Here is a 72,089-nt window from a genome sequence, read left to right as displayed (position 1 = left end):
GGTCTCAGTCAGGCTAAATGAAAAAAAAATCGCGCACGAACCCTTTAGTATCTTTTTTTTTTATTGAAAATAAATAATTACTTGTTCATATATTTTTATTTCTTACTATATTTATGTAGCTGTAACTTTTTTAAATTATCATAATATAAGATTTTAATAAACTTAATTACTTTTACACATACTTAAAACGAGAAAAGAACATCAAACCATTGATATAAAAAAAAACTTCGTATTTAACCTTTACGACTATTAGTTTCTGAGTGTTTAGCATAAAATCTACTATTACAGTTTAGTTGGTGGAGGCTATCTACTTGGTAAACATTTTGTTTGATTAGTTTTTATAAAAAAATTGTTGTCTTAGTATTAAGGTGATATTTTTGCGATATCATTGCATTTGAAATATTAATCTTTAACTAAAAGTTTGATGTTTCAAGGTTAAGTAGCTTTTAAATTTTTTCCGAATAAAATAATAATAAACTCTAGAATTATTTTACTTAAAAAAGTTAAACCTTTTTCTCCGTATTTATATTTACAGTAATTAAGACCATATATTAGTTCATTAAATAAAATACTTTTTCATTGAAAAAAATAATAAAATGTTTTATTTCATATTTATTTTATAAAAACAAAAATTAAATGTTTAATATTTGTTTTAATGAAGTAATTTTAATTATAAAAATATACAATTTAAAGTTTCTAGAATTAGTTTAGTGTTGTGTTGAAAAAAAAATTCCATGTGTAGGTTTATAAACATAACAGTTTACCTTTTTATGTTCTTAATTCATTATTGTGAATAGCTTTAAACTTTTTATTATCGCTTACTGACTTTATAGTTTACATAATTACTAGAAAATTATTACCTAAATTAAAGTATTTAAATATTTAGACTATAAAGTAATTTCATGTTTTAAATTTTTTTAAACTATTAATTTCAGTTATCGTTTAAGGAAGTAGTTGAAAATTTTAGGCATAATAACAAAAAAGTTATAAAAATGTACTTTAAGTTAATATTAACTTGTTTTCAAGCTATTTTGCATTGAAAATTTAATTAAATCACTAGTTTTTTCATTCTAGTTAATCAAAAGTTAATAGTTTTATATGTAATATAATTTTGTTAAACTTATCGGATAGTAGATAATATATTTGTTTTAATTATATTCCTATTAGAACACAATATAATTTTCTAACTTTATTTATTTTTTAGCAAACAGTTGTAGAAAAGTAGCTAGTCTGTTTAAACAACTAAATATTAGCTAGTGTAACTTAATATTGTGTTTAGTTTTAATTTTAAACCTTTTAAACTAACTGTTTCCAAATTCTTTGTGTAAGTTATCAACTTTATAATATTTTTAATATCACAAATCTAAATCCTAATAGTATTATAACTTTAAAAACTAGATGTATAATAACATCTAATGTTTTTCGACTAATTACTCAGAGACCTACGTACATTAGAACAGAGTAAAAAACAAATGTTTACATAAAATAGCAACGAAAATTTAAAGATTTAAGATAGTTAATGGAAAACAAAAACTAATTAATGTAGTAATAATCAAAATGTTATAACAAAAACTTAACAAAATTACATCTTAATAAATAAAACTACCATAAAAAAACTTATTTTCTTCACACAAATCAGTCTTATTTAACAATATTGCAATTGCTTTTATTTTGACTATATCACTCATAATAAGGCACTTATATAACACTTTGAACCTTCTATTTTATTTTATTTTTTGCTCAGTCCAAGGTTATTTATCACAGTTTTACAACTAGAAGATATATTTCCTGCATTTATTAAATTTTAAGCTTTTGTTTATGTAGTTATCTGACAAGAGTTAGTCGAAACATGGTTTTACATGTGATAGTTTTATTTTTTCGATTCAAAGTTATGAGTTTTAAAACAATCAAATTTTTATTGTATATTCACTTAGAATTAGCAATAAACTGAATCGTACGACAATCAACAACAACATACTTTGACATTCTGATTCGTCCTTATTACGAATCATCAAGCAGACATAGTCACGATGAATCGTTGTATGAAACCAAACTTGTTTAAACTTCTTTTAAAAACGATAAAATATTTTTTTCACTAGAATATTTAAGAAAAACTTGATACGCTATATAGTAATGTTGTGGTCAGTAAATTTTGAAAGTTGAAATGGCATCATCAGTTTGTTGTTAAAATATAACAATAAAAAACATTTTTTTTTTATAACATTTTAACAATTTTTTATTAAAATATAAGTTTCACGAAATTTTCATATAAACATGCAAAGGTTTTATACTAAAAATGACTCATTGCCATAATTTAATTTCGATAGCAATTTCTTAAATTACATGTTTATGTGTTTTAACAGTATTTTATATGATTCAATGTTATCAAAATAAAACTACCCACAGTGCAACCCACCTTACTACTGTCCGCTGACAGAAATAGTGCCTCACCCGAACACCGCTGCAGAAGTAGTGAAGATGACGAGAGACATCATGGAAGAGATAGGACAGGTTCCGGTTACCATTAACAAAGAAATAGACGGATTTGGTCTCAATAGAATTCAGTACGCGATCATCAATGAGTGCTGGAATCTAGTAGAGGTGTTTTTTTTTTGCAAGTGTTTATGGAAGCTGAAACAATAAAACCTTTTTTTAGCAATGAAACTATTAAGATTTCGAACACACTTCATATGTAGTTATAGATTAAATTCAGGGTTCGTGCGCGTCAGGCTAAATCAGTTTTTTTGAAAAAAATTGAAAAACATCAGGCTAAATCAGTTTTTTTATTTAAAAATTTGAGAATCTCAGTTTTTCTCAGTTCAAATGCTTGAAAATTTTTGATTAAAAAAATTGAGAAATATTTTAAAGATCAAATTAAGATGTGATTTTATTTCTAAATAAAGATTTAGTTACTAAAAACAAAATCAGTCAGTATTTGTAAAAATAAATGCTTAAAACCTTTTGTTGAATCTCTAAAAAAAATTAAGAATTCTCATTATTTTGTTTGAGTAGATTATATACTTAGCTGTTTGTTTGAATTTGTTTACATCAGCTAAGTTTTTAAGAGCTTAGTTGGTTGAACTAATTTAATTTCTAATTTAAAGGCTTTATACCAAATACTTTTTAGATTAGAAATCTTAGCAGTTTATTCGCATATTTTACTGTTTGTTTAAAGTTATTAAAGATATTCACAACACTAAAACTTAGCTTTAAGATATAAGTACTAAGTTTTGTGGGAGTACAAATTTTAGGTACAATTCATTTTTCTTTACAGGAACAAAATATTAAAGGTTTTTTTTAATTTAAGTGTAAGCTTTTAAAATCTGATATGACATCAACAATAACTGTATTTATTTAGAGTTTAGGATTTATAATTATGTATCAATTACTATATTAGTCAAATTACTATAGTAATAAACATTTTTTACTTATTTTAACACTCGTGTAAGCGTTTCATTTTAAATTTTGATAAAAAGACAATGCACGTCCTTTTATTATAAATCTTCTGGTTATAATGTTTTTACTTAGTGCATAATTAAATGAACAATTGTATTTAGTAACATATATTAAATTTTTACACTAGTAATAGATTAGATATAACACTTATTTTAAAACTTATCACCGAATTTTTTGTGTTAAGGGCATAAGGGGTGGTCAATCACCTTTTTCACAATTAAGTCTTATTTTATTGAGTTGTAACTCTAAGCTATGAGTTGCTTTTTGCAGATTTTTAAAGCTCAAAATATTTTTGAGATAAAGCTGGTTAAAGTAGGAGACTACAATAGTACTAATCAAGACCCTCCAATACCTAAAATGACTTCTAAAGGGGATTTTCCTTATTTTGAAAAAATGTCAGGCTAAATTGTTCTCAGTCAGGCTAAATGAAAAAAAAATTCGCGCACGAACCCTGTAAATTTCTAAAACTCTATTGTTTTTTACTATGATATTTATGTGTCTTCTTCATTATATATACAGTTTTATCTAAGCCTATTTAAACTTGTTTATTTATTGTATTTATATTTTACGTTTAAAATGTTATGAATGGAAAAACAAAACAAAAATTATAACAATAACAATAAAAAAATTAAAACAGAAAGGAATAATGTCACCTAATGATGTTGACAAAATATTTACTAGTGGTTTAGGAATGAGGTAATCAACGTTTTATATCTATAATTTTTTTTTATATGATGGTTTAAAAACCTTAGTTAAAGATATAATTTCAACTTTTATTACGTTTTTAGTTTTATGTAATTTAACAGATTTCAAGTATCTTGTATAAATCTTAATTATATTAAAGCTAAAATCTACTCCTATAATAATTAAAACACTATAAAACTAAGTAATTATCGACATGTAAATTATTTAACTTTTTTTTTATGTTTTAAATTAAATTTATTTTTTATAAACTTTTCTGTTATTATTCCTAGTGATTTTTAAGCTGATCAGGCAAAAAAATAAAATAGTTAAGTTGTAGTAAAACAATATTTAAAGCTCTTTAAATATTGCAAACTGTGTTATTTATTAAATTTTAATTGTTTTTTCAATATAAATATTCCAGATATGCATTTATGGGTCCTTTTGAAACCATTCATCTTAATGCTGAAGGTAATTTTTTCATCTTGTTTTGTGTCTACATTTTAAGTGTAAATCTGAAGAATTTATATTATATTTTAAATAAAGTTATAAATTTAATATTATTTTTTATAATAAAGATAATAATTGATATCAAAATTTTTAATAAAAAAGTTATGAAGATTATAAACTTAGTTGTTAAATTAACCTGTTTAACTTGTTGCAATTAGGAAATATATAATGATACAATTTGTCATAGCTAAATTGTTTAAGGTATAAAACTCTGCTTACTCTGTTGAATTTATATATTTTTTTATATTGAAAAACTGAATAATTAATTTTATAACATGTTAATAGATTTGTTAACAGTCTATTAAAGTTTTAAACACTTATATGTTTTATTATTTCTAGTAGAAATTTTAATTAGTATAGCATAATTATCTTTATATTGCCACCAAAAGTTCTTTATAAAAACAATTTCATACAGTTTTTTTTTAACGTTTTCTTTTTTCTTTGTTTCTACGTACTTTATAACTTAAACTATTATGTTTCAAAATAATTATGAATATAATGCTTTGCAAAGTTTTTATTTTATTAAATAGGAACGAGAAACTACATGGAAAGATATTCATCTTCAATAAAACGAGTTTCAAGCGATTTTGATCCTGTTCCGAAGTATGACGAACCCACTCTGTCTAAAGTTGATGAGGTTAGTATTATCTTTAACGTAATAAATGTGTAAACTAATACAATTTGTATTTTGCGTGTACTATAATAGATTAAACTTTATCGCAATGCTATCCCTAAGTACAAAGTTCATTTTAATCAAAACGTTTACTATCTTTTATTTCTAACATTTTAATAAACATTAAGTTCTAGACTTTTGAACACTGTTTCAATTATAAAATTTAAATTTGTTTGATACATGTTTCCGAAACCATCTTGGTTATTCTAAAATCAGATTCCACTGTTTAGTTTTTTTAGTAAGACATTTTTTAATTGAATTTAATCATAACTTTTTTAGGAAATTTCAGCCAGAATTCCGTCCACTTCGCAAGGTTTGAACACTAGGAGACGCTGGAGAGATGAAAGATTGATTGGGTTGGCCAAGCTGAAGAAAGATATGGATAAATAAAATATTAGCAACTGTTTATATAAATATATATTTTTTTTTATTAATCATTTATCTTTAAAGTTTTTCAATTTGCTTTTGTAGAATTTATTGAAAAATAATAATCATTATACATAGTAAATAATTCATGCTACCCACTATTTTTGAATCGCTTTTATGCAATTTTGTTAAACAAATAAACTAATTCACTTTTTTCATTATTATAAACTCTTACTACTTTTTTCCTAAAAAATAGTTTTTGGCGTACATAATATCATATTTTTATGTTTTACTCTAAAAGCGTTTAACAATTTATTTAAACTTTATAAGATAATATTACATTGTAGATTAGGGGTGGGCAACGTACGGCCCGCGGGCCGGATCCGGCCCGCAGAGTGAAAATGACCGGCCCCCAAACCTTTTTCAAATTTAAGTGGAATCCGGCCCGCGGACATATTTGATCCGGCCCCCGAGTAGATGATCCGGCCCGCTAAGCATTTTTTAAAATTTGTATGAAATCCGGCCAGCCAATGTAAATACTACAAAACTTGTACAAAACCTTTTTAGAATTTTTTTCATAAAACTAAAAATGTAAGACTTTGACCCTGAAAAAGTTTGTAAAATTGGGTTTTTATTTTTAAGGTGATAAAAAAACTCTTTTGTTAAAGTATTTTTTTCTGTTTTGAATCAGCTGAAGTAATCCTTTCTCAAATTATCCAAAAACAGTTGTTTGCTGAATTAATTTTGATGATCTTACCTACCATAATGACTTTCATAAAAAATGGACGTGTTAAAAATTGCTCTCTTTCCCAGATGAGTAGATAGTTGTTTTTATACTTGTTTAGAAAAGTAGAAAATATACTTTTTAAACATTGACAATTATTTTAATTCAAACTGCTCAACATTAAATTTTAGTAAAGTCTTTCAAGTTAAGACTACAATTTTCACTCTTTTCTGCTATTGATTTTTGTATTAATTTCTTTTTGATTAATTATATGATTAAGTTTAGTAGTAACCAATTGATGACAATAGTTTCACTTGATAATCAGTTTGGTCGTCGTTTTGCAGACTTTAAACAACTAATAGAAGAATTTCATATTTTATCATCATAGTTGACGTTTGACACCGAAAATGCATTTAGTAATATACAGTTAGAACTGTTAAACTTTAATGTGATAGTACACTAAAAGAAAAGTTCTAAATTTAAAAATTTGACAGATTTTATGCCCTAATTAACAAGTCAAAGTTTGTTAATTTAAAAATGATGGCAATGAAGTTACTTGTTTTGTTCGGGTCTACATATATTTGCGAACAAACATTCTCAACCATGTATATAAAGAAAAGTAAGCTGCGTTCAAACCTTACTGATACCAATCTGCAGTCATTACTGAGAATATCTACTTCAAATATACTTTCAGATTTCAAACAATTTGTTAAAAACTTTGATGATCCACAAATGTCTTATTGACTTATTTTTAGTGTAATTATTCATGCTAAACTCTTTAATCTTTATATTTAAAATAAAATATGACAGTTTGTATGTCATTTTTTCGTTCAGTAATATTTTTATTAGTGAAATTGATCTTAATCTAAGAGTTTATTAAATTAATATGGTTATCATGTTTAAAAATAAACTAATCTCTGTTTTATTTTAGTATTTCGTTATTTTTTGTTTGTACTTTTATAAAAGTATTTTAAATGAATTGTTTGATAATATGGTATTTAAAGTACATAACTTAGTTAAGTTTCATAAGTTGATCATTACTGTTTGATATTTTGAAAATAAAGATATTAAAATATTTAGCCAAATTAATTTCTTATCTAGGTTTAACTATTTTTATTTATGTTGATATGAAAATTTAAATCTTACATATAATTTTCGTTGATTTTAGTAGATTTTCAGATAAATTTTATGTATTAATTCAAAATATGACCATGAAACTAGTTGTTTTGTTCGAGACTTTATACATTTGGAAACAAACATTTCCGACTATAAACATCAACAAGGATAAGCTAATTTCAAACCTAATCAATATTCCAGTGAACTTGCAGATTTTCCCAAACCGTCATGCAAATAGATTTAAACAACTGTAATATATGATTAACCTTAAGTGTTTCATCGAGATGTTTTTTTTTTTCGCTTTTATGGTAAATTATTTATTATATCAGAATTATTTGTTGTTTTGTTTCTTTTATACGTGCAAAAATATGTAATGAATCTTTATTATTTTTTTAAATTAAAAGTTAGTAGTTTAATATTGTAATGTTAATTAACTTCTAAATAATATTATTAATGAAAACTCCAGCCAAGGATTGCCAAAGTTAAATAATTTCGAATAGTTAACAATTATTTGATGTTTTAGCTTTAAATATAATGCGCGAGTAACAATTATTAAGTAAATTATTGTTTTTATACGACAAACTAGTATTAATTTGGTCCAGAGTTATAAAAAATATAGAGTTATGAATACTTAATAAAAACCAATACAACTTACATACTGAAAAACCTTGGTAATTAATAAATTGATTCAAAATTCTAAAATACCCGATCAATAAGCATCCATCAGGATCTAAATCTTTTTCAAATTAGCTTCCATTCGGATCCGGATCTTTGTCTAAAATTAGTATTTAGTCGGATCAGGTTAATATTTTGAAATTAGGATCCGGATCTTTAAAAGGATCCAGCTGAATCCGGTAGATCACTAACTCGAAATGCTCCGGCCCGCATAGGTCTAATTTTTTTTGGATCCGGCCCTTTAAATATTTACGTTGCCCACCCCTATTGTAGATTAACAATTTTGTTGAATTTGGAAAAAAAAAAAGGGATTTTTAAGCTTGTTTAACCTTGTAGAACAGTTCTTATTAATTTGGTTTAAGACCCGGTTATGTTAGTATAGAGCGTCCCCATTTATCCGCCCGATTACAATCGATAAGTAGACTTATTTAATTTAACTAAAATCAATGATTTCACTTTAAAATCTAGTTTTGTTTATTTTTCATCTATTATAGTTATTTGGTTAGTTGTAAAAATTAAACCATATTAAATTAACAAATAAAAATAGTGCACATTTTATAGATTCCCTCGTCAAAATATAATAAGCTTGTAATGGTTTAAGATCTATTTACTAAAACTAATTTGTTAAATCTCTAAACTTTTTTTTTAAATCGTATAAAAAAGTTATTATCTATTACCATAATTTCACTTTTAGCATAGCTAAAATTGTTGAGGTTATTCAAAGTACATATGTTAAGTTAGTTACTGTAAACTGGAAAAAAAAAGTATATACTTTGTTTTTAAATTTTAATGTTAAATTGAATGAGCGTGCTTGTCTTTTCTGTTAAAGTAAGGTATTTTCTGAGAAGTAACATTTAAAAGGTCTATGAATCGGTCTAACAGTAAAAATGCTGACGACAAAATTAGAAGGCAGGTTTGCAAAGCTGGGCACAACGTAAAAGCAAATAAGGAAGTCGCCTGATTAATGATTATGAAGAATTTTGCAGGCAGTCCTGCTTACATTCTAAAACCCTGACCTAGATAATTTTGTGAAGATCTAGACGTCGTGTTTTCAGTGAAAGTTGATGGGGGCTTTTCTAACTTGAAGCATTTTTTTAATAACTTTTTTTTTTTGAAAAACTTGCTAAATTTTTTCAACAGTAATTTAAGTTATTTAACATTTAATTAAAATAATTTGTTGTTAGGTGTAAGATAATCTCCTTGCTTTCTGTTTGCATAAAAGTAAGCAAACTTTTTTTTAAGTTTAATTTTGTCAATAAAAATGTTTAAACTGCATTATAGAACAAAGAAGAATGAGCAAAGTGCGGTCTGCGGACTAGATCCAGCTTAAAGAAATATTTAGCTTAGAACGAATTTTTCTGCTTAAAAACATCTAGTTGAAAATCAGATAAAAATTAATTTTTAATAAAAGATGTTTTAAAACGTGCTTTTATTTCTATTGTTGAGCTTATTAACAGTTTTATTTTACTTCTAAAGTGTTAATTTAATTTTAAAAGTGCACATTTAAAAAGTTAAAGGGTCGCTAAGAGTTATCTGACAAGTTACGAACCTCTGTAAAAAAATTACACTTTTTTATTGAACAATGAATCAAAAACAAGATTTCAAGTTGAACTTTACTTGTGTGAAAAATACGGGCTTAAAATAACTTAAAATTAGATACTTCTTAAACTTTAATTATTGTTGATAAAAGTTTAGATACAAACAAATTTTTTGAAAACAAAGTTTAATTTGTACACTCTATAATATATTTAAATGTAAAACTCACATTGTGTACGATAGACCATAATTTAAAACAAAGTTTTGAAAAGATCACGAATTTATACAAATCAGTTTGAACTAAGTATTAAATGGGCTAATTAGGGGAAAATTTTAGGTTATTGAGTTTTGTTTCGGCATACACAATATCAATATACAAGCTTACTTTTTGTTTGATGTTATTTATTTTCTCAGATAAAAGTTAAAAAACTGTAGATTTTAAATTTGGTAGAAGAAATTAATAAAACATTATGGTATCTCAACCTAAAAATACACTTTTTCTTAAAATTTCCACGTGTGCTGACTTATCATACTGACCGAGGAGCTAGGAATAAAAGATAGTTTTTCAAAAAAATTGATTTGTTGTGCAGAAAATATAATTGAGTTTTAAAATAGAAAAAAGTTTTTTTTGTATATTCTAAATTTGTTTACACCCTACTTTTGTAGTCCTTTCTTCACAGATTTAAATGCTTTTAAATTACTTAATCTTATTTAACTGAATTAAAATATGTATATTAACGAAAAAATTCTAAAATAAAACTTTTGATAAATTAAGTGTAATATTGTTATACTTTATTTAAGTACTCATCTGAAAATGCATTCAGATTGCAGTTTTAATAATTTATTCTGAAAAACGATTCAGTTGATGAGTTTGGTCGATGAGACCCTAATGAAAAAAGTTATAGTATTATGCCTTTAATTACGCACATTTAAAAGACCTTATATACATAAGTTTAAATCTTTTTGAGATTTTTTAGTTACTTTTGTAAATCTAAAAAAAAACTTTTTCTGTTTTTTGTTATTATTATTTTTTTGGAATATATTTTCACAACCTTTTACATTTAAATGCCCCGAAATGGTGAAATAAATGGCGAAACATGCTCCGAAATAGTGAGAAATATTTGTTTTTTTATTTTATTAAAAACAAAAGAGAATTATTTATACAAAAAAAAATCAATACCGCTATTTGATTGAATTTATTCTAGTAAAGACTTTATACGACCAATTTTAAAAAGCATTTTCAAATACAGAATAACCTGTTTTAAAGATATGATTTTTCCACCTGCAACAATCTCTATACCAAGAAGTTCTCCATTCTTATTTTTTCTTAAAATATGTAAAATTATATCTTTATAAAATTACATACTAACTGTTAAATTTAAAATCTAAGTGTATTATTTGAGTAATTCGAAAATTATGCTTACTTAAAAGCTATCTTTAGTTTTTTTTTTAATTTACGTTACTAATTTACATTTTAAATCATTGTTTTGTTTGTTGTGTTACGTAAATTATGAACCTTTTACTATCTCAAAAGTCAAATAAAACTTTAATAACATATATTAACTAAAAGTTTATGTTGCTTTTTAATTAAAAAAATATTTTATACAAAATATACAAGTTCTCGTTTTTTATCAATATTTAGTTAGAACCTGAAATATTTTTGTATTGATTCTATTTTTAGAGTCAATAAACTAGATAAATAAAGGTACTCAAGTTATACTATATATATTAGCAGTTAATATTAACATTTTTATCAGATAGATATTTAAAGCTTTAAAAGCTTTATAAATCATACAAGGGTACATCGAAAATATTCATCCGACATACGTATCCGATCGATAACCAAAAGGTTGTTTTGTACACCAGATCCTTCGACTAAACTTTTTATGCGCTTTTTTTTTTTGTTGAATAAACGATTTTAATAAACAAGCTTATACTGGTTTAGGTCAAAGTTTTCAAACTCTTCAACAAAATCGCCAAGTTTTTAAGTTATAAAATAAAACTATCCCTTAATTAAATGTTTTTTATAGTTAAGTGTTTCAATTGTAGCAATATCATCTTGAAAATTGTTTTGTTATAGATTTCAGTTGTAGTTCGATTTTAAATAAAAGTTTTATTAAATAGACATAAAACACTTTAAAAAAGATTAAACTACGTTACGAATTTATATAGTATTAAAAAAATGACTATAAAGTAGTTTAAAAAGTATTAAATAGAAATCTAACCTATCTTTTCAGATAGAAATAGTTTTTGTGGACATTGACTAATATTAGGCTGTTTAATTGGCATGATCAGCCAATTGAAGTAGCAATTTAATAGCAATACAAATGTTTTCTAGAATTAGATCACTTTTTTTAAATATTCATATCAATAAAATGACTTCAAAAAAAAAGTCTGTGTGTAACAGGGGCGTTGCGTGGGGTGTTGCACTGCCGTAATTGCACCACCTTGAAATTTTGTAAGAAAATATTAAGCATGTTTAAGGTTTAAGTTATTTTTTAGATGAAAATCTCTGATAAAACTCCAATATAGACAACGACCATTTTGCTCACTATATTGCCGCAAACTCTGAGCTGACTGCCGCAAATAAACTCAAAACAGCAAAATTTCTTCAAGAAATAACGCAAAAGCAATATCTTGCGGTAAATAGGCTAAGTTGAAAATTTTCTAAAACAGTACAGGCTTAATTATCATTTTACAACCGAGTGTAAACAAAAACAAAGCTAAGCAGAAGCAACTCTAGCAGAGGCAACTCGAGCAGAGGCAACTCGAGCAGAGGCAACTCGAGCAGAAGTAACTCGAGCAGAGGCAACTCGAGCAGAAGCAATTTGAGCAGAGGCAACTCGAGCAGAAGCAATTTGAGCAGAGGCAACTCGAGCAGAGGCAATTCGAGCAGAAGCAACCTAAGCAGAGGTAATTCGAGCAGAAGCAACTCAAGCAGAGGCAATTCGAGCAGAAGCAACTCAAGCAGAGGAAATTCGAGCAGGGACAACTCGAGTAGGAACAATTCGATTTCCGGCAATTAAAGCACCGGCAACTCGTTTTTTTTTTCTGCACCAGCTAAGAAAAATACCACGCGACGCCACTGGTGTGTAGATATGCTAGTAAGACTATGACAATTAAAATTTCACTTAAAGTACCAATTAGCTGATATATATTTATATATATATATAACACCAAGTAATAAACTTTTTAAATTTGTGTAAATGTTGTGCTTCCATAACAAAGAGAACGTTTTTTTTTTGTTTTTGTTTACTTCATCAAAATTTTCTTTTTTTTATTTTAAGCTATACCTTAGGAAATGAATTATGATTTCAAGCTTATATTTTTAAAACATAAATATTTGAAATTGAACAGTAACCAAAAATATTCCTCTCTTTTGCCTATTTACTTTTTTCCCACTTAAATATCCCTAAATATGTAATTTATATCGTGTCTTTTAAAAAAGCCTTGCTCAGATAATTAATTACCACTTTTTCAAACGTGCTTTTGGAATTTAACAAAGATTTAAGTATCAATACTTTAAAGATGAGCTCGTATTCTATGAGGTGTTAAAAAAGATTAAAGTAAGTAATGAAGTGTGCCAATTCTGGTTTTTCTAATAAATTTACAACTAACAAATGCAAAACAAAAAAGCAAAAATCAGTTTAAAAACAGCTAAGTAGGCTCAAATAAGAGTAAAAAAAAAGTTAACACTAATAATTTATTTATTAAATATGTTATAATTAAATAGTTGATATAACCAACCTCCTTTTCTACAACTAGTTTTACAATTAGTTCACTACAAAGAACTATGTTGCTTTTCTTTATTATAAACATTGTCATATTAACAAACAAAGATTTTTTATACTATAGTATAGTGTATCAATTATTTACTGTTAGGTTAATGAACTAATTATTAAAACTACAGTTCAAAATTACTACCCTAACCGTTAAAAATTTACACTTAGATTTAAATCAATGCAATCTGAATTTAACTGTTTATTGCTATATTTCAAACAAGCTTACAAATAAAACAGTTCTGACCATGGTTCATATCTAAGTTCAATAAAAAACAGTATGTGGATTTGTTACTAAATACATAAAGTAGTTTTAAAAATTAATATTATTCATTCTGAATATACCTTTTGTTTTAAAGTTAAGTTAAGTAAGAAAAATTTAAAATAACTTTTGCAAATCCTTTCTGTTAAATATCTGTTTCTACAAAGTATCTAGTTAATTATATGGAAGTACACAATGTTTGGTAATTAAGTTTGCTATTCAATATTACTTACGTTGTACAAAAACAAAGTCATGTTTTTTTTCGTCCGACATTGTACAAAAATGACAAAACTAGTATAGCAATCTAAATAACATTTGAATCATCTGTTGGTTAAAAAGAATTTTGTTAAGAATTTGTTGTGTTTTTGTTCATATTGTGTTTAGTTTTTTTTTTAACTTTTTCATTTTCATCAATTAATACCAATATTAAGTTTTCCCAATTATGCATTTTTCATTAAAATTTGAATACTTAATGTCAAGATTCTTTTGTTTATGTTTTTACGCATCAATGAGTTCAGAATCACATTACTGCCATTGTCTAACTAAATGTTATTTACTGTTTTGAATTTATTTGACAAGGTCAGCTGGTTACATGACTATTCAAATTCTGACAACTCAAATTCCGACAATTCAAATTCCGACAATTCAAATTCGGACAATTCAAATACGACAATTCAAATTCCGACAATTAAAATTCCGACAATTCAAATTCCGACAACTCAAATTCCGACAATTCAAATTCCGAAAACTCAAATTCCGACAACTAAAATTCCGACAACTCAAATTCCGACAATTCAAATTCCGACAATTCAAATTCCGACAACTAAAATTCCGACAACTCAAATTCGTACAATTTAAATTCCGACAACTCAAACTCGGACAATTTAAATTCCGACAACTCAAATTCGGACAATTCAAATTCCGACAACTCAAGTTCCGACAATTCAAATTTGGACAACTCAAATTTGGACAATTCAAATTCCGACAACTCAAATTCAGACAATTAAAATTCCGACAACTCAAATTCGGACAATTCAAATTCCGACAACTCAAACTTAGACAATTCAAACATCGCAACTCAAATTCGTTCAATTCAAACTTTTAAAGTTCAAATTTTTAAACTCAATTGTGGCAATTTATATTTCGATAATTTAATTTCGGACAATTGAAATTCTAACCATTTAAATTCTAGCAATTTAAACTCCGACATTTCAAACCGGACAATTTTAATTTTGACAAGTCAAAAGACGACAACTAAAACTATGATAAATAAAACTAACAACGTAAAATAAAGTTTCAAAAACTGTTCATTTTTGTAGCAAGTAACCTCTTTTCAGTTTTTGCTATGAAAGCTTTGACAGCATTAATTGTTTTATGTATTATTATCTTGAGTAATAAAACTTAGTTTTAAAATAAATAAATAAAAAATCAAAGGAAAATTATATATTATAAAAAGTTTTTGATTTATAAATATAGTATTAAGTCGGTCAAGGGTTAAATATTTATTATCCAAGGACATAGAAACTAAGAGCAGCAGTTACAAGGGTAATATTTGCGGTTATGTTTTATCCGATTTGTATAAAGTTTTCATCTTTAAAATTAAAATTGTTTGAAGTTAAAAACGTTTGCATGTATGTTCAATTAATACAATGTCGTTATAATAGTTGTTCTCTTTTAAAGCTTTTTATTTTTTTAAAGTAAGTCACATTGTCGTAACGTTTTATGTAAAATAAATTGTATCTCTACATATACAGTAAAACTTCATTCTATGCTATTTTTTTGATAAAAAAAATTATTTTCTAATATTAAAATCAATATAATTGTTTTTTGATGCGATAAAAAACATTTAATTTACCATTCTTGTATAATTTAACTCTAGATTTGATTTTAAATTGTGCTACTTTTTATTTTGAGTTGCCCATTTTTCTTTATTCAAGTTATCAAATTTTTGAAGGAAATTTTTTTTTGATTAGATTAAAGTAACATATTGCTAAATTGAATGTATATCTATATTATGATATTCTAGGTATGTTACTCTGTTTAGTGTAACACTTTCGTTTCTTATAGTTTCAAAAATCAATTAAATTGTTTTCTTAGTCAATAGTGAGCTTTTATTGATCAGTTTAAAGTGGGAGAATTCTAAATTTTGTTCACGTGTTAATATAACATAACCAGTTTTTATCATTGCTTTTTAATTTTTTTTCAACTAATATTACATCAATCAATGCTGGTTTTATGTAGATAAAAAACCTATTTAGTTTATATTAAAAAAAAATTCGAAAAATATTTATTCATTCCTAAGCTCCTCAAATTTTACAAACTAAAACAACTAAGATTTATAAGTGCACATTTTATTACAACATTAAAATTTATAAATCCTTGCTATTGCACTAAGGTAGTCAAGTTTATCCATTAATGGATATCTCTCCACGATTGTTTTGATCCTTTCTTCTCGTTTCCGAATGTCCATCCGAGGAAAAGGAGGACTCTCACCGCTTGCATAACGAGCGACTCTCGCAGAGATCAGTCCTTGTTCTCTTTTCAATAACTTAATGCACTTAAAAACACTTGGATTTGCGCAGTTGAATTTACTTTGAAGACTTCTGTGCCAACCTTCTAGAGCATTGTTAGTTCGATGCTCTCCTGACAGTGTTTGAAGGTACACGTTCCATAATGAAATCGGGAACAAGGGCTGACGGTTGCTTCCGGGAACTCCCACCCATGTGTCTTCAAAATATGCAAACAGAGGCACAGTTCTTTGATCGAATTGATCAGATTGCCTCAGTAAGAGGTATGCCCTAGCTACATCATCTTCTGGGACAAACGCCAATGCACTTAATTGCCTAATTGAGTGGGCAAAATCTCCATCCTCTGCTTCGTAGGATTGCTTTAAGCCGAGTTCTATCACTTTACGATAAATCATTGAGTGAAGTGGAAGAAACACACTTTAGCAACATTGTTGAACTTTTCATTAATTACATTAATGGCAGCCCTTTCGAAATCTGTGTGCCAAGCAAGAGGAGCTAGATTTACATTATCAAGTAATGCATTGATTAAAGTTCTATATGTTGCTTCCCTTTTGTTCGGCAACAAACAGTATACTAAGGGAACAACTGACCCGTAGCATTTACCATGAATGGTATACAATTGGGGAAAAAGGCGACTTGGAGCACACTTAAATGTTCCGTCACTGAACACGATTTCAGCCTGTCCCAAGAGCCTTAGGTTCGCTTGAGTTGCAAAAATGAGAAGTCTGTCACTACCTGGACCAGAGTCAAAAACCAACCAGCTTTCACGGTTGAATAACACTTTGTCTTCCTCTCTCAAAACTAGCTCATTTAAAGAAGCGGGCTCAGGCGGACAGCTTTCTGCTACATTCCTTGACCTTTGTAGTGTTCTCTTAAGACTAGATTCCTTTGGCATCTCAAAAATTGAATGAGATGGCATCGACCCGTAAGCATCACTAACAATCCTTGATGTAGAGTTTGTTGTACTCGTAGCAGTACTTTTGGCAGTAGAAACCAGCTTCAATGCCTGTAAATTAGTTTTATGTAAAGAAAAAGCGTTTTACTATTTATCAAATATGTATTTATAAAATAAAATATATATGAGACACAATTTTCTTATTATTCTGTTACTTTCAAACTATTTATTTTTAAAGGCTAAAATGAGGCTACTAATTTTGAAGGATACTCATAATAAAAACAAACATGCACACATTTTTAACATTTTCAAGATCTTAAAAGACCATAAATTGATCATTATTTTTTGTTTTTCACAGGGTTGCCACTGGTTTAAAATAAAATTCAAGGTTTTTTGATCTTTTTCAAATTATTTGGCTATTTTTGCTTGGATTACTTAAATTGTTTAGAATCTGGAGCCAGCCAGTTTAATTTGAAAAAAAGATCCAGATCCAGAAAATTTCAAAGTTCTCTGTAAAATGGCAATCCTGGTATAAAAAGTTTTAAAATTTTATTTTTTAATAAAATAATCATAAAACATTTAAATAACATGTAAAAAAAGAACAACAGAAACAAACAAATCTCTAGTTAAACAAAAATGTGGAACAAAAGATCCTGTGAATTTTTAAGTAATGGGTCAATTCTATTTTTATTATGAGTAGACCTTTATATCAGCCTTCAAATAATATATAATGAGAGTAAATAAAGAATAAACTATGTTTGATATTTATACAAGCTAAGGCCATAGGGGTTTTAACTTTTTTTTGTTTACCAAAATGTATATAAGCCCTTATATCAGTTATAACTATTACATACTGTTTTCTGAAAAAAAAAGAGATACAGCCAGTTGTGTAAAACGTTTCTGATACAAAATCAGGGTTGACACAGATCAACCTGAGAAAAAAATGTCCAACTTTTCCTGACTTTTTACAAAAGCTTTCCTTAATTTTCTAAATCAAAATTTTAATTTAAACCTATTCTAAAGTAAATAATGAACCACTTAAAATTGTATCAAAGTCAGGAAAAGTCAGGAGAATTGACAAAAAAAAAAGTTAGATATTGACAGTTAAAATTTCAAAAATTCCTTATTCTCCAAAGCTTTCAAATGGTAAAAATCAATTAAAAATTTCATTGTCAGACTAAAACTGCATATTGTTCTTTAAAATTTACAAAATTACTTAACTTCCAACGACTTCATTTGGTATAAATTAATAAAATATCCTTTATAAAATTTCAAAATTCTTATAATAACATGTTGAAAATTACCCTACCAAGCTGTTTCTGGATTATTTATAGTATTGATGATCTTAATGAACAATTTATATTAGTATTACATGTTTTAGATAAATATATTTTTTTATTGTAAATTATTAACTTCCAGGTTAGTTTACTGTTTATCTAAAACATGTAACTTTTATATAAATTGTTCACTAAGTTTAACAAATACTACCTTACCCATATAATTAAAAATCCTAAAATTAAAAATCGATTAGAAAAGAATATACTTTAGTAACTGTAAAAAAATACAAACAAAAGTAAACTATATATATGTTGTATAAAATATTTCCTCTTATCATTTACCAAAAAATTTGAAACAAATAAATCTACAGTTATTTATTTAAAAAACTTAAGTTATAAAAAAACTACAAATATGTTAAATTATCATGCTATAAAATTCTCTTTTAACTGGTTATTCAAGTTTAAACAACTTGAAAAAATTATAAAGAGGTATATTATACACATAAACTTGTTACATAAAATACTAATAAATTAATAAAGATTAATTAGTGTTGTACAATAAGTTTTAGAAATTTAGACTTCTTATAAATAAATACTATACTAAGTTTAAAAATATTTCGTAGTATATAAAAATAATAATGTTTTAAACTTTAAATTTACCAATTTTAATTTTTCTAGATTTTTTAATCGATATCAATCGACATAACTAAATAAAAATTAAAAATAGTTAACGACAAAATTTAATATCCCTTAAATTGTGTTAATAAAAAAGTAATAATTTATTATGTAGGTGTGGTTTTGTTTTAATACAAACAGTAATTGTTCGACTTATACTAATTCGCATAAATTTTTTTTATAACGAAAGTAATACTTTTAATTATACAATTGAATTAAATTGATATCGTCATAAGCATAGTCACTATAAAAAAGTACTAAAAATGTATTACCAACAGTTTGTAAACATTAAATCTTGTAATAAATAAAATTATTAAATATTTTGTTTACTTTAAGAAAAGTTTGACTATAAAATTTTATGTCATTAAAAGAATACAAACATTTTAAGTTTAAAATGTTGATAAGGTTACTTATTTAAATGTTATTTTCTAATTTTGTTAGCTTATGAAAATAAAATATCATGTTAATATGGTAAAAAATATTACCAATTTCAGCTATAAGACATCGAAATACTGTATTGTAATACTCGATTTAGTTTTTGCAATCAGAACTCGGGTTTTGGTCTTGTCACCGTGACTCGGTCCTCAATGTCTTTTAATTGACTACATTGCATAATTCTAGTTAGACTATCGAATTATTATTTGTAATCAGTTTATTTCTTATTTCTATTTTATATGTATTGGAAAAGAGGTTTTGTTAAGCAATATCTTGTTAAGTAATGTTTTAATGATGTTCAATATAATTAAAAAAAAAAACTTTATATAAAACAGTGATAAGTGACTAATTTTTGTTTTAAATTACATCTAATCTAAACAAATTAATTTATAGAGCTATGCTTTTCAAATAGCAAATTTACTTTACATCATTACATAAAAACTTATTGTTATTTTTCAAATCGGTTTATGCTTATGTTGTTAATACTATTATTGTTATTATTTATTTTGCTTATTAAAAGCTAAAATTTAACAGTACTTATCTTTATATTTTCGTTTATAATAGTTAAATTCTGTTATGGTTGAATTAAATTCTTTGAAAGTATTATAAAAAAATACAATAGTTTATTTATCTATTTAAATTTAAAGTTGTTTTCACTTTTCAGGAAAAATTTTTTTTTGAATAGAATAAAAATTAAACTCTAAGCACAAATTAATGATAAAAGTAAACGTTAAAATTACTAGCGTATTACATTTTGACTTTTTTTATAGAGTTTGTAATATATCATTCAATTATTCACATGTTTCCTATAAGTATAGTTGGTCCCTTTTTTACATTAGTTTAAAGTTATATAAAATTATTAGTTCTTATGTAACTGAATAAGAACATTTTAAACACAAAAGTCAATTAATATTCGTTTAGTTTGCTTTTATTTCGTTTCGTTTAATTGATTGTTTTATAACTAAATATTTAGATATTTAAATGATAAAAAAGAATGTAATTGCTCATAAGAAACTTATAAGTATATGGTGTACGACTCGATAACCGATAAGTTTTTTTGTACCCTAGGTCTTTAGACCAAACTTTTTGACTGCTTTTTTTTATCTTTCAATTAACAGTAAAAAAAAAGATAATTTATATACTTACAAAAAAACATAACACATATTGTTTAAAATTACTTAATTTTATGTCTAGAAATATTCAAATTTTTTTAAATATTATCTTTATAATCGTTTATATCTAATTATTTATTTATTATTTTGCAAAATTTATACATCTTTTGAAAACTAAAAACATAATTTTAAAAAAACTATAATATTTAAAAAATAAATGAAACAATTGATAAACTTTTTAATTCTCATCATAAAATTTATTGGAGTATTATGTGTACACTTTAGTCATCTATTAAAAAATTTCAATTGTCGTAGTTTGAATTATCCGAATTTTGAGTTGTCGTAGTTTAAATTTTTAGAATTTGAGTTGTCGGAATTTAAGTTGTCCGAATTTGAGTTGTCGGAGTTTGAATTGTCCGAATTTGAGTTGTCGGAATTTGAATTGTCCGAGTTTGTGTTGTCAGAATTTGAATTGTCGAGTTTGAGTTGTCGGAGTTTGAATTGTCCGAATTTGAGTTGTCGGAATTTGAATTGTCCGAATTTGAGTTGTCGGAATTTGAATTGTCGAGTTTGAGTTGTCGGAATTTGAACTGTCCGAATTTGAGTTGTCGGAATTTGAACTGTCCGAATTTGAGTTGTCGGAATTTGAATTGTCGGAATTTGAGTTGTCGGAATTTGAGTTGTCGGAATTTGAGTTGTCGGAATTTGAGTTGTCGGAATTTGAATTGTCGGAATTTGAGTTGTCGGAATTTGAATTGTCGAGTTTGAGTTGTCGGAATTTGAATTGTCCAAATTTGAATTGTCAGAATTTGAATAGTCGTGCACCCAGGTCAGCTAACGCTCACCGAAACCAAGTAATAAACCAAAGCAGTGCATAAACATTTGTTTTATTATGATTTATAGGATATAAGTATATTCAACTTTTGTACGCATTAAACTTTATGTCACAATATTACGAAATTTTTGTGTAACTTGTGTAAATTTTTTTATAATAACAAGTTTATTAACAACATTTAAGGATTTTTTGAAGTCTTTTACAGTGTTAGACATGGTACAATATAAAATGTGATTTAAAACTAGACTAAAATTGTAATAACTTTATTGGTAAGGTGATGTAACAAAAATTTAACATTTCTTTAAAGATAAAATTTATGCTTTTTTTTTCATATTTAATATAAGCATCTAAAAACTTTTCATATAGTTTATAGTTATCACTTAATTGTATATTAAAGTTTATGAATGGTTGTAATAGTAAAAACAACATCTATCTTTTGTAATTATGAAGGTTAAAAATTGTTTATTTTTATAATAATAAAAATATATGTAATAAAAAGTTTTAATAAAATAATATTGAAATAGTTTTTAATAATGTTTAATATATTTATTAGAATGCTTTAAATAAAAACACGCTCTAATAATCTATAATTTAATTTAAAATATTATTTTAAAAAACACTTTTTACAAAGTCCTTTTAAAATAAACCAAATACTGAAAAATATACTTATCAAGCAGTTACTCAGTTTCACTGCAGAACGGATTATCAAAGTGCAATTCTTATACAATTAGAAATAGAATTCTGTTTGAATAGAAATGACAGTTTGGTAATAAAATCTGTGCACCCTAATGTGCTCTTTATCAAGATTGTCTAGTGTAGGTTTTAAAATTAACCTTAAAAACATTTAAGACCTTTTTTTCTCTTCATCAAGAATTCTAGAATATCTAGTATGAGTTTTAAATTTTAGAATATTTTTTTTTACACCTCAAAACAGATTTCGTGCAACCAAAAATTTTCGTGTACCCCAAAATATATTTCATACACACTTTGATAACCACTGCTCTATAATATTTATCTATTACTTTAGCTACTACTTTTTACAATATATCAACTGTTTAATCAAATTATTATGCATTTTGTTAAAACTAGGCCAGAGTTCGGCAGTCTTCTTTTACTCTACTTTTCAAGAAAAAGTTGATCGCAGGCGGCACTTCACAGATTTTTTTAAGCCAAATTTATTTTAAAATAGTAGTAGCAATCAACAAAAAAAAACTTTTTAACCAAATACGTGATCCATGATATAGTACTGAGTAAAATTTAATTATTGAATAAGAACCTAAATGTAAATGTTTTATAAAAAATTTTAACAATCCCGATTTACAATTATTATTACTTGTTTACGCGATTCTGGTTATTATCTGACTCCGTGCGTTATAACACTTATCGGTGATGTTAATTAAATGTTTAGAAATGACTTAGCTAAGTTATTTTGCTAAGTCGACTTAATGAATTGCGAACTTAAACTTAGACTATAATTTAATGCTTAGCCTAATTAAATAGTTAGATTATTAAAATGCTTAACTAATTGTATATAAAGAAATCGAGTTCTAGAAATAAAAGCTGTATTATGATGAATATAAACTGCGATAAACACATTAACAAAACATAGCAAACTAAGCGTTTTTAAATTTGAGAGAAAAGGAAGAAAAGAACAGTGCTAGCTTATACAATTTTACGACAAAAAGTTTTTTTATAAGTACATATGTATTGTTTTAGCTTGAAAATATCTTGCAGATTGCTGATTTTTGCTTTGCGGGCACAGGTTTACCAACCGCTACATCAGGGTTTCCCAAAGTGGGCGATATCGCCCCCCTGGGGGCGATTTTGGAATGTCGGGGGGCGATAAATAGTAAAGGGGCGAAAGGGTGGGCGAAAACTAGTAAGGGGGCGAAAAGGGGGCGATTTTAGAAATTTTTGCAGACATTTAATTTTCACTTTTTAGCTTGCTTCTTTACTTATTTTAGCCTGCTATCAAATATTTGACCCTGAGGTAAAACTTAAACAAAACAAGTCCATTTCGTTTACGTAAAATTTAGAGAAAAATCAAAAAGTTTAGGACTCCTCTTTTCAAGTAATTTACATATTTTTATTCATATCTTTTCTCATTTAACAATTACATAGGTCATAGACGAATGGAAATCCTATCACCATTTCATAACCTGACATATATGCCATTTGTGATAATAACTGCTTTGTAAAAATCTATGTTATCGATTATAAACTATCACCTTATGATATTTCCAATTGTTTCTTGAAAAGTCACTTAGTTAGACAAAAAGTAACTATATTAAAGTCAATTTTGCAATAGAGTAAAAACGTCGTAATAAATTAAGATAAATTTTGTAAGTTTTGTTTTTGAGCTTGCACTACTAAATTTAAAAAAAGTAACTTTTGATTATCATGTATTCACATATTTCTTTTATTTATGTTTGATAATTCTTAAAGAAGTGAGAAGGTTATAAAAAGGAAACTGTCTAGAAAGGTTTTTGGCTGTTTTTAATTCAGTTATTGATTATTTTCTTAAAAGGATAAGGTATTGGCAGACAATCTTGTTAAAAGAAAAATAACAGAAACAAAAATGCTTATATGTCAGACTTATATGGTAGTTCTACCATCTGAAAAAAATTTACAAGGTAAAAACTTGAACCTTGTGAAAGTCAGAAGTAAGATAACCAGTTTTAGAAACTAACTTGAACTGTATGGAAAAAATTTCAAAAATAATTAGTTTGCAAGTTTGGAAAACTGAAAACTTTAAATAAGTGAAGGTGATGTAGAAGTGCTTTCATCTCATCTAAAACAGTTTAAAGGTGACATTGATAAACGGTTTAATTAAATTTTTTGATTAAATGTCACGAAGTGGATTATGGATCCCTTCGAAGCAGATCTTTTTGAAGTAAACGTTTACTTATAGGAAATCTTCTCAGACTTACAAACTGACCTTGAACTTAAAGTAAATTTTTCGAAAGAACGATAAAAAAGCTTTTTGACTCAACAAAAACTAAGGCAAAAATTTTCCATCATTTGGGAGGAAGTTAGATTGTTGTTTATAGCTTTTCCTTGTAGGTTGTTGAGAAACCTTACAGTTCAGTTATCAACATCTTTAGCAAAAGATCTTATCTAGATATTTGTAATTTGTGATTTTTTGGGATATTTCTTATTTAATCTCATTTGTATTGTATTTATATATGCTTTTTCTAATAAAAATCTATTACGTTATTTATTATACAACAGGTTTGCTTAATGCCTAATGAATATAAATGATGTCAGACTTCCTCTTGAGTTCGCACTTTTTACCAAAAAAAAGTACTTTCTTAAATTTGACTTAAATAAAGTCTATTACTAACTAATTACTAATAGACTTAAATAAAGTCTATTACTAACTAATTACTAATAAAACAACAATATTTATAATATTTTATAGCTTATACAGATCTATTGTTTTAAATGAATGCTTATTTTATTTTTAGTTTTTTTTTATGTTTATTCATAACATTGTTGCATTATAATATATTGAAATCTTCCACTTGTATAAAAAATTATCATGTTTTCTTGAGTTCGCATTTTTTGGTTTTGTTCAAAGTGTGAACTCAAGCGGAAGTCTACTGTATTAATTAAGTGGTTTATGATTTTAAAGTTAGTACTAGTTTTGTTTTGACCTGGTTAACTTTGTAGTTTATATTTGTCGTTTTACATCACACAAAAAAATTTAATAAAATAGTGATTTAAACATTTATTTGAAAGATATTTATTTGACAGATTTATGCTATTACTTGTTGAATCTGCATAAATAAATAAAATTTGATAACCATTAAAGTTTTTATTTCAAAAAACATTATTTTGGCTGTAAAAGAGTTTAGATTTGAGGTCTCTATTTGAAATGACTTCAATTTTTAACTTAAAATATTTTAAAGTTAGTTTTACTTTCTAAGCTGAGTTATTATTCTAAAAAAATGTATATTTTAAGGAGATTGAAACAATTAGTACGACTATTTTTCGTTTTATCTTAGTTCATAATATTTTGAAAGTTAAAATGTGTTGTTTATTTTAACAGTTTAATCCTAGCTTTAAATTTTTCACTATTTTCCTCTGTTAAATTATTAGAGGCTGATAGCTAGATTAAAAATTCATTTTTGAACTGAATTGAATAAGCCATAAAAAAGACTGCTACAGTTACAAAACAAATTTTTAACCTAATAAAAAGTTTTTTTAATTGATTATTTTCTATTCACAGAAATAACTGTAAAATCTTTAGTTCGTTTTTTAGTTAGTTTTCTTTAGTTAGAAAATAAAATTGTTAGAGTTAAGGTTTAATTTTTTAAAGGTTATTTCAAATAAAACACTATTTAACGGTATTCTACTATAAAACATATAGTTAAAAAAAATTAAATTTAAATTTAAACTTTACAACTAACTTGCTTATAATATTTCTTAGTATTAATATTAATAATTTTACTGTATTAACAGAAGCTATTAATGAAACCAGTTTTCATGTGAGACAATCGACCAGTCGGTCAATCTTCCTCAAACTAGATCAGCAATGATGTTTTAATATTTCTTCCATAATGTGTCAGATAAACTATTTATTCTTTTGTATTTTTTTTAATCTCTGCAATAGAAATTTTTAAATATGCTTATTTATAAAATAATTTAAGTATATTGTGCGGCTTAAATAAGTAAATGACTTCTAAATTTTCGAAATTCGTTATATTAGAGATTATTATAATGTCAGGGTTCAGTTAAGATTTTAGATGGGTAACTTACGGTCCAGATACAGTCAAATTTCGGCGTGCTAAATAACTTGAAAACTACTTGTGCAACACAAATAAAATTTTGTTTTTTGATAATTAATATTTTGAAAAACGCTTTCATTTTGGTTTTTAGTTTACAGTAGTACTTCCTAGATCACAATAGTACTAATCATTTTATTACTATTTTGCTCGAGTTTTTTAATTTTCTTGTATGTTAATTTTTAAATTACGCAGCCCGCAAGTACATTTTTTAGCAATTCAAAACTAGAAAGGATTTTTTAGTAATTATGACTTGCTGACTACAAAAGTTGTCTACCACTAACCTAAGGATTCATTAGTTTCAAAATAACACATATTTAAGGAGAATTTATTACAGAATACATAGGCTTTTTTTTAATTAAGTATTTTTATACACTTTACTGGGCTTATTAAAAAAACAACTGAAGCCCTGAAACTACTTTAACCACAGCCCAAAAGTGCATGCATAAGAAGTACCAGACTAAATTACATTTCGAACACAACTTTTTTGGCTAAAAAGTGCGTAGTCGAGAATAAAATTACTTTATTTTATGAAATACTGGGGGGCGATTTTTTTTCAAATTTCTCAAAAGGGGGCGATTTCGTAAATTTGTTTGGGAAACCCTGCGCTACATAGACATTTTATTATCTTTATATTTATCTAGAGTTGTAAAAGTCATAAGATTTTAAACATATTTTTTTTGGATTTAAGTTATTTTAATTTCTTTAGTTTTCGATAATTGTCCTGGACATGACATTAAACTGTATCCTGGTATATGACACAATAACCGAAAGGTTTTTTCGTACGCTAGGTCATTGGACCAAGTTTTTGAACGCTCTTATTTTCTTTCGTTTAATAAACAATATTATAAGAGTGCACAGTTTTCAACTAATAGCTTTGTGAAAAATAAAACAAAAAACGTTAAAAATGAATAATGTTTTTATTAACTTTATGTTTGAAATGTTATAATAAGTAATAAGTTCAATTTTCTAAGCAAGTTTTTCGTTGACTTCAAGGGGAAATATTTTGAGAGTTTAATTTTTTTCTTTTCTCTTTTTTGTAACAATAACTGTTTTAGCAAAGTCAATACTGTACAAGTGTGCTATTAAGCTACATAAGCATTTTTGTTACTTTTATTTTAATAAGGATAAAATTGTTTATAGTTTATTCAGTCAGCCATGTATAACTTTACTTTATATTAATACAGTGTACAACAGTTAAGAGAGTTTTTAAAACTGCTTAAGTTAATTTTTTCTATTTAAAATATCATAACTTCTTTTTTAAACAAGATATCAAAACTAGTTTAATATAGTTAAGTACTTTTATAGTATTTTTTTTTTAATCATTAAAAAAATTGCCTTGAAGTATTTGAATATGAGATTGAATTTTTTAATAAGGGTAGAATTTATAATACTAATCTAGTTAAAATAAAAACTAGTTATATTGTAAGTTTTGAAAATCAAATTTTAAAACTACAAATATTATTTTACATTGTTCTTGACAAAAAACTACAAAAACATCATAAATTTACAGATCAAAAACTTCCAAAGACTTCAAATATCCTAAGAATATAAAAAACGATTTCAATAAATGTTGTTCTATTAGTTTAAAAAATTTGATATGTTCTTTAGTGTTTTCATTTGATAATGTGAATTAAAATAGTTTACCTTAAATAACACTTGATTATAACTCTTGCAAGATTTTTTTTTGATTTTTTCTCTTTTACTACAACTGCAATATTTCATTAAATGTTTGTTATTTGCAGTTAGTTTATGAAACTTAAATGGAATTGATAAAACTTTTAACACTCATCGCAGTTATAATCGAAAGTGCCTTGTTCTCAGGAACAATTTTCGGTTGGAGCTTTATTCAAAATGTACTTATCAACGAAAACTATTTCTCTAGCTGCAACAAAAACGCGACTTGCGCTGACGACAAGTCACAAATAACGCAGATAAACCTCGTCTTTTCCATATCGACAGCCGTCTCTCCTGCCCTAACCTTTTTTTCAGGTATGATAATTGACAAATTCGGAATTTGGTTCGGAAGAACTGTCTTCCTGCTGCAAGTAGCTGCCGGGTTCGTACTGATAGCCGCATCGAAGTTCACTGACCACCATTTAATTTTTGTCGGAGCAATTTTTTTGAACGTCGGAAACACGGCTCTGGTCACTGTCAACACTTCAATGGAAAAACTGTACCCGAGTTTTTCTTCAATTTTCATAAACCTCATCAGCGGATGCAACATCTGCTCACCACTTGTTATGTACGTCTTCAGCAAAATGTACTTTTCGTTAAATATCAGTTTTGAGAGCATTTTTGTAGGAGCGGCTGTTTTGACAGTTTTGAATCACGTGCAAACGTTTGCGCTGACTCCTCGTTACAAAATCGACAAAAGCAACTTGAGTTTTTATGGTTATAAAGACTTACCTTGCTTCAAAAATGACCTTTCTTCAAAAGCAGATTTAGATAGTCAAGCAATTCATCTAGAATTTCAGGTACAACAAAAAAAATGTAAGTCTTTTAAAAACTGTGTGCTTAGCGGAAGCTACATAGTTCATGCCCTGAACTTTTGTTTTTGTCGTTATAGCATTGCTTTTTTTTGGGGAAATCTCCAGAATTTTATTAACTCAGTAGCTGGAAATGATGAGGCGTTGAACAGAAGTTTGATTAATGGTTACGTATTGGTTCAACTCTTTGGAATTCTAGCTGCTCCGCTCTTCGGTTATCTAATGGACAAACTTAAACAAGCATTTCTTTTAAATGACCAAGAAAAAGTTGTCAAGCACAAAGTAGCAGCCTTGGAGCAGATTTTAACAAATTCCAGCTTGTTTTTTCTGTATGTTTGTTTCGCGATTCCGATCGTGGCTTTTTACTATGCGGCTTTTGTCTTTTCTCTTTTGCACGTTTGTTTTTTGTACGGGTCTTTGGGCTGCTTTCTTGCAAACAACTTTCCTTCTCGTCATTTTGGAAAGTTGTACGGACTTTCCTTAGGTTTTGGGGGATTTGTGGCTCTATTACAATACCCAACTACCATATTAGCTGTAAAATTTATAGGATTTTTCAATATTTGCATATTTTTTGCTTGCGTTTGTTTTATTCTTTTTGTATTTTCAATGAAAACGTTTATAAACATTTCAAGAAGAAAATTTAAAATAAACAAAAGAGAAATTAATAACAACATATTTGGTTCACTTTTGGACAAGAATAAAACTTTTAAATGAATCTAAAATAATTATTTTTTGTGAAAAAAACGAAGTGGTCTTTTCTAACATTTTTGTTTATCTAGATAAACTATCGTTGCAATTTAATTAATCATAAAATATTTTTTTATAGCTTTCCAAAAACATTTCAAAATTAGGATTAAAAATGAATTTAATCTTAGTTTACAATAATTCTTATACCTTATATTAAAACTATTTTTGGTAAAGATTTGTTTTACAGTTTAACTTTTTAGAAAGCTTTATCTTGTGGTTTTCTTTTAAATAGGTTGAAACGTTTTATTTTTTTTATGTAGTACTAGTAAACAATAGTAACACCAGAGGTAAAACAGCACATACTTCAATAAAATACTTAAAATATATTAACCTTTTTTAATTTTTTATGTTCTAGCTATGTAGACTTGTACAGGTTTTTTTTCAAGATTTAAACTTTAGCTTAAACAACAATTTAAAAAGTTTACTTAGAAGTTTAAACTAATGAAAACTAATTGTATTATAAGTTGGTGAATTTTAAATTGTTTAAGATATACTCCGTCTATTAGATATAGTCAAAATAAGTATTTTTTGTTTTACTAGTTTTGTTCTACCATTTTTTTTTTTTTATTTATGTGGTAACTCTTTTTAGAATAATTATGACTGTCGTATAAATTTAAATACTTTCATTTCTTAACTATTTGTGGTGTAAGTTTTTATGATATTTTAGAGCTCTGACTAAAGTTCAAAAGTCAGTTTTCTGTTACTACATAAAATTTTTAATATGTAATTTTTAAAGTTATGTTTCAACATTGTTCAAGTGCAAGAGTATTTACTTTTTTTTAACTAGCAAAAGTACGAGTTTACTAAAAATAAGTAAATAAAAAATTGACCACAACTTTTTTTAGGTTACCTAATAGGGGATAAAGTCCTTGAATACTTTTGAACTTTAAATAATTTTCGACTATTTAAAACTAAATATTAATTTTAGGTAAAAATAGCTTACTAACTTTATAAAACTTAATTTTTATGCTATCAAAAAACAAATAATTTAGTTTAAATAAGATGTTTAAATTGTAATTAATATTAGTCATAAAGTATCAATTCTATTTCAAAAAACTTGCTTTCAGCCGTCTAATAACTAGTTAACATAACTACTTTGTATTGAAAACTATAAATAGCTTTGAATTAATTGCGGAATAGTCAGTTTACAAAAGTCAATTTTTTTGTATAAACATGTGATGAATATATGTATATTAGAAACTTTTTAATAAATTTACTGTATGTTTTTAAACATTTGATCATTTTTAAATAGTATTAACATAAGTTTTGTTGCAACAGTTTTTTATTTTATTTAGTTTTATAATGTTTCGCTTTTTTATATTTTTACTTACTAGTCCGTTGAAAGTTTAATAAATTGTGCATACTTTTTTTTAGAAATAATTATACGTAATGATTTTTTATATTATTTAGAAAGAAGCACTCTTTAGATAACTAATTTTAAACAAAAAAATATTAAACCCATCTTTTTTACTTTATTAATATATATGTGAAAAACAATTAGACATCTAAAACTGACAAAATATAAAATTATAAGGTTACAATTATAAACAAATAAATTTCCAGGACTTTTTTGAAATTTAATTACTTATATCGTTTTTGTTCAACAAATTTAAATGTATCTTATCAATTTAATCCAAGCACCTAAAGCTAATTTAAAAAAAGGTGTTTTTATTTATTTAAATAACTAAATAAAATTCATAGCATTTTAAAAAGAAAAAGACTTTCTTCAAATTGAATGCCATATTAAAAGTGCTGTAACATAAAGGATCAATAATAACAATACTAAATTTAAACTAAATTTACTTAAATATGACAATTCGTTATACTATGCAATCCCAAAAAAAAAACATTATTTGCAACTTTTAAAAAATGGACATTGACAGACTAAGCAGGGAAAAGTCATCGAATTTAAGAAAAGAGCTTGCAGCCTTATGTATTTCAAACCGTCCTATTGTTAAACTTATTGTAATTTTCTTTTGTTTAAAATTACTTTCTGTTGTTTAAATTGTATCGTTTATTTTGTTGTATAACCATATTTCAATTTAAAATAATTTGTTCAACATGTTTGTAGTTTTAATATTTCTATATTTTTTTTTAACTTTATAATTTAAAACATACTAATTACTAATTAATTATAAGACTTAAATACTTTTTTGCTTTACTTATTACTAAGTACCAATTTTCATTACTTATTATACATCTATGAATGTTTAAGTTCTTTAGATCGTTGTTTTTTATTTGTACCTGATGATCTGCTTTTAGCAGTGAAAAACTGTCGTACTCAAACAAACTTAGCTGATCATATTTATTGTTATATTGAAAATTTTTTAGATTTAGTTGATTATTATAAATACTATTGACTTAAACTTAATTTAGCTTTTAAAAACTAGTAACAACACTTTTTTAACTACTTTAATTTATAAAAAGTAATACTTTAACATTTAAATACCATTTTAGAGAGATACACATTGTAGATTTATAGTTTGTTTATACTTGTGACGTTGAAGTTATGACTTTTCATTAGTCATTTTTAATAACTATTAGCCATTCAAAATAACTAATAGTGTTAAAACAACTAAATATACACGATAAATTAGATAATAAAAGTTTGTCAACGTCACAAGTATGTAACAAACTACAAATCTACAATGTGTATCTCTCTAAAATGGTATTTGAAAACTCCAACATCCCCTCCTGTATTTTAACATTTAAACCAATTCAAATTAAGTTATAAAAGTCTAAATTTTGAAATATAAAAAGCTGATTTGCTTTTTTAAAATTGGAAATTGAATTTAAATAAGTGTTTAATGTAGAAAGGTTTTTAAAAAATGTTTGAAAATAAAAATAAAGTTTATCATAGTTTAATAGCTTGTCCTAGACAAGCTTTTTATGTACACCAGGTCCTTTTACCAAACCTTTTTAGCGCTTTTTTATCGTTTAATAAACAAGATTATATATATAAAAACTATTTTCTTTTAATAAAGCAAAGTTTAACAATAAAAAATTATTTAAAGGTTCAAAAGATATTTTAGACATAATTTTTAGTGTGCATAGTTTAGAATTTCTAACTTTTTTACTAGTGCACCAACTCAGAAAGTTCTAATTTAATTTTTAGTATTTATATACTTTGTAAGTTTAGTACTATTGAACTTTAACGAAGCTTTATTGTCTAAAAATGTTCCATCTCCTGGGTTTTTAATTTTACAATTGTTATTTTTAGTATAATGAAAAGTTAGGATCTAAATTTTCAGTGTTGTTTTTAATGTAAACATAAACAACTTTGTACACTACAAAATCTTATTCTTCATCTTAATTTTAAGTTTCTTATCATTTTTAACTACAACGTACGAAAATTTATTTATATTTAATTGCTCAAAGACAGCGATTGACTAAGCTGTCTTACTAAAAAAAAAAAACGGTATAAAACCAAAACTCTTTAAGTAAACAAATCATATTTTTTACAGGGTATTTTTACATCATAACTTAGTATTGCTGTGTTAGGAAATATCATATCAAAGGGCATTGAGTATGTAGGGTTGAGTATAGGTTGGTTATATAATTAGATTGGTTTTAATTATCATATCTTAAAAATTACTAAAATAATCTTACTTTGAATATAATTTCAAAACTTTTTATTTAAAATATAAGCATTGTAACTAATTTAAATTGAAATAAAATAGTTTAATTTTATTTTAATTACATAGTGCTGTTTGAGAAATAACTATCTATGTACTTTAAATGAAACTTTAGTGTATATAGTTATAGAATTAATATAAAAGTATAGTATTTTTGTTTAATAAAACTATAAGTTAAAATTTAAACCGCCTAGTAGATTTATATGTAAAATTTAACTGTTCATAACGTGAGGTAAGCAATTTAGAGCATCACAACGTTTTTGTTAGTTTAAGATTAAAAATAATTTATCGATATACGGTTTTTGAGTAATTTAATATACAAGGGGATTAAATTACTTTTAACTCCAAATATTAATTGTTAATCAAAATAGTATATAGTGTTCTAATGTTCGGCCGGTAACATCGATTACTAATAAAGCAGCAACTGATATCGATGTCTTTCCTTCCTACATGAGCCAAAATAACTTCTCATGAAGTCAAAAACTTGAAAAAAAATCTCAATTCTTTTAATTATTAGTTTATTATGTTACAAGTATATTTAACGTGTGTTTTAATCAAAATAGTTGTTATACACATAAAAACTAGTAAAACGTATTTAATAAACAATTTACAACTAGAAGTTATAGTATACTAGAGTTTTTATTCATTTTAAAAATATACAAGGCTAATTTTTAGAAACTCATGTAACTAATATACTGCAATTAAAACTTAAATGAGTAAAAGATCAAAATAAAATAGGTATTAATTTACGACTGATAAACTTCTTACAGCCACATATAAGGTGTTTTGAACTTGACTTAAAAGTTTGATGTGCTAGAATCACTTACATTTTTAATACTACGTTTAAAGATAAAGAGTAACATATTATCAAGTTTATATTTTAAACACTTTGCATAAACTAAAATGACTAAACTCGAAATGTAAAGGTAGATTTAGACAAAAAACATAAACGAAAATGTTTTGTTTAGTTAACACTCCTCAAAATAAAACCTAATTCTAGACTTTTTTCTGTAAGAATGCAAACTTTCAACTGAATAGTGGCCAAATTGGTGGCATTAATACGAAGCACCAACATTTTTTGTACAGAAAAACAGCGTTTAATTAAATTCGCTTACAGATGCTTATATTTCTTATACTTCTAATGACTGTTTGGAACAAGTTAATCTAAAAACTCAGCAGTAATAAAAGAATTGAACATTAAAGGTAAAGTAAAAAAGCTTCATCAAAAAAGAGCCTTCAAAACAGTCAAAGACAACAAGAAAAACTTCCTTAACTCATTAGAATGTCGATTAATTAATACAAAGAAATCAGAGATTGGAATTATGTCTAAGAATATACTTGATAAAATAGTTAGAAACATTAGATCTAAAACTAATTTAGTTCAATGGAAGAATTCCTTTGAAGTTGTTGATTGTTTCAATAAAATTCAAAACAAGAAAAAACTAATTTTTCTGAAGTTTGATATTGAGAAGTTTTATCCTTCTATCACAAGGAATGGGTTATTTAATGCATTAAAATTTACAGAAAGCTACATAAAAACAAGCTCTCAAGACAAAAGAATAATAATTCATTCCTGCATGAGTGTATTATCTGACTCTAATGGTACGAAATGGGTAAAGAAAAATGACACTAGTAACTTTGACGTTGCTATAGGCAGTTGTATGAGCGCTGAGATCTGCGACCTAATAGGACTTTACATTTTATTTGATCTACCTTCCGTGAGTAGTTTATTATCTTTTATTTATTATCTTTTACCTAGCCGTTTTAAATAGATCGAAGTGCAAAATGAAAGAGCAACAAAAGCAATTAGAAATATATCATATGTCCAACGGATTCAAGATTTCCGTTGAGTGCAATCTAATTCAAACGGATTGTTTAGACATTAGCATGAATTTAAGTAGTAATACTTTTGCACCATATAAAAAGAAAAACTCAAACGTTAAATACATAAATAAATCACTCCAAAATAATATGAAAAGGCATAAGTCTAATGGTTAATAACAGACTAATCAAACTCTCTGGTAATAAGAAGATACTCAATAGCATAAAAAAATATATAATGAAGCACTAATTTCGAGCGGACATGATAAGGTAAAAGACTATGACAAAATGATCTGAATTTTGACAGTAAGATAAACAAACGATTAAGAAAAATTATATATTTCAATTCTCCGTTTTGCAATTCTGTAAAAACTAATATAGGTAAGAAATTCTTGGACCTTGTTCGTCTACATTTTCCCAAAAACAATAAGTTTCATAAGGTTTTTAACAAGATCACAATTAAAGTCTTGTACAGCTGTTTGCTCAATATGAAGAATATCATCAACTCACACAAAAAGATTTTAGAGGCTGAAAACAAAACGAACAGAACTTGCAACTGCAGAAATAAGATGAACTGCCCATTTAAAGGTGAATGCCTCTTAAAAGGTGTATATAAAGCAAAAGTTAGAAATTAAGAATACATTGATTCCATGGGAACTACTTTCAAAACAAGATGGCAACAACACAAGCACAGCATTCTCAAAAAATTACAATCAACAGTCTTGGCTATATTTACCACATCAAATAATATCGAATTCTCTAAAATCGACTGCTCAGTACCCAGAAAAACAGATAATTGTTCTATTTGCAGTCTAGAAAGCTTGGCCATTGCCGAAACGGACAGAGATAAAGCATTTAATGTAAGAAAAGAACTAACTTCGATATACCCCCACTTTAGATCTAGTTATTTTTAGTTTTTATTTTTTATTGTCGTAGTTTTTGTTTATTATACCATCCCAAGTTTTATCTATTTATTACTGTCAAATTATTTATAAGTATTATTTAATTTTATTTGAAGAGTGTTTTTGCTTAGTTTCATTTTACAATTAGTTAATTAAGTTTCCTTGTATTTGATTAAGCACGTAATTACAATTACAATTACTAATTAATCACTAACTATTTGGTATTTCATTACCTTATCCTATTATATATACTGTGTGCTTCGTATCATTTTATTGTCACTTAAAAAAGCTCTGAAGATCCTTCTATGTGAAACGGCGTAAGCTTAAGTTGACAATCGTTGAATAAAGTGTATTTTAATAAAACAGTAGTTTATATTAAAGTAGTATTTGAGCATACAGACAAGGCTTTACCAAAATCATTTTCATTACCTTCCCCATGGCAGAAATTAAAAATATAAATTTCCTTCATTTATTGGATATCGCCCCTTAGTAGTAAAGTTATCGTTTAATCTTTCTTCTCCTTATTAGTTATTAACCTTTGAAAAACAAAAATTTGCATTTTTTTAGAAAACTCCGATATAGACTTTGAGTGACGAGTATTCTAAACAAGTTAAAATCATTATAAATGAACCTAGTCTGATATTTTTTTATTTAATTAATGCAGCTAGTTATTAGTTAAACTTTTACATACCAAAAGTTTATCTTTTATTTTAATAAAATTTTTTATTCAAATTTCAAAAAATTACAAAAAATTTTACTGATTACTAATAAAGGGCTCAAAATAATTAGTCCTAGAACCTGAAGTACGAAAAAACCTTTCGGTTATTAACATAAGTATTAATAAAATTTTGAAAAAAAAATAATTAAGTTTTTTTTTTAATACTGTTCACTGGTATAAAAAAGTAGATATCTATAGTCTTTATGTATCTTAATGAAACTATGTCGCCAAGAGCCGCTATAGGAAAACAATACGGCAACTGCACATAAATAAAGATTTTATGTTTCAGAATTCTTAAGGATCGAAAAATCGCATTTACTTTTTTGACATCATTTTAAAAGATAGATAGTACTAAACTAACTCTTGCTTAAATTTTTTGGTTTTATTAAATTTACTTTACTATTCTATTTTACCAAGTTCACTTACTGTCACTTAAATTTTTTTTTGTTTTTGAAATATAACTAAATTTGTTATTTTTGAATCATTAGTTTTCTATATAGTAAATAGCAGGTACAGTTCTATTATTGTTAATAAAAAATTAAGATTTCTTGTTTATCTGCTTTACTTAAGTATGGTAATCTACTTTTTTTTATTTTTTATAAAATTAAATTCAATCTAAGGACTTTTTAGAAACACTTCTAAAGTCAAAATTTACCGTGATAATAAGTTAAAGTATGAAAATAAATTAAACCTTTTACTAAACAGATTTTAAGAGAAAATATAAACTTTGAAATCTCATAAAAAAGCTAGATTATTTTAATAAAAATTATACAATATTTTACTATCTAATTATGTTTACAAATGTTTATAAACTACTAAAAGTAAGCTCCATCAAACCCAAAAAAAGCTGTATAGGAATTTTTTTTTAAGCTGTACTCTAAATGAATTTTTACAATAAGGTTTTTTGGGTATTTTAGAGCTTAAAAAGGACTGATTTAACATGTAATTTTGTTTTATGTCAATCTAATACTCTTGGGAGTTGAGTATTTTTTACTTTTTAATAGAACACTATAGCTTTTAATACATTAATACGGATATTGATTATTAGCTCGCGACCACCAAATGTCTGTAAATTCATAAACAAAATGAGATCGATTATTTTTGACTTTCTGTTGAGGGGAAACTATGAAAATTAGCTTGAGGAACTCTGAATAAAACCTTTACTTCTACTTCATGGCTAAACTAAAAATATTTTTTGTCAAAATTTTCTGTTTTTTAAAATCAAATAAATCGAAACTACTGAATATAACTTGCATTAATACATGCACATAACATAATTACTTTCTTTGTAAACTATATTACCAAGTCATTAGTGCTATACTGTTAAAATCCTCCCGTGTTCAAAATCCATCCGATTTTTTTTACATTTTTTTTATTTACTTGTTTATTTTATATATATATTTTTTTTTTCAACTATTATTCACTTTAACCAATTGGGTTATTTTATTGGTTTTTATGTTTTATGTCTTAACTACGTGGTCTCCAGTAACTTACTGACTGCTAGACTTACGAGAAGTAAATAATATACAAACAGTATAAGTTACAAAACAATTTCCTAAGTTATGAATAAAACACACTTTGAATAAATGCAATTTAATTTATTTTCAATAATAATTCTTAGTTCTGAAGAAAGAAACTATTAAATCACGACACAAATAAAATCTATAAAAAGTATCAACAATCGTAAAGTTACATAAATACTAACATCAACTCCGCGATGTAGACGTTTTCTTGATTCTCGATAATTGAAGTAAAACGTTAAACTTAATCGTAACTAGATCATACCGCGGAATAACTTTGCAACTAACCTTTATTTGAAAGACAAAGGCAAAATTATACGCATTGAAATAAAATTAACTCCTTTAAGTAAACAATATTGTTTATTGTTTTAGAAAATTGTTTTAAGAGTTATAAAAATTGTTTTGGAAAAGCTTGTTTTGAAAATAATGAAAAATGTTTTGGAAAAGCTTTTATTGTTACAAAAAATTCCATATTTATTCACAAGCTTTAAAATACTAAAATGAAATATTAGTTTCATTACATTGTTTCTTTTTTAATTTTCAATTTTAACGTTTAAAGCCTGGTTTTAAATAATTTAAATCCTTAAAATCCTACTTAACTTTAAACTTTTTTATAAGTGTTAAAAGGAGGGGGGGTCAAAAAAAAAGTAAGAAAAAGAAACTGAATAACTATCTTAAAAATTACATAGTTTACAAAAACTAAGATAAAACACAACAAAGTAACAATGATAGTCATTAAGTTGGCTTCTGGCTTGTCGTCCTCGGGCTTGTTGTCTTCGGAGTTCTTGTCCTTGGGCTTGTTGTCCTCGGGCTTGTTGTATTCCGGCATTTCTCTTCCGTTCTCTTCTACGGTGGTTTATTTAGCAGGAACGAATTGTTTTAGTTCGCTTGTTTTTCTCTAAGCTTCAAATTCAAAAATTCATCCAAATCACTTTTTGACATAGAAAAAATTCATCTTTTCATTGGCCATCATTGTAGTATTCATTTCAAAAATACGCGGCTCAAAAAAAAAAAAAAAATTGAGATATTCTTTCAAGAAAGTTTAGTAAAAACTACTATGTTATTATGCCAAAAGACAATAACGAAACTGTCAGTATTTACTTTCAAACCCATTTTTTTATACAAAACAAAACAAAAATTAAACATTTAAAGATGCATTAAAAGAAAATTAATAGTTTAAAAAACATGAAAAACTTTAATTTTGTTTTTAACTTAGAAAAACATATGTTCTTAATATTCAACTAGCAAACTTTAATAAACAAAATAGAAAACTTTTTTTTTTTAATATTTTACTAAACAATAAGCAGTATTTTCATGCACAAACTTTTTTAGGATTCAAGTATAAAGTATTTCTTTTTAATGTGACACAAAACTGATGCATTGTAGAAATTAATAAAGAGAAAAATTTAGCGAGTGCTATTTTCGATCGTTAACAGTCAAAACTAAATGGGAGTTGAAAGTAATTTAAAATTCAAAATTTATAGGAAAAATTTATCACGAGTCGAATTGAAAGCTTTAAACTTGAACTTGATTATTTTACGAGCAAAAAATCTGATAAATCAGTTTTGTTTTAAAGTTAGAGTGAAATGTAGTTACTAAAATCTCAATATAAAAATAGGCTTATAAAACTTTTTTATAATATAATTGTTATGTCTTAGCTTTTAATTAATTATTACCAAGCTGTAATTTATAATATAAAAAACTTCATAACACATCATTAAAAGTAAAAAAGCTATAAACTTTACAATTCAGAAATTTTATCAGAAAAGAATACAAAATAAATACACGTAAAAGTTTCTTTCATTTTAACTTCTTAAAAAAATTACCTGAGTTTAGAAAATATTTAAATAGATTTTCATGTTAATAAAAAGTTACAACTTTTTACCTTTATTAAAGTCTGTTTCGTTAGTTTTGTGAAAATGTTTATATTTTATCTTCAAAAGGGCTTTATGATAAATGGTAAAAGTTTTAGACCTGCTATTAGTAATTCTGACTCTTTTTTATTCTGTGTTATAATTTCTTTTTTGTCAAAGGAATTAAGTACCGTCAAATTGTTTTTCTCTTTAGCTAATATGTTGCTTGATACACTAGTTTCTGATTTTGTTTTTGAAGAATTGTAATAACCTGAAACTTGTTTATAACTTTTAAGCTGCACTGTTGGCACTTTATGTTTTGGCTCGCTATCATATTTTTTATTGTAACTGCTATTTTTCTGATGTTGTTTCTGATGTTTTTCTTTGCTAAGTTTACCTTGTTTTGCTGTAAAAGCAACAGCTTGCTTATAAGCTCTATTAGCTTTTATTTTCTGCTGTTGGAAGTCACTAGAATGATGGTTTGCGTCAAATATTTTTTGTTTAAATTTTTGGTTGTAGTTTGAATTCTTATTTACAGCATACTTAGACCCTTGAACTGCTTTACCATTAGGACCTGCCACGTTTGCGACTTCTGGCATGTCGTTTTTACCTACGACAATATCAAACTGGACTTTCTCTCCTTGTGCAAGAGACCTTAAGAATTTGTTCGGGTTGTTTTTTATGATAGCTGTATAATGAACAAAAATATCGCTGTTCTGATCATCACGATGAATAAAACCGTAACCTTTGCGAACATTAAACCATACTACTTGACCAGTTACTCCAATCGCTATTGTTTTTTTTATTACCTGAGCTTTTTCTTTAACTGTTTGAAACTCTTTGGTTGTATTAGATGTTTTTGTAGGTAAGTTTTGATGACATGAAAAACACTGTGCTATGTTAACATTATTACTAATATTCCCATTGTATGATTTTCTTGGTTTAAAACTATCTCTATCTTGGTTATGCTGACGATAATTGTAATTATGATTAATACCATTATCTCTAAAATGAAAATTTTGTTGATAATTAGGACGAACTCGCTTATGGTAATTTATTTTAGCCCTATGCTGACTTTGCTCATACTGCTGTAGTCTATTGTAATTAACTTACTTATGTATTAATGCGTTTTCTTTATAAGCATTCCATATGGCTTGTCCTTTTCTTTTTAAAATTTCTAAGCTTTCATCAAAATGTTCCCTAATCTTATCTTTGATCGAAAAGGGCATTAAGTATGCAAGAAAAAACTTAATTCTGTCCTGTTCTCGACATTTGGCCCAACTTACGGCTGTAACAAATATTTTATTAAAGTTTGTACACTCATTCCAAATTGGAATTTTATCTAAAATTTCAGCTAACTGATTGTCCCTATTAATAAAAAAGTTTCTTAAAGAACTGTAATTTCTTTCACCTCGTTCTGTCATTTTATAATAGTCTGACAACTCTTCTCTCGGCCAAAACCCAGTTAAAAATTTATACTTTTCTGTATTACTAGAAATATTTTCATTAAACATTTCCTCTTCGAAAAAACTAATAATATCACGAGGGTTTCTTACAAAGTCTAACCTTTTAAACTTTTTACTCAGTCTTTGCACCTTAAATGTGTCGCTAAAGTTATTAAAATTATTTCGATTACTATTTTTGTAATCATTGTAAAAAGGTTCGCGTTTTTCTAGCATCGCACGTTCGAAATGTGGTGATCTAGACTGCTTTAATCTATTATTTAGTTTTTTTATTTGCATTTGCAAAACTCTTAACTCTTCTTCATTTGTTAGCTGCTTAACTTCGCTTAATTTTCTAAATTGTTGTTGAATGCTGTTTGACGGATAAAATTCAGCACTATCTTTCATCATCTCTGCTTGATGAAAATTATTAAAATTGATATCGTCATTGTTGTTTGTGTGCATTTATTTTGTTGACTGCTTAAAGATTCCTAACCAGAAAATTCAAGGTTCTTAAAAGACACTGCGTGGTTTCCACTTTAACCAATTAGGTTATCTCCTTTCGAGCTATTTTAATATAGTTACAAACTTATTCCTAAGTTATGAATAAAACACACTTTGAATAAATGCAATTTAATTTATTTTCAATAATAATTCTTAGTTCTGAAGAAAGAAACTATTAAATCACGACACAAATAAAATCTATAAAAAGTATCAACAATCGTAAAGTTACATAAATACTAACATCAACTCCGCGATGTAGACGTTTTCTTGATTCTCGATAATTGAAGTAAAACGTTAAACTTAATCGTAACTAGATCATACCGCGGAATAACTTTGCAACTAACCTTTATTTGAAAGACAAAGGCAAAATTATACGCATTGAAATAAAATTAACTCCTTTAAGTAAACAATATTGTTTATTGTTTTAGAAAATTGTTTTAAGAGTTATAAAAATTGTTTTGGAAAAGCTTGTTTTGAAAATAATGAAAAATGTTTTGGAAAAGCTTTTATTGTTACAAAAAATTCCATATTTATTCACAAGCTTTAAAATACTAAAATGAAATTGAAATGTAAAATTTTTTGGTTTATTTTTAGTTTCAAGTTAGGTTTAAGGTCAGAAACTGTGTTAAATAGTCTCAAACATTGAAAAGATACTCTTAAGCTATTTTAAATGTGTTTTCTTTTTAATGATGACAAAATATAACTATCTATTTGATAGATTTTTGAGTCAAATTGAAATTTTACTACTTAACATGCTAAAATTGTTAAAAATTCCATGTATTATTAGCGATTTTTGTTCAAAATCCAGGTTTTTTATGGATTATCCAGGTTTCAATGTTTTTTGGCAACCCTGAAAACTTTAAACCTTTTTTTATACAGGTTAAAACAACAGTTTCTTTTTTGCTGAACTCAATCATCTAACTTCCATTAAATCACTTGAACCATCTGTGCACGACTGATGTATTTGCAATAAACAGCTCTATCAATAAAACACTTGTTTTCTAACTTTAAACTTTCTGAAAAACACAACTGTCTGAAAAAAGGAAAAATTATTTCGTATTTCTTAACACAAATGTATTTAAATAAACGAAATGACATAAGGAACTTTTATAACTAAAACCTTATAACAATTACGAGCTTTTACAGTTAAAATTTTAAAACAATAAATAACTTTTACAATTAAAATTATATAGAACTTAATTAAACAGAGTTATTATTTATATGAATTAGAATTTATTTTCCGTTTTAAATTAACACTTTTATTTATTACAAAACTATTTATTTAATGATGATTTTGTTTTTTCCTTTACCTGGTATGCATACTGCTCTTTTCTGAGCAGTTAATCCCATGTGCCTCATTTTATTTAACGTTCTCATCTGCTGCTGAACTTTTCAAAGAGAATAATTTGTGTAAATCTGGCCACGGTTAGTGGACTTTATTACTTTTCTCGCTCATTTTGTTAATATTCACCAGATAAAATTTTATTAGCATTGGATTTCAAGTAATTTTGGAAACTTTTACAATTTTGGTCAAACTTATATTTATTAATTTTTTTAATAAATTATTTTTACCTGAAGGCTTTGTAAAATAAAGAATATTGTAAATTTGTAAGAACAAAATCCAACGTTTTTCAAACATACAGACTTCTTGTTAACCCCTTTTTTTCTAACTTATGGCAACCCTGTTTCATACAATCATGGTTCTGTGCAAAAACTTTGAATTATCATGACAACTTCTTTAATGCCCATTAAAACCTTTTAGGGACTATCAGCAGCCGTTGGCAAATAATAAATAAACATGTGGTTAGGCGATATCTAGAAAATAGACTTCTTTTGAAGGCGTTTATGAATTTCGGAAACCTATCTTAATCTTCTGGTATGTCAGTTGTTATTTAGTACGTTCTAATTATTTAAAAGTATGGAAAAATAACTTGAGAAATTAATGTGCAAACCCTACAGATTAAAAACCAGACATTATTATCTACAAAATAAAATTTATTTCCATATTTCGTTAACTGATCTGGCCTGACGCATGCAAACCCGGTAAAATCTGTCGTAGGCTGTCAATGAAAAAAATAAAATAAGATTTTAAATATAGGATTTGAAAAATGTTCGGTCTAAAATCTGTTCAACTTTAAAAAAATCTGTTCACTGAATTAGGATTATATAGTTGGTTGATTAAATTTTATATCTTTTTTGCTTAAATTTAGACTACCAAAAGTTAAATAGCTACCCAATGATTGATGTGCTTTTGCAGATAGAGGTCACATATTTTTAACATGTTTAGGTTAAAGAACTATAACTTTGAGGTATTGGTAATTTTTAAATTATTTTTTGTCAACATAATTAAAATATTTTTTCCAGCAAATTTACTTAGCTATTATATTTTTCTCAAATTATGACATTAAATTTAAAGATTTAAATTTTATTTTAACAACAAAAGACACATATAAGTTATCTATGAAATTTATTGACTAAAACGACATTAAATTAATAGTAATTTAAGCAGCCAAGATGGACACTTGCCAGACGCGAATGTGGTTGTCAGAGTATCCAGCGAAGAGAGTCTGTTGAAGAAAATATTATTACCATACTATACAATTATTAGGAGCTTTTTTTTTTTTTTTGAATACATCAAGCAATATGTTAGTCAAGTATGATTATTCTATCACCCACTTTTAAGGTCAAAAATAGTACCTGTACTTAACTCCTTAATTTATTCCCATTTCTGACCATTACAGAAGATTAAAAGATACTTCTGCAGGCAAAGATCAGGGAAAAATATTCAGAACAAAATAAATTTATTTGCTCATGCCTTGTAAAAAGTAAATTTTAACATACTAAATGTAAAATTTTAGCTAGTCACATTTTAAAAAACTTAAAAAGATAAAGTTAATTCTTAATTTTAATTTGATTTGGTTTTAGTACTTGATTGAAATGTTTATGTAAAACAAGCATACCTGGCCATCAGGGCTCCATGCAAGTGACAAACATTCTGGTTGTTTTGGCTTGTTGGTGTTGGAGTTTTCGACAATCTCCGGCTTAAGTTCGTCGAGTAGAGCTTTGCCTTCCAAGTCCCAGATCTTGATGGTGGGTCCGCAAGCAACGCACAGCCAGTATCTGTTTGGTGAGAAAGAAAGGGCGCGGATTTCAGCTTCACCGTTGGCAAGGGTGTACAAGTGCTTTCCTGTTGTTGGTGAGAAGGAACTTAACAAGTTATAACAGTAATTAAACTCACTTCGAAAAATATTTATATAAGCAACTCAGAATTGCAGAACATGTCATCAAATAAATCTATGTCGTTCAGTATAATCATTGTTGATAGTTCAGTAAGTAAAACATTCAATAAGTAATGTAAAATTGAAAAAAAGATTAATTTACCTTCAGAAAGATCCCAGAGCATAGCTTGTCCGTCTTTGCCACCGGAGGCACAGAGAGAACCGTCTGGGGAAACAGTGACAGCTGAGATGAAAGCGGTGTGACCATAGTGGTTGGTTTTCAATTTGCAGTTAGCAAGGTTCCATACCTATAATTAGTGTCATTAAAAAAAGATTTTTGGTGTTTTTTAAATTATGCCATGTTAGTTAAAACTTCAGAATAAAAAAACGGATATTCATTGCATTTGCAGGCTACTACCCCTGCATAATTTGGCAGAATTAAGTGTTCATCATTAGTTTGTGTTTAGTTAGTTTGTAAATCAAAAAAAAATACCAATATTAGCTGGTTTCTTACCTTGACAACTTTGTCCCATCCACATGAAACAATGATTGGTGAGTTGGGGTTTGGTGAGAATTGCACACAAGATGCCCAGTCAGTGTGTCCATCTTCCTGAAAATTTAATTATTATTTAAACTACAATACTTTAAATAAAATACTAACAATAAATTTTCAGTAAGTTTGACTCAGAATTGCAGAACGTGTCATCAAAAATATATGCAAAAATGTATTTTTTTGTAATCATAGTCAATATTTTAATCAATTAGTTGTCAATTTAATATTACAATAAACAATGTGGTAGAATTTTAACTTACAACAATGGTGTATTTGCATTGTCCAAGAGTGTTCCAAAGTTTAATGGTCTTGTCACGCGATGCAGAGACGATCTGACGGTTGTCTCCAGAGAAAGCAACAGACATAACATCTTTAGTATGTCCTTTGAATCTGCGGGTGGTCACGCCACTACAAAAAACATAAATTTTAAATAGTAAATTAACACACAACAGTCTTATAGGCATGGTTTTTCAATAAATTGTCAATAAAGCATGATTATTCTAAATCCCACAGGGCAAGGATAAAAATAGTACCTGAGCTTTATTCCTTAATTTATTCCCATTTCTGACCATTACAAAAGATAAATTAACTCTTGCAGGCAAAGATAGGGAACAGAATAATACAGAACACTTAATGATTTTTAGTCAATTTTATATCTCACAAAAGTTTAAAATTTACCATATTTTGTGATGTTTTTTAAAAATTTTGAAGTAAAAAAAAACTTACGCATTAAGATTCCACAAACGAAGATCACCATCCCAAGATCCAGAAAGGGCAAATTGACCATCTGATGAAATGACAACATCAGAGACAAAGTGAGAGTGTCCACAAAGACGTTTGTTGGGAAGTCCATATTGAGCCTCACCTCTGGTCAACTGCCATACAATGAGAGACTTGTCTGTGATAAATCATCAATTTTTAGACAAGTCATAAACTATTGTGACTAAATAAATGATCAATATTTAAAAAATTATACTATTAATCCAAAAAGTAGTCATTTTATTCTTTAGTCTAATATTGCTTTAACTAAACACTATAACTTGGTTTTTTTTAACACCTAATGTATGCATGATTGACTTGGTAAATTATTAAAATATGTAATTTTTTGTACAAAATCCATCATACACGCTATTATTATGAAATAAAATTTACCCAATACTAATTTCTAAAAAAAATTTTTTATAAATAATTTTAATACAGATATTAAAATCAACATCTCGAGTTACATCAAAATAACAGGAGTTGGCCTAAATTTATGAGAAATCTAAAAAGGAGTAAGAGCCAACTAACAAATTTATTAATCATAAAAATACCATAGAGCAAGAATGGTAATTGACATACTAATCAGGAAAAAATATTTGTGTAATATCATAACTAGCCTGAGGTTTCTTCAACTGCTTTCAACTGACTTAAGTGAGACTGAGTACCAATTTTTAGAGTTATTTTAAACTAGGCTGAGTGCTAGAAATCCATGATACAAACTATATTGACCAACACTGTATTCCTACTTTAATCACTTACTAAGTTTTAAATAGTATTATGTTTCTGTAGATATTTAAAATTTTCATTTAGACAGATCTAGACATGTGAATACTTATAGTTTTACATTAGGTTCAAATTAGTAACTAAGAGAATAATAACTTAATTCAGTTAAAACATTAAAAGGACATTAGTACTATTAAGTATCAAATTTTGAAGGAGCCTGTTTTAAATTAATAATTCTATTACAACATTTTTAATAGAGAAATTATGTTTTAGGAAAGTTGAACTGGTTTATTATATAAATATAAAAATTAAATCATCGACGATACAGATGCTGTGCATTTATAATTGGTGTAGCTGACTCAAGACTTGGATTATTTTTTAATAAAAATGTCTATAAAGCATGATTATTCTAAATCCCACTAGGCAAGGATAAAAATAGTACCTGTGCTTTACACCTTGATTTATTCCCATTTCTGACCAAAAGATAGACTGGCTTTTGTAGGCAAAGATAGGGAAAACATTAGTTTTTAGGCTTTTTTTATATAGGGGTTTTTTAATATAATTTATGATTTATGAAAATTACTAAGTTTGTGTTTGCAGATTACATTTAAATATTGATGACTTCAAGGTCAGCTGAACTTAAATTTTTTAAAAATTATCAAGTATACTCAAATGCAAGATTCTAGTTATTAATTTTAGTTAACTGTGAGTGTTATTTAATAAAATAGACTAAGACTTACAATATTAGTACTAAATCTTCAAAAAATTAAATAGGTCTCTTGAATAGAAAAAACATACCTAATTTAATTTGTGACAACTCACTTCCAAATGTATTTAATTTTATATCAGTAAATATATGTATAATATTTTATGCAACATATTGGTGGGCTTTGGTATTTTAATATAACTAAATATACATTAAATAGTTTAAGAATATGAAATGCTATCATTAAAATTAATTCAACTTATAATGTTGCATGCAGAAAACAAATAGATAACTATTAAAATAAAGACATGCTTTGTTTCAGTTAATAGGACTGTAAAAAGCACAGCAAAAAATTTGTTTTATTAACTAAAATATATTCTCAAACAAGCTAAGTATAAGGCAAAAAAAGTACACTTGGTATGGTAAGGTTATTTAAAAATAATCAATTGATTTTTGATTGAGTGGAAAATTATAATTCAAATATTCAACTTTTCTCAAGGTTTAGTTTCCTAATCTGCTGATCATTTTCCAACTGTATTTAATATTTAAGAAAATTTAACAAAAATCTGATAAATCCAAGTAAACAGCTACTGAAAAATTTTATTTCACCTCTGGATGCAGACAAGATCATCTCTGGGATGGCTGGGGTGGTGGCAATTTTTGTAACCCATCCTTTATGCCCAACAAGGGTTCCTCTTAAAGTCATCTGCTCATTGTTCATTTTGAAATCTAAGTTTTCAAACCTTTCTGCTGTAAAAGTAGGCTTATAAAGAATCCTAAGAAATTGCCTATGCTAAATTTTTGCTTATTTTGTATCCTAAGCAGTAAAATAACAACAAGAATAAATTCTATTAACTTGATAACCAGGGACAAATTTGAGAAAATGTTTTTAAAAAGTGCTTTTTATAAGAAAGGAATTATTTTATAAAATAAAGCATTGTAATGTAAAGAATTAAAAGATAATTTATGAATACACTTTTTGAAAACTATTAAAGATTTTTTTAATATATTATAAGCAAAGCATCCAGTTTATTACTTAAAAAATTATTATTAAAAAAAATATTAGGAAAATTTAATTTCAAAATGTAGAAAAATTATTCAAACTTGCTTAAAACTAAACTCATAAAATTAACAATTGTAATTTTACTTTATTACTTAGCTTTTACTGACTAGAAGAAAGTGCAAGAATTAAATAAATCAAGAATTTTAAATACTGAATAGTTGTCTTTTTCTTTTGAGTTATGATATCATGCATGAGTAGTTGTGTGGCGAAATTTTTTTAAGAAACCTAGAAACTGTACTGACTAGCTTTTATATACTTTGTTATAGGCATTTTGCAACAATTGGAATTTTAATTATTGTAACATATTATTTGTTTTTAATAGACATCAAACTACTGTAGAAGCGTTTTTTAGTAATTATTTTCAAGTTTTTACCAAACCATTAGATTTTATTAAAATTATTAAATATATAACCTAAGCAATTAATTTTATATATTTCTAACAAACTAACTTTGGAACTTAAAAACTTGCAAGTTCTTTTTAAAAAGTTATTTACAGAATGCATTTTACTCTTCTCAGGAATTTGCATTTTTAATAGAAATTTAAAGTATTTAAATTTAAAATATTCATCAAGAAAATAAAATGTTTTTCTCAGTTATCGACTTGATTTTTTATACTTATAAAGGAAAATAAAATCGAAAGTTTTAAGTTTTTGCTAAGTCTAAAATTTGTATTTTACTATTAGCTATGATTAGAACTACTGAAACTATATAAAATTTTGTAGCTATTAGATAAAAAAAACAACAGCTTTACACAGTAATATAGAATAAAAGTAAGTTAAACTTTAAGGAAACTATTTACAACTTAGCATTAATTGATACTAGTTTATAATATATTTTAAACAATTTGTTAGACATTAAAGGAGTCATAAACTAGCTTAAAAAAAGATTCGAACAACTATATGTTTATTGAACGACAAAAAAAGCGCTAAAAAAGTTTAGTCCTAGGACCTGGTGCACAAAGGAGTTTCGGTTATCGAGTCGCACAGTCTTGTCAGGACAGGACTGACCGCTTAAATACTTTTTAATGTTTTTTCTAGGAAGTAACGCTATAAAAATTAAATAAATAAACAATACTAATTTTATAAGGATTTTAATGTAATTTATTTCAGTTTATTTTAGATACAATATAAAAGTAATTCAAAATTTTTGTACACTTTAAAGTTTAAATACACTTATATTGTATTTATGTTAAAAACACAAATTTTATCGACTTAAGTATACTCTTTATTTTTTAATTTCAATAAAACTGATGAACACTTAATTTTATTAATTTTTTTTTGCTTTATGTTGTAAATAAATTTTAAAAGATAAATTTGCTTGCATTTCAAGTTTTAAACGAGTAAAGCAATTTTAAGGGCAAATAAAGTATTTTGTATAAAAATAAAACAAAAAAACCTATATATATTTTTAAATTATAAATAAACAATGCAATAAATTAAAGTATCTTTAATAAAGAAATATGATAACAATTGAAGAACGCTTACTTAAATTTTTTTTTTCAAAATGTAAGTTTTGTTGATCTATAAATACGAAAGGTTGTTGGTTTAATATTCTTTTGTTCAAGGTTTGAAAAACAAACAATTGAAACAGACTTTGAACAAAAGAGTCATTAAATTGTTAACTTTAAAAGTCCCATTATATTTTTGTCATGCAGACATTTCGCTGAAGTTAGCCCTAACAGTTTTAAACATATTTGATGGTGGACGAATTAGTTGGTTATCAAAAAAGTAACTTATAAATAATAAATTCAGCCAAGGTTATAACCGAGGATAAAACAGTTGTTTAATAAATAGTTTAAACAAGACTGTTTTAAAGCATAAACATTACTATTTTAAATCAAGAAAGTTTGATACCCAAAAAAATGGCTCTGTTTTCATAACAAACAATCAAAAATTATCCATTTGAAATTGAAATGTAAAATATGTTAACTTTTATGTTGATATAGAGTAAATCATATTGAAGACTAATCATCTAAAAAATTAATGCATTAAAAAAGGCTAAAATTATAGACAGTTTTAATTAAAAAAACTTATATATGATAGTTTTATTTAAACATATAAACCGACATACAAAATACTAAAAACTTCTTAAAAAACAGTCTAAAAGAGGATGTTGACTTTTAGACTTTTAGAGTTTAGATAACGTTTTTGTAAGAAGAACTCATGCTAGTTTCTAAGTTACAATAAAACAGAATGCACAATTAATTTATTTTAAATAGTTAGTTATTTTTAGCAACCTGCTGTCTATTTTCTAAATTAAAATCTTAAGTGTAAACTAAATTACAAACTGAAAAACAGTTATAAAGTATAATTTATTGGCTAAAAAAAGTTTTTTAAGTTTGACAAAAAACGTACAACAATAGTGTATTTCTAGATAAATTCAAGTATTAAAAAAAATTGCCACGAATAAATAAAAACAACATAGTTTTAGACTCAAATTTTTTTTGTTTTTAATTCTTATTCAACTTGTCGAGAAAAATGTTTGTATACAAAATTATTATTTTTTGATTAAGTTAATCTTTTGATTATGTAGTAATATTATTTTTTGTTTTTTCGGTATTGCTTAAAGTTCTTTTGTTGTGTTGTTGAATAAATAATATACAAGTGGAAATTGAGAATTTTATTTACTACTAGATTTCGATGGTAAAGAAAAATTACGAACTTGCCAAGTAGTGTCTTTGTATTAACATTTTTACATTTTTGATGCCACTATCAAAAAAATAAAAAATACCAATACAGAAACAAAAGACTTACTTTGCAATTACAGTAGCAAACACCAAGGCTTACTTTAAAGCAAATGCTTTACCCCACATGTTATTTATAAAGATACGGTAACCTCAAAAAAAGAAAGAAAAAAAAAACAATATATCGCTAGTACTTAAGGGTCTTTTTAAACAAGGCCGCATAGTCATAACCAAATTTTATTAATTACCAAAAAAGATGGAAATGAATTATCAAAATATATTTAGAAACTAAAAATCTATAGTATAAGCATTACTTGGATCTTTTCACATTACATCGGAAAAAATATGAAATCCGCAAAAAGACTGAATGACCTGTACGTATGAGAAGGTGTAACTAGCGAGCGCTGACGGAGGTAATAGTTTTTATAAATACATGCTCATTGTAACAGTAAGTAAATTCTAAACCCCATAAAAACAACTATAAAATTGCGATTTCAGCAAATTAATTTAACAAAGCTTGTTGCTAGGTCAAAATTTGTCAGTTGCTTTCTAAAGAATTAATGTATTTGTATTAATTTTTAATGAGTTTAATTATAATGTATTAAAGTCTAACTCACTACTTACAACAATTTGTTTGTTTACAAGTTTACCAGACAGTAGTGATCTACCGAATCCTAGTCTACCTTTTTAGACTCGGATTCGGATCCGGCCGAATCTTAAATTTAAAAATAAGACTCAGATTCGGCCGAATCCTAACTTCAAAATGAGACTTGGATTCAGATCCCGCCGAATCTTAAATTTTGGATCAGTTAAATCACTTTGAACTTTTTGTATTTTACTCAATTGTTTGTAAAAAGTTAAATGAAATGTAAAACTAATTAATGATTTCACGCTTGAGTGGATAAAACCGTGCTTTTTCACACTTATAAAAGCCTTCTCAACTTTGATTTAGACTTTGGTGTTTTGCACACTCTATTAAGGTTATCTTGAAAAATTTATGACATATATTTATGGATAAACTTATGGAGTTTTTAGCAGGGACGTCTAGTTTACAAAGACCATATAAATATTTAAAATATCTTTTGTTTGGTTAAAATAGTTTTTTATCTCCAGTTAGATGTTATCGATTACTTATTTAATTGTGTCATAAATGACATGTGAGAAAGATTATTAGGGTTTATATATTTTATTTTTTCCTAATTTTCTTAAAAATATTCATGTTATTGTGTCTTTTTGGAGAGCCTGTTAGCTTGAATAGAAATCTCAATTATAATAAGGTAGTTTTTTTGAGATTTTTCATATAAAGGTCAATTATTTATACAAGCTTAAATATGTAACATTAAAGCAGATGCTAGCATATTTTTAGCTATATACTTTAATGTTAATATTTTATTATTTTTTTCGTTGATAAATCTAATTTATGACATGTATGTTATAACTTTATACATATTAACATTTTATTTTAAAAACTATGTTCCAAAGAAAAAAAAAAAAGTTAATAAAAAAATCTTAATTAATCTTTAATAAGTTTTTATTTTATTTGATGTTCTATTTTTTTGATTGTAAGATTGTTATGAACACAAAATCTTAAAATAACTGAAGTTATATCATTATCTTTAGCAATAAGTGGAGACCTTTAATTGTTATTTATCTTTATATCATATACTTCTTTAACCGCTCATTGGTTGAATCAAAATTTTTAGTGCAAACATCGTGTTTGGCATTGCCAAGAAATGGAGGGTGAGTACACTGGTCAAAACATTTGTAATTGCATTCAGGATATGCTTAGTAAATGGAATATTACCTTGGATGATGTTCACGTTTTTGCTCTGTGTAAAGGAGTGTAAAGAAGTGTAGTAAAAACAATGCATTGATCTCAAGCGTGATCCCGCGTGCAAAATCACTGACGAAGTTTGTTAACACTAATGAAAATTCAGAAGAACTATCAAAAGTTTGTAAAATTTTAGCCAAAAATATAGAAAAGAAGGTTTTATACTAGGGGTGGGCAACGTTTTTAATCGGGACGGATCCGGAAAATTTTTATCTTTGGCAGGCCAGAGCATTTTGAATTAGTGATATACCAGATCCAGTATCCGGATAATGTCTTTTTAATTCCGGAAGCATCCGGATCCTATTTGAAAACATTATCCGGATCTGATTGGATACTAATTTTGAATCAAAATCCGGATCTGGTCGGATTTTGACTTAAATAAAAATTTCGGATTTGGCCGGAATCTAATTTTTTAGATACGGTTGATTCGTTTTCTGAATATTTATAATTCACAAAAAATTTCTCAAACTTGACAATTTAAGATGTAGAATGAGACATGTCAGATGTTTATGTCATGTCTACAAATAGAATTGACATTGTAATTGATAAAGGTTTGTATGTTAAATATCAGATTTAAACAAACAACTTACTTTGGGTAATTTGACAAAAATATATTCCAACTAAGTTAGAACAACATAAAATATTAGGACAAAATGTTATTTTATCAGCATATACTAATTTTAAAAGCCATTTTTAAACATATTTTTATACCAAAATCTTACAGATTGTTTTGTAAAAATATGATGCGTTATAAAAATAAGTTTTTTAAACCTTTGTAATACTGAAATTCGCAAGCCGGACACTTCTATCGCAGGCCGTTAATTTTCATCTGCGGGCCAGATTCCATTGTAATACAAAAAACGGTCGGGGGCCGGTCATTTTAACTTCGCAGGCCGGATTCGGCCCGCGGGTCGTACATTGCGCACCTCTTTTCTATACCAATAACAACAACTTAAACATGAATGACAACAAATTACTACTAGTCAAAACAGCTGATCCACGATATCGACTTTCGGCTTTCCCTTCTTGCCTCAAAAATAATACTAAAAAGCAGCTAAAATATTTTATTTTTAAAAGCATATCTATTTTGAGGTTGATCAAAGTGGTGATTCTGTTATATTGCCACCAGAGAAACCAAAACCACAACCATTGTAAATTTTGATCTGAAGAAGTTTTTAACTTACTATTCTTTGTTTAAAATAGAATTAAACACATCTACACAGGAGGACTAGTAACAGGATTCTATTGATAAAGAAATTGAAGCAGAAATAAAGGGTTTTTTTGCTACAGAGAATTTGAATTTAGAAACTAAAGAGGATAAAGTCTTAAACTGAAGGGACTTGAACGAGACAAAATACCCACATCTTGCCAGCTTTGCAAGAAAATGTCTTACTGCACTATCATCTTCTGTGTATTTTGAAAAATTATTTTCTGAAGATGGTAAGTTGTACGAGGAAAAGCGTAATTGATTGCTTCCGAAGACCGGAAAAAAATTTATTTCTCCACTACAACTTGAAAAACAATAGTACTCTTTTGTAGCATAAAAAAGGTATCTTTTTCAATTATAGTTCGTTTTATATTTTTAAACAGTTGCTAAGGTTAGTTTATATTTCTTTTTTGTAGTGGTAAAAGTGTAACCCTAAGTAGAATTTAAAACCTTTTATTACAATTGTAATTCATATTCTTTTTTAGGCTTTTACTATAGTTGGTATTATATTTCAATTTACAACGGCTCCATGTTATTTTTAGTGATGTACCGGACTTACTATCCGGGTCCGAGTCCGGCCGGATATTGCCATTTTTGTCTGATATCCGGATCCGGCCGGATTCTAATTTGAAAAAAAAGTCCGGGTCCGGATTCTAACTTGAAAAAAAAAGTCAGGATCCGGGTCCGGCCGGATCTCTGTTAGGATCCGGCCGGACCCGGATCTAGTTAGTAAAAAAGAGCATACTGAAAAGTATTTTTCAAAAACAAACCCTGTGTAAATTAATAAGAGACATTTTCGTCAGTTAAAATTAAACACCCACCGTGATTGGCTCATTTTGTACACGTGACTAATTTACATTAAAATTAAGAAATAAAATTTCCTGAAATGCAACTCTTTACATATGTTGTAAAATTGAAAACTTTGGAATGAATACTTGCATTATTTATTGTTTAAAGTTGAGCTCAGAGAATATTTAGATTTAATACGGTTGAATGTACGAGCTAATGAGAATCATATGACGAAATGTTTCAAACTAAATACTGATGCAACAAAACATCAAAACATGACAGGCAGTTTATATGTAAGCAGTTAGTTAGTTTGGTGTGCAGCTTGAAGCAGAAAAATATCTTGAACTTTTTTGTGAATGCTTATTGTAAGTAGAGTTTTGTTTGAAAAGTGAATATTTCAACAGGTGTTTAATTGTTTAAATATTTAAGCCAGGTTTATAGTTTAATAGTTTATTAAAAATTTTACAGTTTTTTGTTTACTAAAAGTTTTATTTAATTTTTAGTTTTTTGTTTAAGTCTTTTGATATAGATTTAAATAGCTTCCAGTTTTAAAAATGTTACCAAAGTAATTAATAATTTTGTATATGCTATTATTTCTTGTTGTGTTTTATATAAAAGATTCATCACTCAAAACTGTCGTGTCTGATTATAAAAAAGTAGTCTCAGTTAGAATTTAGTATTTGTTAGATATTAATTAAATAAGGTAGAGTTTAATTATAAGGGGTAGTACTAATAAGTTAAGTGTACCACAATCAGTCCACAACTTTACTACCAAATTGTCAACCTTTGCTAGTTGTTCTACTGATTATTAGATTAAAGTAATTTTTCCAGTTTTTAAAAACGTAATTCTGACTCAGACTTGTTTATACTCACTCTAGCTAGTTTTATTGATTTAAACAGTGGCAACCCTGCTTGTTTGAAAATTTTTGGGAATTTTAGAAAATCTTGGACTGCCTCAGGCTAGTTTAGTTTTTTATAAAAACTCAGGCTAGTTTTCTTTTTGATTTTGAATGAGTTTGAGCTGATCCAGTTTTCTAGTGTATTTTGTTCAAGAACTTGATTTCAGATTTTTAATTGTAAATAACACCTAAATTTGTAAACCTTGTGGCTATCTGTTCTACTTATTATTAGTTTAAAGTTCTTTTTTTTCAGTTTTTAAAACCTTATTCTGACTCAGGCTAGTTTATTCTAGTGATGTACTGGACTCACTATCCGGGTCCGGCCGGATATTGCCATTTTTGTCTGATATCCGGATCCGGCCCGATTCTAATTTAAAAAAAAAATCCGAATCCGGTTCCGGCCGGACTCTAATTTGAAAAAAAAGTCCGGATCCGGTTCTGGCCGGATTCTAATTTGAAAAAAAAGTCCGGATCTGGGTTCGGCCGGACCCGAAATTGTGGGTCCGGTACATCACTAGTTATTTTCAATTGCGCTTTGTTTTATAAATATGAACACTTGCAAAAGTTTATGTTCTAATTCGTTTATGGTCATAATAAAAACTAACTCTTAACTTAAATGTAAAATGTTTTAAGATTGTTTGTGATTTGTTTTCTGCTTTAAGCACTTATTAAAGTTGATGATTTATTTATTTTGCATAACAAAAATACAAGCTAATTGCTAATGTTTCCTGCATGGGTATCAAAATATTGAAACTAAGTTTTTGTGTTTGTAACTTTTTTTTTTCAAAAAGACATTCGTTTTTTTGTTCATTTTAAAATAAATTATTCTTAAATAAAAATGTCTTTATTTATTAAAACGTTGAAAATATTGTTCAAACATAATTTACTAAATAAGTAATGATATAAAAAGTATTTATTAATTAATACAAAAAAGCTAAACTAATAGCCCTTAAATAGCTGTCTACTAATGAAACAATAACCAGAACACTTTAGTTGCAAAGCTTTCGTCCTTTATTAGACATTTTCAATGCAAAAATACGGCTTTCTTTTATTAAGAATTATTTATTTATTCTTAATAAAAGAAAGCCGTATTTTTGCATTGAAAATGTCTAATAAAGGACGAAAGCTTTGCAACTAAAGTGTTCTGGTTATTGTTTCATTAGTAGACAGCTATTTAAGGGCTATTAGTTTAGCTTTTTTGTATTTGAAAATTTAAGTATAGCTTTGTCTGAAACAATAGTTAATTGGAGTTGTTTTTTGACCCCGGATTACGGCTTACCTGTTTTCTTATTTATTAATTATAAATTGTATTGTATTTACATTACAAGCAGCTTACATCTTAAGGATTCCAATTATTAAAATATTCGCATTCGACCGAATCCAAATTTCAAAATTGAGATTCGGATCCGTATTCGGCCAAATCCTAATTTGAAAATAAGACTCGGATTCGGATCCGACCTAATCCAAAATTTTTGGATTTGGTGGATTACTACTAGACAGTTATTTGTAAGTATGTTCGATTTGTTTTCATTAATCTAAGTACAGTAACCTCTCGCTTATTTACGCACATTGTGTCCATATAAAAAGTGCGTAAAGATACGAGAGATCGTAAAGATATGAGAGGTACCAAATATACTTACTTTAATGGCTGTTTTTTGATATTGCTTCTAGTTGAAAGCAGAATGGGGACTTTCCCACTTTTAATAGTTTGTTTACTTTATTTATAAATATGAAAACAAAAGATAAAACTATACATAATAAAAAAAAAAAGGATTTAAATTAAATCTAAGTAATACTACTTGAAGAAAATTTTTACTAATTTTGATAATAAGTAGATTTTATCTTTATCTTTATTTATTTGAAAAAAGTATTTCAAAGGAAGTTGAAGCGGCAAACAGTGAAGTTCTTTTCACAAACATGCCTGAAACTTTAAAGGATCATCTTGAAACTGATGAGAATATTTTTCAGAGCAAGAAGAAGAATTTGAAATCGAGGGTTTTAAACCTATGTCAATGAAGACCATCAGTTTTAACGCGCAATTTTGTTCTTCCAAAGCTGTAACTGATGATGGTGAGCATTACAAAGAATTGAAGGTAACGTGCGAAAAATTAAAACGTTTGCTGTGCAAAGCAAGTGTTACAGAAGAAGAACTTAAACTAAAAAAAAACGTCAAATGAAAATTAGTGATATGTTTACTTAAAAATATAATTGAGATTTGTATCAAGTGTAAGCTCTATATTTAAGTATCACTGCTACATTTTGCTAGGAAGCTTCATTAGATTTCTTTTTTAGATGTTTATTCATATATAGGGCAAGAGTGCTGTTTTATTTATTTGTGTATTAAACTCTCATTATTTTATTACACTTTCATTATTTAACACAGTCATATTTCTCTCAGAATTTTAATTAAATCTTTTATTGTTAACAAACATTCTTATATACTGATGTATAACTAAACTTTTATCAATTAGTCAAGGAACATAAATTTACAAAGTCTAAAGATAAAGAGAGGTGAGTTAGTATTAAAAAACATGTTTTTATTTTAAAATATACAATAAACCTAATTTGTATAATGTTAAAAAAAAAATAATTTAATTTTTGAATATTTAGAATTCTAAAATGCGTAAATAAACGGGGGTGCATAACGTCACGAGTGCGTAAAGATGCGAGAGGTTACTGTATACAGTATTTTAAACACAGTTTATATATTTTTTTCAATTTTTTTCAATTTAATTTTTGCTTCAACACTTTAATCTACTATTATTATCAATTAGCTTAAAAAAATGATAAATTAATAGTTTGAGATTAACAGTTTTACTTTGTTTGTTTTAATAACTAACCGCCAGTTTTAATTCACGTTATATCTAATGTCATCTATCATATTTATGTTAGATTCTACAGATTTTATTAACAACTGAAGATCTCGTTGATAATGTTTAAACGAGTGAAACATTCTTTTGATAATAAAATTAAAAAACTTAAATCTGTATTTTTATTCTTAATCACAAGTTGTGAAATATAATTGTAACTTTAAAAGTTTAAAGTATATAACTAGTCTAATTAACAGTTCTACTTATTTAATTTCAAGGAGTTTCATTGTTGATACAAATATGACCATTGTCCAAGTAATTTTCATCAGTAGTTATATTAATTAAACTCATACAAAACTATTTTAACGTATTTATCTGAATTATATAAAAAATATTTATTTAAATCAGCCAAAAAAAATAATTAATAAAAATACAACTTAAGTTAAAAAAAAAGGCTTAAACAAATAAAAACTTATATTTAACTAATTAATTGTTTTCGTTTACAAAGCTTAATGTATAAATGTAAATAAAAATAATCTTAATAAGTTATAATTATAAGTGTACTTTCTAATCTTACTAAAACTAAAGTCATTATAATTTTTTGCCCAGCTGGGATTGTTAACAAGAGATGTTCTGCTATAGAACAATTGTATTAGTTTCATTGGAATTATTTTGTTATTCTCAACAAATTTTGGAAAATGTTAATTATTTTTATTTCTTAATGCCTCAAATTTGACTTATATAGCTGGTTTGCGTAACACTACTTGAAAGAGTATAAAACACAACTGTTATATTTCTCGAATATTTCTCGTTATTTTCTAGGTTAAGAATTATAAAAGATACAAAATTTACTACTGGATTAGCAGCAAAATAGATACTTTTCGTAATTAGTTTTCTATTTCTTTCAAATAATACACATTAAGCGATCACATACGGCAATTAAAATCACTGGACTGTTTTTAGGCCTAAAGCCTATCTTATTGTATGATCGTTTTGGTTCTACGTTAGACACTTTTTCAAGAAAAATGCCTGAATAAATTTATTTTTAAGGTACAAAAAAATAAAATTAACTCATTTTTTTGGTAAGCTTGATTGTGTTATGTATTTCTTCAACTTGCCAAAAAAATAACGAGTTATCTTTTCACTATGTATGATGATAAAGTAACTATCTTAACATCTGGAGTATGTACTTGTAATTTCATATAAGGTCTTTGTTACTTTGTTTTCGAGTTGACATATAACATTTTGGCTAAAGTAGGTTCTAAAAAGACCCAATCGCTATACTGTCAACTTGACAATACAGTGTACTATTAAATGAAATTCAGCTTATTATGTCGCTAGTTTCATTCATTTATTGAATAAAAGAACCATTTTAAAATTATCTTTTTATGCTATGTAAGTTTTCAGAACAAAATAATAACATCTCCTATAAGCACACTGATAAACAGGTTATTAATATCATAAAATCCAATATTTGTTTCATTAACACGATGAAATATTTGAAGCTAAAAAACGGCCAAAGGACTCGATGTGTCAAATGAGTTTTTGCCATCGAGCTACAGATTTAAGCTATATAAAAAAAGTTGAGATAAAAAAGTAATTTTTTGTTTTTTAAATAACAAAAAAAGAAAAAGTTACATACGGTTAAAAAAACACATAAACAAGATTAACTTAACATGAAAAGTAATTGATGTTTAAAAGGTAAAATTTTTTTGTCTACAGTAAAAAAACCAGGATTATTAAGTTATTAAAAATTTTAAAAACTAGTTAATTTGAAGCAATAAAAGTCAAAACCTAAGTGCTTCCGGAAGAAAAAGGATTGTTTTCACCCTTTTGTTTGGTCATACTTAATTTTACTTAGTTTTAGTTTGTTTGAAATATTATTTATTTTTACATTGTAAATACCTATTCACACCTAGAAAGCAAAATTACGAAATAAACCATATAAACAGACGCAAAAAATAAAATAAAACACAATAAAATTGTGTAATATACTATTTTCTTTATTATATAAATTATCAAGGTATTATCAACTTTGAATGATGACAGTAAATGTTAAAAGTTTATTCAAATAGTTGGAGTTAATTTTTATAAGGAGACTTACTGAATTCTTTATATAACTATTTTTAAGTAAAGAAGGTAAAATCATTAAGAAAAACTTTTGTTTAAAAAGAGTTATAGTTAAAATTATAAAAAAATGTTATAGTAGTAGCTACGATTTAAAATAAACCCTTTTTATTTTAATCCAATCAAATTTGCCGTGTTATTTGTTAACTAATCACCAAAATAAAAATAATTTTAAACAGCATACCTAAACAAAACTTTTGAACTGATTCCAGTAAATCTAAAAAGCTTTGCCAATTCGTGCTGTGATTTTATTTGTAGTTTTTTTATTTTTATTTCTTTATCTTATTTAAAATAGCAACTTTTTATTTTATACAATCTATACAAACTTGAATAAGTTTCGCATTATTGCAATTGAGTATCTATTGATGAAAATTGATATTATATATAAAATATAACTTTTTATAATTTTTAAAAATTAGCTAGGACCGGTGGTAAACTATTAGTATATAATGTAACTGAACATTAATCTATATATTTTAAATTGTTTACATCTAATCGATTATAAGTTATAACTAAATAAATATTAAAAATATTTATTAAACTAGTTATCACTAATAAAATAAAAAGGTTTTAGCTGCTTACCTCTTTTCTGTTTTTCACTTTAAATTGTTTTTAAAATTTAAATTGCTTTGTTACTTTAACAGCGCACTCAGCAGCTTAGTTTTTACGGTATCAATTTATTTATAAAAAATTATTGGACTAGCAAAACTACCTGTAATATTAGATTCAATAAAAATATAGATAAAGTTTAACTGGAATTTACTTTTCTAACATTTTTGCTGGTATTTACTAAACGTTTTAAATTTAAAACTTTTTGAGTTATTTTGGTACGAAATTTAGTTTGCAAAAATATAGTAAATTTGTTATACTTGGTTTTAAAACTGTTTAAAAAATTAAAAATTATTGTTAGCTTGTTTGGTTTTATTATTATGCATACTTCAGTGTTAACGAAAAAATCTTTTTTAAAGACTATCAAAACAAAGAGTGTTAAAAAAAGTATATAAAGTTGAATAGATATAATGCTAAGATACACAAGATATTTGTCTTGAAAAAAATGTAAACTGTATCCAAGTGGTGTACGAGTCGATAACCGAAAGGTTTTTTTTAACATCTAGTCCTCAAGCTTATTATTTTGAATGCTTTTTTTTGGCGATTAATAAACAATCATTATATTATAAATGTACAACTGATTACGTATGTTATTTTTTTACATAGTGTCTTTTAAATGATTAACTGTAGAGTGCTTCTTAACAAATATTTTTTACTGCATTAAAGAAATAAGTATATTTGAATTTGATATATATTTTAGCTTCATGTTATCTAGAACTTAGTTTTTAATTTTTTTCTTTTTATAATGAACAATCAGTTACTGCAAAATTTTCACTTATAAAACAATCCTTTTTATGTTTTTATAAAATTAGATAAAATGCAGATATATTATTATCACAGACTTAAAATAAAGATGTTTTCGTTTGTCCATGTATTCCTTGTTTTAGAACATTTTAAATAAAAAGTTTCATTGTTCTCAATATAATACTATTTTTTAAAATTTATAGTTAAAAATACAATTGGTCCTTAGAATAAAATAGTCTTGTTAAAATAAAAAAAAATTTTTTTAAAGTACTTTATTTAGGATTTCAAACCTAAAAACAAGAGTATATTTTAAAGAAAAAAAATTAAGAAAATTTATGGAATGTTAACAGAAAGCTTTAATTTTAGAGAAAGCTAAATTAAAAAAATAAGTTACATAAGTTTAAGCATAGTTCATTATCAATTTAAAAGTCATTAGAGTAAAATAGTTTTGTTAAGAAAAATAAAACTTTATTTTAAAGTATTGTATTTAGGTTTTCAAACATAAAAAGAAGAGTATATTTAAAAGAAAAAAAAAAAAGTTAATTTATGGAATGTTGACAGAAAGCTTTAATTATAGAGAAAGCTAAATTTAAAAAATACGTTATATAAATTAAAGCATTTTTATTAATTATCAATTTAAAAGTTTAAATACAGTAGTATTTAGTTTTATACAATTACTTATTCTTTTAAAATAACAAAACACTTTTTCTTTGAATTTAAATTAAAAAACAAAAACAAAAAGTTTATGTCTTAAAAGTAAAAGTGTATAGTACAAAAAGTAAACTATAAAAATAAAAGTAAGAAATAAATATCAACAAAACAGTCATGTCTTCTTTGCTCCCTTCAATTAAAACCGCTTTTTTAATAAACTTTAAATCCCTTGAAAAAGAGCATAAAAAGGGTCATTTTTACATTTTCCATTATCTCTAAAACATGAGCAATACCAAGAACATTTTCCATCTGTTTTTTAAAAGGTATACTAAGGATAATTTTTTTGTGCTTACCAAAACAAAAAATAAATCACTGATAAAAAGTTTATTTTTACGGTAGCTATTAAAGAATATTTTGAATAAAACTTATACAACTACTAAAATATTAATACTTTGATTACTTTAATTATATATAGATTGTAAAAACTAGTGTTTATTTTTTATACATAGTGTCTATATATTTAAATGAACTAAATTATGTTGATTAAAAAGATGAATACATCTGTTATTTTTTTGTTACATAGCGTTTTTAAAATTATTAATTCTAGAATGCTTCTTATATTTAACCTCTATAAAACTTATTTGTAAAGATAACTTATTTAAAGTTAAGTAGAAAAAACTTACAGTGCTTACATCCACTTTTGTCTTTTAATATCATGCAAAAGTAGAGAAAACATTTGTTTCCTGAAAACAATCTTGAACATTTCGAAACTGTTGACTAGAATGATAAAAAAGTATTACTCAGTCATTTTGTTATAGCTGGAAAGCTTAATTACACTATAAAACAATACTATTAGAAAAAAACGTACTCTTTTACTCAAAGAATGGCTATGAATGTTTTTAATAAACTTCTCATCATAGTAGTCTTTTTCACAATCTATGTTTTTTAGTTTCGTACAATTTATACCAATTGGTTCTGCTATTCCATCGGCACACAATTGTTTGTGCTGTTTAATTTATAAATTTAAATTAGTAGTAGTTGTTAACCAGTTGTACTGATATAATTTTAGTGCGAATATTAAAGATGAAGCTCTAGTCAATTAAAGTTCAAAATTATAGTTTTGAAATTTGAAAACTTTCAGCTTAAATTAATTAAATTTTGTTAGTTAAATGATCATACTTAGAAAAATTAAACTTTATTTAGTAAAAATCAAAAATTATTCTAGTTTTAAATCGTATAGTAGTTAATGACTGTAAAAAATTCAAAGTTCTAAACAACTCATCAAACTGTGATCAGTTTTATATAAAATATGTAATGCCTTTAGGCTACAAGTTTGATTTGTTTACCTACATGTCTAATTTAACAAAACTCACTGATAATATACAACTCCTAATGCTATAGTTGTATCCCAAATTGATAAACTTGTATTTTTAACATATGAATAAAAGGAATAAAACCAGTTTTGTACATGACAAACACATCTAGTAGACATGTAGGTAAACAATAACTACTTACAAGTTTTTAATTTATCATTTTCTTTAATAAAATAGATAAAAAAGAAATATGTTAAAGTAATTAAGTTTTATTTTTTCCGAAAATATTTTGAAACTAAAACTGAAAACTTCTATAGTTTGCATTAAAGCAATAATTAAAACCTGATTAAATTTAATTTTTTCTTTTAAAAATTTAAAGATCTTAGTTTTTATAAGATAACCAGTTTTAAGTTTGGAGGGTACGTTCCTCACTATGTTTAAATGGTGCAATTGTTTAAGAAAATTCATATTTTTAAAAATAGTAACTTTTAAAAATTAGTTGGAAAAAATTTATAGATTTGAATTTTAAGTTTTTGCAAATTCTTTGAAACCATGCCAATTAAAAAAGTAATAATTTATGTTTTTGTTTCGTTTCAATACATTAGAAGTTTATAATTCAAATAGATTTTGTTGAAATTCACTAAGGATACTAACTAATAAACAATTACATTAAAACCAAAACTTTTATATATTTTAAAAACTTTAATTACTTTTTTTTAATACAAACTAGATACAAATAAAAGAAATAAAACACTTACCACAACACAACGTTCGACGTTTTTTCCAGTTTTTCCAAGCTCTGAAATGATAAAATAATTTTAGTATTAGTTTCAATAAAAAAAGTATGTCAGAAAAACTAACTTGTAATCAGACTACAGTCTGTACTTGCAATAGAAGCAACAATTAGAAGTATGAACGTTTTCATTTTATCTTATATATGAAGATAACAAGTCCTGCACATGTAAGCACAAAGTTTAAAAAGAGTATTTTTAAGTGAACAAAACAAATTGACTGTAGCTAATTACAGAAGATAATGACTTCGTAGTTCAGTCTGTTTATTTTAACAACCTTGAAAAAGATTTATTTTCTAAAATTTATTTAAATATTGTAGCATAATGAAAACTAAGTTTTTATAAGCATTTCACTATATAAAATTTAAATGAATTATTCCGTATCAAATGCTTTATATACAGAAAAAAGTTCGAGAGAGTTTGAACTTTTTCAATGATATTTCTGCGGAATTTGTAACAACTACTTGCTTTAGCTGCTAAAACTATCGGTCAAAGTTGTTCGAATAAAACTAAAAGTTCATAAATTATTTAATCTAAATATTTAGCTGTTACTTTAAAAACTTAATTCTAGTTAACTACTGAGATAGCAAAAACTTCATACTCGTACAAAAGTACATAGTTACTAGTAAGGTCATAGTTTTTAAATGTATCAACTTAACATTAATTAATTAAATTTGTACTAGTTGTAATTATTAAAAAACAACTATGGTTTATCAAAGTTTAAATGAAATTATTGTATGGTTTACCATTTTCAGAATTATTTTTTGCTATGTAAAATTTAAAAACTGTAGCTAGTTTCAATTTTAGCATTTTATTTTAATGTTATGTAAAGATTTTATTTCTAATAACTTTGATAGCATCCATTTATGCCTTTACAAAAAAATTAATGATAAGAGAAAAGCAAGCTTAAAATATTTTAGTTAAAATTTGTATAATGATATCAATTTCATCAAACAGATTCATGACTATTTTGTACAAAAGATGTTTAATTTAAATTCAAAATTTAAACAAATTTTACATATGTTTATTTTAAAACAGTTACCCGTTGGAAACTATCAATGTGTTTAAAAATAAAACTTTATAATTATTTCAAAATACTTTAAAAACATAATCTTATAAGAATATTCTATTTTATACTTATCTTGTCAAAAATATTTAAGTATAATTAACTAAACAAATGAAATTTAGGTTTAGAACTTGTTAACTCAATAACTGTATAATATCATAATTTTTTTTAACGTACAGAAATTATCATTTAAATAAGGACATCGAACTAGGACAACTACATATAAAAGCTCTAAAGTTAAAAAGTCGTTAAAAAACTTGCTAAAATAATTCTTTTATAATTAACACTTAAAGTATATAGTTACAAGCTTCTTTTGAACTTTTTTTTTATAAAGCAGTGTTTAAAGTTTTTTAAAGTTTAGGTTAGACTTTAATTACTATAATTCACAAAAATAGTTATTATGATGCTCAATTTTTATTATAAATAGTTAAAATATTAAATATTAGTTTCAAAAGGTTTACAGGAACTTTAAAGTTTAGTAAAAAAGTTATACAAAATATACTTTAATATTAGTTAAACCGATTAAATGTAAAAAAATATCTTAATTGAGATTTCGATTTATGTATCAATAGTTAGAAAAATGACTGACTTATATTTAAAGAAAAAGTCTTAGCTTATGTACATGCTCAGTTGAAAAGCGTTAATTATTTTTTTGTTAAAATGTTGTATTACTATTTCAATAATTTTTTTTTACAAAAAATTATAGGTTTTAAATCTTTAAGGTATTAAAAATTTTTTATTATCTATGTTAACCTTTTAACTTATTGTTTTTAATCTAAATAATGTAATCTTCTATAATTTATTTTTACAACTGGGTAATTTAGCTAATAGTTATTCCTATAAATATAAATAAACATAACAAAAGTACATATTGTGTTGTCTGCGTTAGATCAAAAATAATCAAAAGAACTATTCATTTGATATAAGTTAATAATGTTTAAATGACAGAATGACAATGCACAAAAGTTTATTACAAAACTTTCTATATTACGTCATTATTTGTTTTTAATGTTTATTGTATATTCTTTTGTATGCTGTAAAAGGAATAAAATAAAGTTATTAGTTTAAATAGTGTGTTCTGAATCATTTTTGAAAAATAACAAATTTTTTAAAAAGTAATTAAAACATTATACTTATTTGCTTGCTTTAAATGAATTGAGTATTTAAAAATTTAGTGTTAAAAAAGTTTACTTTGTCTAAAAGTTAAAATTTGCAAAGTTTGTTTATTTTTATTGTAACTGGTTAATCATTTTCAAACTAGTTGAGTAGATATAAACGTATTAGTATTAATAACTTTTTTATTATTACTTAGCATTAAAAATTTAATCTTTAAAATTTTAACTTGAATAAAGGATAAATAAGATTAGCTTGTTTTGTAGTAGTTTTACGAACTTTTATAAAAGTAAAAAATGTACTGGTATTTATAATTTTCGTAAGGTTTTGTATAAAAACTTAGATCAAAGTTATTTTTGAAAAATGATGTAATGAGATTAGTCATGACAATAGTACAGGATTGATACTAGCATTAATAATTCGGTAAACTTACTTTATGAATCAGTAATTAATGTATATACATTTTGAAAGTTTAGATGAAAGCGACAAACTAAAGCTAAAACTTTAATAGTTGTAATAAACTGTATTGTTGAATTATTTTAGAATTAGAGTTTTGAACTAAATTACAAAGGACTTTCTTAAAACTACTGTTTATATATTTTTTGATACGTTTGAGTTGAAGTTAGCAAATGTAAGTATTTTAATTTGATTTTTAATTAGCAAAATTGAAATTTAATTTGACGTTTAGTCAAACAGTAAACTTCAATCTGTTCTTTCAAACTTTTTGTATAAGATTTATCACATCAATTTAAATTGTTTTTTGTACAAGAAACAAGCTTGAAATATAATGTGCTTAATATAAAGTTATGAATAATAGAAATAGTTTGTAAAGATAATTTTTATAAACGTATATAAAATAAATATAAAACATCTAAACCTGATTTTTAACTAAAAAGACATAAAAATTTGTTAACAGTTGTGATTAGCTTAAACACGTTTTTTTTTATTTGTGTACTTTCACGTATCATCCGAAACAAATTTAAATTTTTTAAAGGAAATTAATTTGAACGTTGCTGTTTTTTTGCCTTAATAAAAGTAGATCTAAAGTTTTTTCTCATTTTATTTTAAGGAATTAGAAAATAAAAACCGCATAAAGTTTTGTAATTTTGTTTTTAAATATTTTTCTATCGAAAACACGTAATGCTATTTCGTAGGAGAAGTCAACAACTATTCTTCACGATTAGATATCCCGTATGATATGTTTAAATAATAATTTTTGATGTAGATTAGAAAGTTACATGACGATTGAAATTCGTTAAAAAAATTGAAATTCAAAAAAAACGTACCTGGAGGTATAACTAATAAGATTTTAATTTTTTCTTGCTGTTAAACGGCAATGTAATGAACTATTTTTAATTTACATAATAAAATGTTTTGGAGCGTTGCTAAATAAAATGAAATAGCTGACATTTTATTGATTATATGTTATTACATACTTTTGTTTAGTTTTGAGCACTAAAACTTTTTCTAAAAAAGTAACATTAACTAAATTTTTTAAATAAAAAATAAAAATACGTATGTTGTAGTTATATTAAATTTAGCAAGTATGTTTAAGAATTTAAAGTTTGTTTTGAAATTAAACATTTAATTTAAAATTTTTTAGTATTTAGATTGAAAATAACTCAATTTAAGCATGAATTGCAGTTTGGTAATCAATTTAGCGGTTAAGCCCGGTAACTGCCAAAACTAGTAAAAAAAGTTTTTGTAAAACAACAAATTTTATTTAATTCAATACTTACATTTTGTTGACTGTGATATATGTATTTTTTTATAAACTGTATCAGTATATTGTACTTAAATTATCACAGTTTACATAACATAGATTGATGTGGTCAAATTTTCTAGTCGGTGGGCCGATGTAGCAGTTTTTTATACATACTGTGCCGGATTTATTAGAAACAGACTTTCCCGAGCTGCTTTAATTTTCCTAACTATGTTACAAAAGTGATTCTAATTTGTCTTACCACTTAGATGTAGCAAAAAAAAACTGTAAAATTAGAACCTCCGATGTTTTCTTTAATACATTTTTTATAATGTAAACAGGAAGTCGCGAGCCGAATAAGTTTACTTAACGGGCCTAATGCTGCCAATTCTTATCATAAATATAAGTTTATATGACAATTAAAAGTAATTATATATAAATAATAACCAGTAACAGTTTATTTAAAAAATACTTCACATGAAATAAAGTTCCTCTATAAAATAATCTATTTAGTTACTTACTACTGTTACAAAACTTAGTGTACAACACTTCAAAAATTATCCAGGACGAAAAAACAGTATTAGTTTGTAAGGATTTTTGAATATAAGTTTTTAAAGCCTTAATATTCAGATAAACTTTACCAAATCAAGGTGATTGAAAAACTGTATTTTGATGGCAAAGTTCAAATGATAGTGTTTTAAATAATAAATAATAGTTCTTTTAACTTGGTTTTGTAGAAAATAAAGAAAAAGTAAGCCCATATTTATGATAAAAAGAAAAGCTGAAGTAAGAATAATCTCATAACATTTTTTGTTTTTTAAAATTAGTCTACATATAAAATCTTTGGTCTGTTAAAATAAAAAGATCTCATTATAGTCTTTTAAGTAAAAAAGTCAAGACTTCTACTACACATTAAGCTGGCATTTATTACACTTAATAATACCGACTCGTGTCAAACTTTGTTTTTACTTACACTTTAAATTTACTTACAGTAATTTTTAAACTCATTTTACAGTAACCTCTCGCATCTTTACGCACTCGTGACGTTACGGACTCTCGTCTAGTTACGCATTTTAGAATTCTAAAAATTCAAAATATAAAATTTTAATCTTTTTTAATATTGCACAAGTTAGCTTTATTGTAGTTTTTTATTTTAAATAATGTTTTTAAATGCTAACTCACCTCTCTATATCTTTAGACTTTGTAAACTAATGTTCCTTGACTAATTGATAAACATTTAGTTATACCTCAGTATACAGGGTTGCCACTCTTTGAGCCAAAAAATCTTCCCTGAGTGACCAAAAATTTCCCTGAGTAACCTTAAATTTCCCTGAGTATTTTTCAAATCTTAAAAAAAAAATTTCTCTTCTAACACAAATTATTAATACCTCATTCTCATTTTTCTTCTTTAATAATAAAAGGAAGGTTGTATATGTATGCTTCTGCATTAAATTTATGAAAAAAACTGTTTTCAAAAACTCAATCTTAAAAGGTTTAAACCAATTAAAAATTAAAAACTAAATTTTTGCACAACTTTGTGTAAACTTGTTAGTTAACTTTCTACATAAAAGAATAAAGTTTAATTTGTTTGACATTTTAATTGACAAAATTTAATTATACTATAATAATAATTTCACATGAAGAACTCACTTAAATGCATACATAATAACTTCATTATGACTTGTATGTCTTTCCTAGCAACTGTTCTGAATGCAGTAAATAAAACTTAAAAGCTTAACATTATTGTAAAAAAACCTGCAAAAAGAAAGTTTAAAGAAATAGCTAAAGAAATATCTCATATCAAAGTACAACTTAATACCTAACAACTGATACAAAATAATCTAAAATTAAATTTTTTTTAATGTCTTTTAGATGTTCATACACAATCTATTTTAAATAACTGAAAACATAATTTTGATTTTAAAACAATTTCATATTACCTAATAAAAAAATTTTAATACTGTTTTTTTAAGTATGCAATTTCTAAATCAATAGTTTTAATTTTATTTTCAAGTTTATTTGCGTTTTCCTTAGCAGCTATTCCTCTTGCTAATAATTCTTTCATTGCTTCTAAATCAGACTGTTTGTTGGCATCTGCAGTATATTTGTCATAGTCTTCATTCAAACATTTGAGTTGCTTTGTAAGTTTACTTTTTTGTTCTCCTAACTTGCTCAAAGCATCACCTTTATTTGGAACATTTTAGCAAAGCGCTGTTGCTCAAGATATGCCAAATATTGGGCCCTAGAAGATTTTACAAATTTTAACAATTCAGAACTTAGTTCAACTGTGCTTGGTTCTAGACTGTTTGCATATAGATGATCTTTAATCATTCTTCGGGACCTTATTGTCATCTCTCCCATATTAGTTGATATTACTTCCTTATTTAAGCTAAAGCCCCGTTCAACACTTGCCTGGCCATTGTGAAGCACAAAAACAGCCTCAAGGACTCTTGTTAAATCTTTATACTTGCTTGGGATATCCAGTGTTAATACAACAATGTTAATACTAAGACAATGAATACTAAGAAGGCAACTAATACTAAGAATATTGAAGAACTAGCCGCAAGTCTAAAAAATTCTAAATAACCACTTAAATAATAAAAATTACTACTTTTGAACAAAATATTGAAACTGGATTAACTAAACCTCATTCTAGATCTAGAAAAAAATTTCCCTGAGATTTTCAAAAACTTCCCTGAAATTTAGAGAAAAAATCAAAACTTCCCTGAGTTTCCCTGAGTTAAAAGAAAAATGCCAAAATTCCCTGAGTTTCCCT

General features: G+C 25.9%; 4 protein-coding genes across 4 annotated transcripts in view; 2 read left to right on the top strand and 2 right to left on the bottom strand.

Annotated features, from left to right (window-relative positions):
• Window positions 1-5,902, top strand: part of LOC145849910 (lambda-crystallin-like) — a 12,211-nt gene extending 6,309 nt beyond the window's left edge. The window contains exons 5-9 of the mRNA XM_082955015.1: window positions 2,407-2,601; window positions 4,094-4,152; window positions 4,562-4,608; window positions 5,178-5,284; window positions 5,600-5,902. Of these exons, the coding sequence (XP_082811141.1) occupies window positions 2,407-2,601; window positions 4,094-4,152; window positions 4,562-4,608; window positions 5,178-5,284; window positions 5,600-5,710 (519 nt within the window). The 3' untranslated portion in view covers window positions 5,711-5,902. The remainder of the gene's footprint in view (window positions 1-2,406; window positions 2,602-4,093; window positions 4,153-4,561; window positions 4,609-5,177; window positions 5,285-5,599) is intronic.
• A 22,183-nt stretch (window positions 5,903-28,085) lies between these two features.
• On the top strand, window positions 28,086-35,928 carry LOC145828525 (equilibrative nucleobase transporter 1-like). The gene is made up of 3 exons (XM_082936280.1): window positions 28,086-29,345; window positions 35,533-35,602; window positions 35,735-35,928. The coding sequence occupies exons 1-3, from the start codon at window positions 28,086-28,088 to the stop codon at window positions 35,926-35,928; spliced, it is 1,524 nt and encodes a 507-aa protein (XP_082792406.1).
• Window positions 35,929-44,403: 8,475 nt separating this feature from the next.
• Window positions 44,404-48,680, bottom strand: LOC145829844 (small ribosomal subunit protein RACK1-like). The gene is made up of 7 exons (XM_082937715.1): window positions 48,525-48,680; window positions 46,451-46,622; window positions 45,985-46,132; window positions 45,686-45,781; window positions 45,335-45,479; window positions 44,914-45,140; window positions 44,404-44,520 (listed from the first exon to the last, which is right to left on the bottom strand). Exons 1-7 carry the CDS (start codon window positions 48,634-48,636, stop codon window positions 44,455-44,457), a joined length of 966 nt encoding a protein of 321 aa, XP_082793841.1. The 5' UTR covers window positions 48,637-48,680; the 3' UTR covers window positions 44,404-44,454.
• Window positions 48,681-63,463: 14,783 nt separating this feature from the next.
• On the bottom strand, window positions 63,464-65,595 carry LOC145830071 (uncharacterized). The gene is made up of 5 exons (XM_082937957.1): window positions 65,503-65,595; window positions 65,400-65,440; window positions 64,197-64,334; window positions 64,012-64,105; window positions 63,464-63,637 (listed from the first exon to the last, which is right to left on the bottom strand). Exons 1-5 carry the CDS (start codon window positions 65,564-65,566, stop codon window positions 63,549-63,551), a joined length of 426 nt encoding a protein of 141 aa, XP_082794083.1. The 5' UTR covers window positions 65,567-65,595; the 3' UTR covers window positions 63,464-63,548.
• Window positions 65,596-72,089: the final 6,494 nt, after the last annotated feature.

The sequence above is a fragment of the Thalia democratica genome, chromosome 2, assembly GCF_965202585.1.
Source record: "Thalia democratica chromosome 2, ktThaDemo2.hap1.1, whole genome shotgun sequence".
NCBI classification, from domain to species: Eukaryota; Metazoa; Chordata; class Thaliacea; order Salpida; family Salpidae; genus Thalia; species Thalia democratica.
The sequence above is the reverse complement of the archived record's forward strand: the minus strand, read 5'-3'. Positions and strand labels throughout refer to the sequence as shown.

Excerpts from the sequence above, each read along its gene's own strand:
- LOC145828525 (XM_082936280.1), top strand. The coding sequence starts at position 28,086 with ATGGAATTGATAAAACTTTTAACACTCATCGCAGTTATAATCGAAAGT. Across the intron at positions 29,346-35,532 it reads ACCCAACTACCATATTAGCT|ATTTTAGAGGCTGAAAACAA; the intron begins GTAAAATTTATA and ends TCACACAAAAAG. Across the intron at positions 35,603-35,734 it reads GATGAACTGCCCATTTAAAG|TCTTGGCTATATTTACCACA; the intron begins GTGAATGCCTCT and ends TACAATCAACAG.
- LOC145829844 (XM_082937715.1), bottom strand. The coding sequence starts at position 48,636 with ATGAACAATGAGCAGATGACTTTAAGAGGAACCCTTGTTGGGCATAAA. Across the intron at positions 46,133-46,450 it reads CGTTTGTGGAATCTTAATGC|TGGCGTGACCACCCGCAGAT; the intron begins GTAAGTTTTTTT and ends TGTTTTTTGTAG. Across the intron at positions 45,480-45,685 it reads GATGGGACAAAGTTGTCAAG|GTATGGAACCTTGCTAACTG; the intron begins GTAAGAAACCAG and ends CACTAATTATAG.
- LOC145830071 (XM_082937957.1), bottom strand. The coding sequence starts at position 65,566 with ATGAAAACGTTCATACTTCTAATTGTTGCTTCTATTGCAAGTACAGAC. Across the intron at positions 64,106-64,196 it reads GCCATTCTTTGAGTAAAAGA|TCAACAGTTTCGAAATGTTC; the intron begins GTACGTTTTTTT and ends TTATCATTCTAG. Across the intron at positions 63,638-64,011 it reads CAAAAGTGGATGTAAGCACT|ATGGAAAATGTTCTTGGTAT; the intron begins GTAAGTTTTTTC and ends TTTAAAAAACAG.